Consider the following 71,862-nt stretch of genomic DNA (forward strand, 5'->3'; position numbering starts at 1 on the left):
AACTTTTTCACTCTCCTCTTTCACTTTCATCAAGAGGCTCTTTAGTTCTTCTTCACTTTCTGCCTTAAGGGTGGTGTCATCTGCATATTTGAAGTTATTGATATTTCTCCCGGAAATCTTGATTCCAGCTTGTGCTCATCCAGTCTAGCATTTCTCATGATGTACTCTGCATATAAGTTAAATAAGCAGGGTGACAATATACAGCCTTGACATACTCCTTTCTCGATTTGGAACCAATCCGTTATTCCATGTCCAGTTCTAACGATTGCTTCTTGACCTGCATACAGATTTCTCAGGAGGCAGGTCAGGTGGTCTGGTATTTCCATCTCTTGAAGAATTTTCCACAGTTTATTGTGATCCACACAGTCAAAGGCTTTGGCATAGTCAATAAAGCAGAAGTAGATGTTTTTCTGGAACTCTCTTGCTTTTTCTATAGCCCAACAGATATTGGCAATTTGATCTCTGGTTTCTCTTCCTTTTCTAAATCCAGATTGAACATCTTGAAATTCATGGTTCACATACTGTTGAAGCCTGGCTTGGAGAATTTTGCTAGTGTGTGAGATGAATGCAATTGCTCAATGAATATTGGCAGTTTTGAGTTGTTGACCTAAGAGGGAGAAGGGTCATGAGGAAGATGTGGCAATATGGATTTTGTCAACAAAGCGGATCCTCAGAGGAGCTGAGTTACTGACTTATGCTTTAGCATGCGATGACCAGAGTTGGCGTGGGGAGGAAAATTAAATGGAGAAGGGGAAAGAATTGAGTCCTGAGCTCAAGAATATACATGTAATAAATATATTCTCAAGAAAATGTGTGTAATAAACAGAGGAGCCAGAAAAAATATTTCATATATGGTTGTACAGGTAGCATGTCCTGGGAGCAATGGATGGGCAAGCATCTCGTGGAAACTCTCTTGTTAACTTATAACTGTGGACACAAGTCATGACCACTTATGAGAATTTCATGAGTCTCAGAGAATCTATTAAAATTTACTTCAGCTTTCTGAAATTAGGCTTAGAATTTCTACAATTTGTCGCAGGGGGCTCAGTGGTAAAGAATTTGCCTGCAATTCAGGAGACTAGGGTTGGAGAAGGAAATGGCAACCCACTCCAGTACTCTTGCTTGGAAGCTCCCATGGATGGAGGAGCCTGGTGGGCTGCAGTCTATGGGGTCGCTAAGGGTTGGACACAACCGAGCGACTTCACTTTCACTTTTCACTTTCATGCATTGGAGAAGGAAATGGCAACCCACTCCAGTGTTCTTGCCTGGAGAATCCCAGGAACGGCGGAACCTGATGGGCTGCCGTCTCTGGGGTCGCACAGAGTCGGACACGACTGAAGCGACTTAGCAGCAGCAGCAGCAGCAGCAGCAGGGTTGGATGATCCTTGGACTGGGAAGATCCCCTGGAGGAGGGCGTGGCAACCCACTCCAGTATTCTTGCCTAGAAAATACAATGGACAGAGGAGCCTGGAGGGCTACAGTCCATAAGGTCGCAAAGAGACACAACAGAAGCGACTTGGCACACACACACACAACATTAAATATAAGTCACCTATTTGGGGCTTCATACCATGCATCAAGGGCCTCCCTGGTGGCTCAGAGGTAAAGAATCCACCTGCCAATGTAGGAGACGCAGTTCCGATCCCTGGGTCGGGAAGATCCCCTGGAGAAGGAAATGGCAACCCACTCAAATATTCTTGCATGAAAAATCCCATGGACAAAGGAGCGTGGTGGGCTCCAGTCCACGGGGTCTCGAGGGAGTCAGAGACAGCTACGAGACTAAACAATGACAGCCATGCATCAAAGTGTGGATAGGAAGTGAAGGGAAAGCCGCTCAGGCGTGCCTGACTCTTTGCCACCCCACGGACTACACAGTCCATGGAATTCTCCAGGCCAGAATACTGGAGGGGGGAGCCTTTCCCTTCTCCAAGGGATCTTCCCAACCCAGGGATCGAACCCAGGTCTCCCACATTGCAAGCAGATTCTTTACCGGCTGAGACACAAGGGAAGCCCAAAGAGTTGATAAATGGTATGTATTTCTGAACACTTATTACTTAATCAAAGAATTTTTATGTGTTAGAAAATGTTTTTACCAAAGTTTGGTGGGGTTTCTGTTTTATTTTTGGTGGTCTTGTGTGACATTCAGGATCCCAGTTCCTTCACCAGGCAACAAAGCTGCGCCCCTGTATTGGCAGCACTGGACCACTAGGGAAGTCCCAAACCAAAGTTTTAAGAAGTGTTTAAAAAAAACAAAAAAAAAAAACAAAAAACTCACCGCATGCAATAACTCTAAAAAGCTTCAGGAAAAAATGCTCATTTTTCTCTCATGCGGCCTGAGAATTTCATACTTGGGTTCTTTTGGTGTCCTGGGAAGAGGGGCTGGGGGAGGAGATAAGGGTACGTTAGTGCAGGCAGAAAGGAGGGGCTACCGGCCACCAGAGAAACCAGCAGGACTTCCCTGTATCAGGCACCCAGCTACTGGCTTGTGAAAAAGAGTTTGGAAGAAGGTGAGAAGGGCAACAACTCACTCGTTCTTTTGTCCCCAAAGGTCAGATGGCCACAGAATGAATCCGGGGGTGAGGTGTGAACTTGCCTTTATCTAACTCCTCTGACTTTCATTTTCCTATAAATTCTATTCAACTGCACCCTCGAACTGTAGAGCTTCCCTCTTCTCTGTCCCCCTCCCACGCACCCATCCGCTGGGCACATGTGCATGCTTTCTATACACCATGCCCAGCTGGCGTCCAGTTATCATTTCCTGTACTTACTATTAATTCTGTGAAAGAAGAAAGGCTTTACTTCCAATATGTCCTGGAGAAAGTGCTAAAAGAGAATCAGGGGCACAGATGAATTGCCCTTCACATAAGGACTCCAGGATTCCACAGGACGGCAAGATCTTCTGGAGCCATGAGTGATGGGGCATACAGGTTTGGGTTGTGACCTGGGCAAAATATGCTTGGCCTGGCATTGACCAGAAAGGAGACCCAACCCACAGGAAAATTACCAGCAGTACCAATACCCTTGTTGTTTAGTCACTCAGTCATGTCTGACTGTTTGTGACTCCATGGATTGTAGCCTGCCAGGCTTCTCTGTCCATGAGATTTTCCAGGCAAGAATACTAGAGTGGGTTACCATTTCCTTCTCCAGCGGATCTTCCCAACCCAGGGCTCAAATTCACGTCTCCTTCCTAACAGGCAGATTCTGTACCATTGAGCCACCAGGGAAGCCCTGCATATATATTATATCTTAGGGTTTACAAAACACTTTATACCTAAGCTGGTCCTTCTGATAAGTTGTGTATTAAAATAAGCATGTACTGAAAGTACATGTTCCTGATCAGGCCAGTGTCTGACTAATTTTTGTATCCCACATTATCTGGTTAAGGGTACTTAACAAATGTTTGCTTACGATAAACCTCTTGACAACTCTAATAGGATGCAAAAAGAGGTATCATCTTTATTTTATAGCTAAGGAACCTGAGACCTGGGGAATTTCTGACCTGTCCAAAGTCACAGATGGCAACTGACAACCTGGGGCTGGAACCCCAATCTTAGGTCTTCCCACTCAGCACTCCAGCTGCCACTGGAGGTACAGCAGAATGGAAACCTTTAAACTCTTGAAATTGAAAAACCACAATTCAAAGGGTTACAAGCAATTTCTACATCAGAGAGCAGTACTTAGATTTGTCTTTAGGGGGGAACCTCCCTCTGTCCTGGGCGAACCTTCTTACTCATGCCAATAGAAAGTAAGCACATGCCCATTATTTTGGGCAAGGCCCTGGACATCAGTGGTGGACCCCAGGTAGGCGCCTCAGACCAAGGTATAGGGGTTTTGTTCCACAGTGTCAACTGAGCATCTCCTTAGCAGATCTCCTGGAGAAGTTAGAGAAATGTTTCCCCCAGTCTGAATTGAGGCTGTCACATCCCACACCTGAAAATCACTGTTCTTTGTCCTGGTCTTTCTCATAGAAGACCAGGAACCCAGATACATGCAGGGGGAGCAGGCAGACCCGGTCCCTTCCCCTCCGTGGAGGAATGGCTGTGCAAGCCCTGGACTGGGCTTGACATGCCAATGTCTGGGCCACACAGCTGTTGTTCCACCTGCCCTGTTATCTAACACCAAGGCAGGCTTAAGGAAACTTGCCAGCAACTAGCCATTTTGTGGGCCAATGGAGCCAGGCTATACCTTGGAGGCAGGGCTAGGAATTTCCCTTGAAGGATACTGAGGTTCTTCCTGTGAATCATCTTAAAGCAAAAAAGAAGAAGTGGGCTCTGAGCAGCAGAAAGGAGTCCTCTCCTCTCTCTGGTTGTTCAGAAAGGCCTGGAAATTTCCACACATGGGAAGCCAGCTGATTTCTTCTGCCACAATGACTGCCAGAAGCCTAAGGAAAGTTGCTGGGAGCTCTGAGTGGCTAATTCTTGAGTTAGTTGAAAATTATCACTTTGGTACTTCTGCTACTTGCCAGCCTCCAACAGAAAGTCAAAATGTGATAGGCCCTGTGTCCACCCTTAAAGTGAGCAGCTGCAGCCCAGAAACCCTAGGAGGTGAGGTATGAGGCTGCCAGGACAGCCCTGGGCATGGGAGGCTTCTCGGGAGCACCCCACAAGTCCTCCAGGAATGGAAACCCAAGAGTAGATGAATTTCCTCCATTTATAGGATAGAAGCTCAGACTTGCTGCTAAGTTTAGAATTAAAGGGAAATAAAGCCACTAAAAACTGGAGAAATCAAAGTCATTAAGATTCCAGAAGGAAATCACATCTGTTTCTTGAAGTGAAGACGATATTATGTCAATGTTCTTAACCTCTCAAATCCAGGTTCATGACAGTAATGCCAATAAACTAGGTCCTCACCCTTTCTGATAAGATGGCTGGAAGTGGGAAGGAGTCCAGGTGTGGTCAAAGGCCCCACTCATACTGGGGTGGGTGGGGCTCAGAATGAATACAGTCAGGAGAAAGGACAAGTGAATGGAGAGCATGAGAAAGGGCACTGGCTCCCTCTAACCAATATGAGGCCTTTCTGCTGAACATTTCTACCAGCCGTTTATTTGGGAAGCCTTTCTCAGTTGTCAGAACACTTCTGCATCTGGCTTGACAAGAGCCCAGGAAGGTTATAGTTCTTCCAATTTTGTCATCAGCTAATAGGAATAAAGAGACTGGTCCAAGGGCATACACCTGGCAGTGTCCACTGAAGTGAGAATGAGGTCTCGTTTCTGAGGCCCACAGGCTCCTCCCAGCAGCCTTGTGAGTCTTGACCACTGATGTAGAATGATACCCCTGGGGTAGACTGCAGGCTTGACACAGCTCTTGGCCCCAGCTCTGCTGATTCAAGGGAATTAGCAGGGGAGGTCCCTCACCTGGGAGACCAGTATTTCTTTCTCTTGTCTCTTTCTTAATAGGCACAAGACATGAGATTCACATGGTCTTCATAGTTCCACAAGCTTAGTTGCTGGGGCATGTCAGGCAAAGAGCTGAACTTCAATCAGACCAGGGTTTTGACTCTGCCACTTACTAGCTGAGTCACCTTAGGTCGTTATCTCTGCTCTGGGTTTCCTCTTCTACTTAAAATGCAAATCTGGCATGTCTCTCTCCTGACCAAAACCCTTTAGGGAGGGCACCTATCCAACTAAAATTCAAGCAACTCCCCATTCAAGTCTGAGCCACCATCTGAACAGAAGAGAGAGGGACAGTCAAAAGGGGGTTCTATCCCTTCTTATCTGTTCTATTCTCAGCCAGGAGAGATGAGCAGACTGTGAAGGAATATACCCATTAATTAGGTTTTGTAACCAACAGCAAGAAGGCTTCTCCTGGGGCTGGGCTGGCCCTTGGTGGCCCCTTCCCCCTCACATCTGTCATTCTACTTGACCCAATGACTACCAAGTATCCCCGGGCAGCTTCCTTTTCTTTGATTTATTCTCAGGGTTGGTTTTTTTTTTTGTTGTTTTTTTTTTTTTACTTTATTTTACTTTACAATACTGTATTGGTTTTGCCATACATTGACATGAATCCACCACGGGTGTACATGTGTTCCCAAACATGAACCCCCCTCCCACCTCCCTCCCCATAACATCTCTCTGGGTCATCCCCATGCACCAGCCCCAAGCATCCTGTATCCTGCATCGGACATAGACTGGCGATTGGTTTCTTACATGATAGTATACATGTTTCAATGCCATTCTCCCAAATCATCCCACCCTCTCCCTCTCCCTCAGAGTCCAAAAGTCCACTCTACACATCTGTGTCTCTTTTGCTGTCTCGCATACAGGGTCATCATTGCCATCTTTCTAAATTCCATATATATGTATTAGTATACTGTATTGGTGTTTTTCTTTCTGGCTTACTTCACTCTGTATAATAGGCTCCAGTTTCATCCATCTCATTAGAACTGATTCAAATGTATTCTTTTTAGTAGCTGAGTAATACTCCATTGTGTATATGTACCACAGCTTTCTTATCCATTCATCTGCTAATGGACATCTAGGTTGCTTCCATGTCCTGGCTATTACAAACAGTGCTGCGATGAACACTGGGGTACATGTGTCTCTTTCAATTCTGGTTTCCTCGGTGTGTATGCCCAGCAGTGGATTGCTGGGTCATAAGGCAGTTCTATTTGCAATTTTTTAAAGGAATCTCTACACTGTTCTCTATAATGAGCGTTGGTTCTTTTGAGATCTCTTCTCCCTGTTATGTGTAGTTCTGACACAGTGATCTTCCCTAATCACCAGCCCAGGGACAGAAAGTGGGAGCTGTGTCTGTTTCCACACTCAAGCTGGACTTCCTATTGCTCAGATGCCCACCCTGCTGAAACAGTTCACCTCACATTTGGACTTGAACCCTTGTTTTGGGACTCGAATCCACATGGCCAGGACACAACCCTGGCCAAAACCCCATGGTCTTCCAACTGAGGTCACACATCTGGTTTCAGGACTCAGTGAAGCTTAGGCTCTTGATGTCTTGTCTCAGAAAGAATTCATTGAGAGACAAAGTGACAGGATTTAGAGAGAAACACACTCCAGAGATAGAGTGTGGGCCATCTCAGAAGGTGAGAGTGGCCTCAAAGCATGGTGCGGTGAGCTTTTATAGGCTGGGTAATTCCAGAGGCTAATGAATGGGAAGACTATTCCAACTATTTGGGGGAAGGGGTGGCGAGTTCCAGGAACTGGGCCACCGCCTACTCTTGGTCTCCGATGGTCAGCCTTGGCGCTGTCCTGGTGCCTGTGGGCATGTCATTTGCTTGCTGCCGTGTTGCTGTGCAGTCACTCAGCTGTGCCCAACTCTCTGAGACCCCAGGAAGCATGCCAGGCCTCACTATCCTTCACCATCCCCCAGAGCTTACTCAAAGTTAGTTCCATTGAGTCAGTGATCCCATTCAACCATCTCATCCTCTATCATCCCCTTTTCCTCCTGCCCTCAATCTTTCCCAGCACAAGGGTCTTTTCTAATGAGTCGGCTCTTTGCATTAGGTAGCCAAAGTATTAGAGCTTCAGCTTCAGCATCAGTCCTTCCAGTGAATATTCAGGACTGATTTCCTTTAGGATGGACTGGTTGGACCACCTTGCAGTCCAAGAGACTCTCAAGAGTCTTCTCCAACACCACAGTTCAAAAGCATCAGTTCTTTGATGGTCAGTCTATGGTCCGACTTTCACATCCATACATGACTACTGGAAAAACCATAGCTTTGACTAGGCTGACCTTTGTTGGCAAACTAATGTCTCTGCTTTTTAATATGCTGTCTAGGCTAGTCATAGTTTTTCTAACAAGGAGCAAGCATCTTTTAATTTCATGGCTGCAGTCACCACCTGCAGTGATTTTGGAGCTCAAGAAAATAAAGTCTCTCACTGTTTTCAGTGTTTCCCCATCTATTTACCACGAAGTGATGAGACCCAATACCATGATCTTAGTTTTCTGAATCCTGAGTTTTAAGGCAGCTTTTTCATTCTCCTCTTTCATTTTCATCAGAAGGCTCTTTAGTTCCTCTTTGCTTTCTGCCACAAGGGTGGTGTCACCTGCATATCTGAGGTTATTGATATTTCTCCCAGCAATCTTGATTTCAGCTTGTGTTTCATCCAGCCTGGCATTTTGCGTGATGTACTCTGCATATAAGTTAAACAAGCAGGGTGACAATATACAGCCTTGACATACTCCTTTCCCAGTTTGGAACCAGTCTGCTGTTCCATGTCCGGTTCTAACTGTTGCTTCTTGACCTGCATACAGATTTCTCAGGAGGCAGGTCAGGTGGTCTGGTATTCCTATCCCTTTAAGAATTTTCCACAGTTTCTCGTGATCCACACAGTCACCCTGCTTATTTAACTTATATGCAGAGTACATCATGAGAAACGCTGGACTGGAAGAAGCACCAGCTGGATTCAAGATTGCTGGGAGAAATATCAATCAATAACCTCAGATATGCAGATGACACCACCCTTATGGCAGAAAGTGAAGAGGAACTAAAAGCCTCTTGATGAAAGTGAAAGTGGAGAGTGGAAAAGTTGGCTTAAAGCTCAATATTCAGAAAATGAAGATCATGGCATCTGGTCCCATCACTTCATGGGAAATAGATGGGGAAACAGTGGAAACAGTGGCTGACTTTATTTTGGGGGGCTCCCAAATCACTGCAGATGGTGACTGCAGCCATGAAATTAAAAGATTCTTACTCCTTGGAAGAAAACTTATGACCAACCTAGATAGCATATTGAAAAGCAGAGATGTTACTTTGCCAACAAAGGTCCATTTAGTCAAGGCTATGTTTTTTCCAGTGGTCATGTGTGGATGTGAGAGTTGGACTGTGAAGAAGGCTGAGTGCCGAAGAATTGATGCTTTTGAACTGTGGTGTTGGAGAAGACTCTTGAGAGTCCCTTGGACTGCAAGGAGATCCAACCAGTCCATTCTGAAGGAGATCAGCCCTGGGATTTCTTTGGAAGGAATGATGCTAAAACTGAATCTCCAGTACTTTGGCCACCTCATGCGAAGAGCTGACTCATTGGAAAAGACCCTGATGCTGGGAGGGATTGGGGGCGGGAGGAGAAGGAGACGACCGAGGATGAGATGGCTGGATGGCATCACTGACTTGATGGATGTGAGTGTGAGTGAACTCCAGGAGTTGGTGATGGACAGGGAGGTGTGGCATGCCGCAATTCATGGGGTCGCAAAGAGTCGGACATGACTGAGCAACTGAACTGAACTGAACTGAACACAACACAGTCAAAGGCTTTAGAATAGTCAACGAAGCAGAAGTAGATGTTTTTCTAGAATTCTCATGTTTTTTCTATGGTCCAACAGATGTTGGCAATTTGATCTCTGTCTCCGTTGCCTTTTCTAAATCCAGCTTGAACATCTGGAAGTTCTCAGTTCACATACTGTTGAAGTCTTGCTAGGGGAATTTTGAGCATTACTTTGCTAGCATGTGAAATAAGTACAATTGTACAGCAGTTTGAGCACTCTTTGGCATTGCCTTTCTTTGGGATTGGAATGAAAACTGACCTTTTCCAGTCCTGTGGCTACTGCTGAGTTTTCCAAATTTGCTGGCATATTGAGTGCAGCACGTTCACAGCATCATCTTTTAGGATTTGAAATAACTCAACTGGAATTCCATCACCTCCACTAGCTTTGTTTGTAGTCATGCTTCCTAAGGCCCACTTGACTTCACATTCCAAGATATCTGGCTCGAGGTGAGTGATTGTTATCTGGGTCATGAAGATCTTTTTTGTACAGTTCTTCTGTGTATTCTTGCCACCTCTTCTTAATATCTTCTGCTTCTGTTAGGTCCATACCATTTCTGTCCTTTATTGAGCCCATCTTTGCATGAAAAGTTCCCTTGGTATCTCTAATTTTCTTGAAGAGATCTCTAGTCTTTCCCATTCCATTGTTTTCCTCTATTTCTTTGCATTGATCACTGAGGAAGGCTTTCTTATCTCTCCTTGCTATTCTTTGGAACTCTGCATTCAGACGGGTATATCTTTCCTTTCCTCCTTTGCCTTTTGCTTCTCTTCTTTTCAGAGCAATTTGTAAGGCCTCCTCAGACAACCATTTCACCTTTTTGCATTTGTTTTTCTTGGGGATGGTTTTGATCACCCCCTCCTGTACAGTGTTACGAACCTCCGTCCATAGTTCTTCAGGCACTCTGTCTGTCAGATCTAATCCCTTGAATCTATTTGTCACTTCCACTGTATAATCATAAGGGATTCGATTTAGGTTGTACCTGAATGGTCTAGTGGTTTTCCCTACTTTCTTCAATTTAAGTCTGAATTTGGCAATAAGGAGTTCATGATCTGAGCCACAGTCAGCTCCCAGTCTTGTTTCTGCTGACTGTATAGAGCTTCTCCATCTTCGGCTGCAAAGAATATAATCAATCTGATTTTGGTGTTGGCCATCTGGTGATCTCCATGTGTCAAATCTTCTCTTGTGTTGTTGGAAGAGTCTTCTCTTGTTGTGTTTGCTATGACCAGTGCATCTCTTGGCAAAACTGCATTAGCCTTTGCCCTGCTTCATTTTGTACTCCAAGGCCAAATTTGCCTGTTACTCCAGGTATCTCTTGACTTCCTACTTTTGCATTCCAGTCCCCTATAATGAAAAGGACACATTTTGGGGTGTTAGTTCTAGAAGGTCTTGTAGGTCTTCCTAGAACCATTCAATTTCAGCTTCTTCAGCATTACTGCTCAGGGCATAGACTTGGATTACCGTGATATTGAATGCTTTGCCTTTGAAAGGAACAGAGACCATTCTGTTGTTTTTGAGATTGCACCCATGTACTGCATTTTGGACTCTTTTGTTGACTATCAGGGCTACTCCATTTCTTCTAAGGAATTCTTGCCCACAGTAGTAGATATAATGGTCATCTGAGTTAAATTCACCCATTCCAGTCCATTTTAGTTCACTGATTCCTAAAATGTTGATGGTCATTCTTGCTATCTCCTGTTTGCCCACTTCCAATTTACCTTGATTCATGGACCTAACATTCCAGGTTCCTATGCAATATTGACTCTTAGAGGGCACAACAAAACCTTATGCACACAAGGACCCCACAAAATCCTGATCCAGACTTTCCTGTGAGTGTCCTGGAGTCAGGCCAATCTACAGGGAGGGAACACAACCCCACCCATCAACAGAAAATTGGATTAAAGACTTACTGAGCATGGCCTTGCTTGCCAGAGCAAGACCCAGTTTCCCCCACACCCAGTCCCTCCCATCAGGAAGCTTCCACAAGCCTCTTATCCTCATCCATCAGAGGGCAGACAGAATGAAACCACAATCGCAGAAAACTACCCAAACTGATCACATGGATTGCAGCCTTGTCTAACTCAAGGAAACTATGAGCCATGCCATGTAGGGCCACCCAGATGGATGGGTCATGATAGAGAGTTCTGACAAAATGTGGTCCACCAGAGAAGGGAATGGCAAACCCCTTCAGTATTCTTGCCTTGAGAACCCCATGAAAGCTATGCTGATGTGTTACAATGAGTATACAATGAAGCACAGGGTCTAGTGGAAGTCAGCTTGTCCGCCATCTTGAACTCTTTGGGTTCTAGTCTGTCTATGTCGTGTCCTTGGGCTATGTCATTCTTCCAAAGGTTGTGCCCTATCCCCTTCCCTCCTGTTTCACTACCTTGCAGTGGTGCCCATGAAGAAGCACCAACTGGAAGATCAACATGAAGTAGAGTAAAAATGAGACAACAGAACCATCCAGAGACCAAAACTTGTCCTAAAATTTTCCCTGTGTGACTATGGGGGCAAGGTCTCTACCCAGCTCTGCCCACATGTTCTCTGGGGCTCCTCACATTCCCTCTCCCCACCACACCTGGCCCTGAGCTCTTCTTCCTCCCCCACACTCACCCTCTCTTCTTTCTCTCTCTCAACTCACTAGACACTTGTCTTTTCTAAGAACTCTTCCAAAATTAGGAAGGGCATTGTTTATACAGTGGTAAAAGCATAACCGCTGGAGTCAAACAGACCTGGGCTATAATCTTAGCTCTGCCACTCGCTGGCTTAGTGATGCAGACAGGAATGCATCCTTCCCCATCTATAAAACATTAATAATTATGTCAACCTGGCAGGGTAGTAACAAGGATCAAATGGGACAATATTTGAGCCTCAATCAGGGTAGTTAACATTAGCTGCTGTAACAAAAATTCCAAAATCTTGTGGCTAGATACAGTAAGAGGTCACTACTCACTCAAGTCACAGGCTGATGTAGATTGGGTATCTTTCCTGTATAGCTTCTCTCCAAGAGGTGAGGTGATTCAAGGACCCCAGTTCCTTCCATTCTCTTGAAGTCCTCCAATCAGCCCCCTCCACTGGCTGACAGAATAGCAAAGACAGAGTTAAGAGGCCAGGCCAGGAAATAGCTCCCATCAGTTCAACTCTACATTGGTTAAAACCCAGTTACATGTTCCACCTAATTGCAAGGCAAGCTAGGAGATTTAGTTGTCATGTGTATCCAGGAAGAGGAAATGGGATTGCTAACCATCTAGCCAGTCTCTGATACTATATATTAAGTATTTAGCAGAAGGACTGATACACAGTAAGACCTCAGTACATAAAAGATACTATTATAATTACTCTCGATTGGTGCTGATATGAATACCAGAAATCACTGAACCTTAGCTGGACTTTTCACAACATTGAGATTGAAAACTGAATACAAACCAGAATAAACACTGAATTTCTTAAAAGAAAACTATATTGCAATCATACAGCTGACACAATTCCTGTTCTAGGTGCTTTCTTTGAGGCACCAGGATACACTGGAATAGTCTACATTTAACTGCTGACTCTGCCCCAAGCAAAACATTAAACTATGTCAGTCATGGTGGTTTCCTCTTTTTTAATTAGGGATGCTAATTTATCCACTTTACAGGATGCTTTTTTAAAATGCCACATTCCCTCTTATCTAAGCAAATAGTTCCCTCTGTCTGATCACTCTCCCTGTCTCTTCTTCACCCAGCCACCTCCTACTGATTCCTCAGGTCTCAGTGTAGATGTCACCTCCTCCAGGAAGCCTTCCTTATCCTCAGCCACAGTCAGGGTAGAGTGTCTGTTTCCTGTGTCCCCATGTGAGCCTGTACTTCCCTTCCCAGAACACTTACCACAGCATATTAAAAATCTGTTTACTTTCTGTCTCTAGCTGAGTGTTCATTTCTTGGGGGAAGGGACCTTGTTTTCATCACCATTTTATCCTCAGCCTCAACAATGTGCAGGCATATAATATCCCCAGGCACATAATGACTTGCAGTAAATTTGTCATAAGAATGTATTAAGAAAAAAAAGAATGAATTAAGAATCCTGATCCTTCTTAAAATGGTGAGAGGAGTATAGACTTGTAAACTCTTGCAACTCAACACAAAACTAAAAATAAAGACAAGTTTAGGAAGACACTGTGTAGCATATGCCTCCTTATAAAGGTCAACGGGAACTAAGAAGTCATTTCAGACAGTAGCCACACCCTTGGGTCATGCCTTGGTACTTGTGAGCAACCGGCCATCTTTCAATCTCTCAATTGAGCAGTGGAGGGTGCAAAAAATATCCTCATGCATTAAAAACCCTGGGACCCTTTTCCTCTGTGCTGATGTGAAAGTGTGACAAGAGCTGTCCACTTAAGGTGACCTTGACTGACCATATGTCTTGCTGGGCTTGCATATAGCACTCTCCACTACCTATGTGGCTGGTGCATCCCTGACCTTCAACGACCACTATCAAAAAATGATGTCTTTCTAGTCCCAAGGTAGACTCTCAGATGCAGGACTGGACTTCCATGCCCCACGCCTCTATCACACACACACACACAGTCTGAACCACAGAGGTGAAGCAGACAGTTTGTCCCCCATACTCTGATATCTTCTATGCACCTAGAGCAAAGTCTCAGATGCGCGAATTGACAGAGATATGACTGACGGTGTTTACCCAGTTCTCCCAGAGCACTCTTGTTCAGCCACCAAGTCGTGCCTGACTCTGTGACCCAATGGACTGCAGCATGCTAGGCTTCCCTGTCTTTCACTGTCTCCCGGAGTTTGCTCAAATTCATGCCCATTACGTCAGTTACGCTATCAAACCAGGTTCTTGTCCTCTGCTGCCCCCTTCTCCTCCCACCTTCAATCTCTCCCAGCATCAGAGTCTTTTCCAATGAATCAGCTCTTCATATCAGGTGACCAAAGTATTGGAGCTTCAGCTTCAGCATCAGTCCTTCCAATGAATATTCAGGGTTGATTTCCTTTAGGATTGACTGGTTTGATCTCCTTGCTGTCCAAGGGACTCTCAGGAGTCTTCTCCAGCACCAAAGTTTGAAAGCATCAATTCTTCCACGTTTGGCCTTCGTTATGATCCAAGTCTCACATCTGCACATGACTACTGGAAAAACTATAGCTTTGAGTATACAGACCTTTGTTAGCAAAATGATGTACCTGCTTTTTAATGGCTTAGATGGTTAAGTGTCTGTCTACAATGTGGGAGAGCAGGGTTCAATCCCTGGGTCGGGAAGATCCCCTGGAGAAGGAAATGGCAATCCACTCCAGTACTATTGCCTAGAAAATCCCATGGACAGACGAGCCTGGTAGGCTACAGTCCATGGGGTAGCAAAGAGTCGGACACGACTGAGCGACTTCACTTTCACTTAGGTGTGTCATAGCTTTCCTTCCAAGCAGTGTCTTTTAATTTCATGGCTGCAGTCACCATCTGCAGTGATTTTGGAGTGTGTGTGGTGGTGGTTGGGGGCAACATGAGATTTCAGGCAGGTGAGGGAAACCAAAAAAGTCTGGAAGACATCATGAGCACCCCTTCGAAAACATTAAGCAGGTAGGAATCTGCCTATTTTACTCTAAGTTTAGCTCAGAGCCCTACACCAAGGTACCCGGCAATGCCAGGGCTCACACACGCACCTGTCCTCTCACACATTCCCTGAGCACAATCTTCTTCCCCAACGCGTACCTCCGTACAATTTGCTCTGACACCCTCACCCCACCTTCCGCGCCCACGAGGCAAGGCTGCCCCTCGCGTTGCCTCTGTGGGCCATCTCCCCCCTTCCCCGAACCTGAGCCCGAAAACACACGCCAACACACACACCCCTCCAGGCTACCCAGACTGCTTTCACTCTATTGCACTGGAGGCCCCGGGAGGCAAGGAAGGTGCGTTGACCAAACCCGGTCCCCGGCCGGGACCGCAAGACCCCGCCCCGGCGCTCCCCAGCTTCCGGTCCACGAGCTTGGGCAGTCCGCGCACCGGGCGGCGGGCTCGACTCCCTGACGTAGCGGCGTGTGGGCGGGACGCCTCGAGGCCCCGCCCTTCTGACGTCAGCCTCGCCGGGCGTGAGCGGACTCGCCAGCCTGAGGTTTCAGTCGCAGCCGAGTAGAGCCGCTGCGGGAGGCGAGCTTCCCGGCTCCGGCTTTGTCCCCGGCACGGGAGAATGCGGTGCGCCCAGGATGCTGCCGCGCCAGATAGTGAAGCTGGCGGCGCTCCTCAGCCTGCTCCTCGGCTCCCGCGCGCACGGTAAGGATCTGGGTCTAGCCTCGCCCTCTCCGCGCCCATCCCGCTCCCTCTCCCACCGGTTGTCAACTGTGCATTAAAGTTCTGCCTCCCACGGAGAACCCCGTCTGACTGACCGGCCCTCTATGGAGAGAGGCACCCATTATCTCCCCTCTCCCCGAATCTCCCGCGTTCTGGCAAGCCTGAGTCTCAGGCTCACACGTTGTAGACGTCTGAACAGGCTGAGATTGACTGGGGTAGTGGGGAAGTGTGGATAAAGAAGTTAAATGACCACCCCCCTTCAACTCACTGCCCACCCACGTCCCGGTGAGTCATAAATTCAGCCCTGACTCTTTTGTTGTTCTAGTTCAAATTATGGGACTCGTGGTCCCTCTGGGAAATTACTTTTATCTCAGTCTGACTCTACTTTCCCTCAGCTCTCCGATTAACCTGTTTCTTCCCCCGTGCCATGTCACCCCTCAACTCTTTTCCTCCACCATCACCTGTCACCCCCATCATACCATCCGTTCTCCTCCTTTAGCCCCCAAAGCATTCCCACTGCCGCCTGCCTCTTTCCTACTGTTATCCTTTAGCTCTCCCAACCCAGCTAGATGTCCTGGAAAGTGTCTGCAATTGAAAAGCTAAATCCTGAAGGGAGAGAATGAAAGGGTGGGGAGTCCCAAGAACAGAGGCAGAGAGAGCAGGGAGAGAGCCAGAATATGCAGTAAAACATGAGGTCACCATTCACATGATCGAGAGCTGAGCTGGGGATGTGCAACCCAAACACCGCAGAGACCCACTGTACTTTTCACTTTCCATGTACTCTTCTGAAATTGAGAAACCGACTTGAGGATCGAAAACAGTATAAGAAAGAAAGCAAAAAAGCATTATTAGAGAGATGATTAGAAGTTAGAGAACCAGGGCAGCCTGGGAGTCGCTGTCAGATGCAGACACATTAAGGGATTGGGGAGAGATGAAGAACTGGGTGTTAGCATTGGCCTTGACATGCTTCATTGCACTTAATGGGCAAATCTTCATTGCAAGACTCTTAAAGTAGGTCTATTTATCGCATTCTTACAAATGAGAAGATTTCTGCTAGGTTAAATGATTTGCCCAAGTCACACTAGCAAGTGCTAGTTTGCGGCTCTTGAAGTTAATTTTCCTTGATGAATGGTGTGTGGAGGAGGGAGGGGAAGACAGGAGGTGGATAGAGGCTTTGGTATTTAGTATCTTCCCTGATGGCTCAGGTGGTAAAGAATCTGCCTGCAATGCAGGAGATGAGGGTTCTATCTGTGGGTCGGGAAGATCCCCTAGAGGAGGAAATGGCAACCCACTCCAGTATTCTTGCCTGGAGAATTCCATGGACAGAGGAACCTGGCAAGCTACAGTCCATGGGGTTGGTCTCAAAGAGTCCAACACGGCTGGGCGACTAACACACACACATCTCACCTTGGAGCCAAGGGTGCCAGCTCTTTGTGGAAATGTCCTCAGCCCAGTCTAGGACCAGGACTATTTATTATATTCAGGCTGAGCCTGGATATCTGACTGCAGTAAAGCTGTCCTAGAAGCTGGGGAATGGGGCAACCACTCAACTTGGGCTTCTGTGAAGAGAAACAGGTAGATGCCAATGAGACAGATATCTGTGTACCAAAGAACTCCAGAGAGGGGGGCCTTGGGTTAAGGCCAGAACTGGGGCCAGAGTGGGAACCAGATGTGAGGTGGGAAGCAGACCTTGGGATAGGGCTGGAGCAGGCACAGGGATTGGGCACAGCCAGGGACCAGCTCATCTGAGAGCTCACTATGGGCACAGATTAAATCTCTGCCCCTCCCTTCTTGCCTGGAATGCATTACACCCAGCTTGTCTCTTCTCACTTCTGCTTCTGATCCCAGATAGCACAGGATGGTGATTTAAGGACTCATTAGTTCTGGGATAAGATCCATCTGGATTCAAGGGCCCATTCTACCCCTTACTATCCCCACTGACCTTGGGCAAGTCACTTAAAATCTCTGAACCTTCATTGCTTTTCTAGTAAACTTGGGGTAATAGATGCCTACCTTGTATGACTACCGTGGTAATTAAATGAGACACAGTATATGTAAAGCACTTAGCTGAGTGCTCAATAAATAGACTTCCCTGGGGGCTCAGCGGTCAACAGTCCACCTGCAATGCAGAAGACTTAAGAGACATGGGTTCAATCCCTGGGTCGGGAAGATCCCTTGGAGGAGGACATGGCAACCCACTCCAGTATTCTTGCCTGGAGAATCCCATGGACAGAGGAGCCTGGCAGGACAGAGCCCATAGAGTCCCAAAGAGTCAGACACGACTGAAGCAACTTAGCAGGCAGGCAGAATGCTTGCAGCCATCTGCGGTAGCATCTCTTCCCCAGGGTGGGTTGGGGGGGAGGCTCTGCTACCTCTGGTACTGACACTCTCCTCTCTTTGGACAGAACTGCCTAGACCTCCATCTGTGTGGTTTGAAGCAGAGTTTTTCCACCACGTCCTCTACTGGACACCCATCCCAAATCCGTCTGAAAGTACCTATTATGAAGTGGAGCTCCTGAAGTAAGCAAAAAGGAAGGTGGAGAAAGGAGGGAGATGAGTGAGGAAGTGGGAGACGGCATCCCCTTCTACCCCCTGGCATGGGAAGATACCTGCCTTGTTACTGAAATGACACCAGGAGAGACCCTGGCACATATCCATCAGTTGACAAGTACTGATCAAGTCTCATGTGCACTGAGCAGTATGCTGGGAGCTTGGGATGAGAAAGCCAAGCCTTTACCCTCAAGATTTTTCCATCCTATTGGAAAAACAGGAAAAGCATCCATAAGACAGTTGGAGAACAAGGAAGCCCTAAGGACTGCAGATGAAATTGGGAGGAGGAAGAAAGTGGGCTGTGTTGCAGAGAGTAGTAGCAAGTCTTCCTGTAGGAGTTGGCATTTGAGCTACTCATATTCCAATCTGAGAGTCTTTTGGACCACAGAGAAACTGGCTCAGAGCCCCAGAACCAAGGGAGATCCCCTTGCAACTGGATGCCCATACTAGAGGGAATACCCTGAGGGCTGTATTGTCATGTGAGCTCTCCCCTGGCCCCTTGCTTCCCTCCTAAAGGAGGCAGGTTGAAGCACAAGTTCCTCTCCCCAAGCCTACTCTGCTCTCTCGCAGGTATGGAGTAGAGCCCACCTCCTGGAAGCGCATCCTGAACTGTAGCCAGGTGCTGGTGATGTCCTGTGATGTCACTCTGGAGACCCTGGACCTGTATCGCAGCAACGGTTACCGAGCCAGAGTCCGGGCAGTGGACGGAAGCCAGCATTCCAACTGGACCTTTCCTGAAACCCGCTTCTCCATGGATGAAGGTGCTTCTCCTCCCCTGGGCCTAGAGCGTGGCTTTCAGGCTCCTTTCCAGCCAGAAGCTCTTGTCTAGACCTTTGCTCTCTGTTCCAATAGCTTGCCACATCCACCTGGCTTTCTAGTCAGGGATTTAGTTGCTCAAAGAAACCTGAGTCAGGACTTTGGAGAAAGTTTAGATGAAAATAGCCAAGTTGTTCAAGATTTAAAAGGGAACTGGAGTTGTTTATCCTACAGAAGAGAAGTCTTGGGGTGAGCTGGAACAGCTGAATCATGAGGGCCAGATTGGTATACTTGTAGGGTTCTGAGAGAGGAAGTGAATCCATAAGCAGTCAGCATCGGGCCCAAGCAATAGGCAGAATTTGAATCTGGTCCTGCTGCCTTTAGGAAAGAATTCCCTGAGATCAGGGCATGGGGCTTTGAAACAGTGAAAGTGAAAGTGAAGTGAAGTTGCTCATTCACGTCCAACTCTTTGCGACCCCATGGACACCAGGCTCCTCCGTACATGGGATTTTCTAGGCAACAGTACTGGAGTGGGTTGCCATTTCCTTCTCCAGGGAATCTTCCCGACCCAGGGATCAAACTCAGGTCTCCTGTATTGTAGACAGACGCTTTACTGTCTGAGCCACCAGGGAAGTCCATTTGAAGCAGTGAAGTGCTGCTGAAATCAAGTTGGGAGTTTCTCTCTGTAGAGAGTAGTGAAAAGGATGATAAGCCCCAAATGTGATAGGATTCTTTCATTCTGCAGATTGGGACTGACTGTGCTCTTATGTGTATGGCAAGCCTGCCCTGCAGAAGTCAGAATGATGCTCTTGGAGGTCATTGTCTCCCAAATGCCTGTTCACAGGCCGGTACTTCACTAACTACAGAAATATGACTGAGAAGTGTGTTTAAAATAGATGTTACCTGGGCCCCGCTTCCAAAATTCAGATTCACTGTGTCTTGAGTGGGTCCAGACATCTGTTTTTAGCCCTCTACCCCAGAAATTCCTTATGTGCTGCCAGGTTGGAAGACCTGTAATACAGGTTTTAGAGTGGGAAGAACTTGACCTTGGAGGCCAGGGATGGATGGGGTGCCCAGGCCTCCCCGGCCCAGCAGCCTCATGGTTCTGTCTCCCCACCCAGTGACTCTGACGGTCGCCAGCGTGAAGCTCGAGATGCACAACGGTAACATCGTTGGGGCCATCCAGCTCCCCAGGCCCAAGGTGGCCCCTGAAGGCGACACGTATGAAAACATCTTCCACAACTTCCGGGAGTACCAGATTGAGGTTCGCAAGGTACCAGGACTCTATGAGGTATGGGGTTCTCCATGGTCAGACTTGCCTGTCTCCTGGGGCCGGAAGTGCCTTTTGTCCTCCCCTTGGGAACTTTACCTGCAAAGTCAGGGAGGTTGTGAGGTGGATGGGGGGCGGGGAGGGAAGGTTGAGATGGCCTCAGTCCTCAAGTATGTGCTTCTGCCAGGTGGCAGGGAAGGCAGTGCCTGCTAGGTGTCTGTGGGACACTGTATAACTACAGGGGACATTGTATAGCTATGGTTTCCAATTCTCTTGTAGGCAGAGATTTTATTTTCTTTTATAGCTGGGGAAATGAGGCTCCAGGAGGCCCTGTAAGCACGCTCCCATAAGTGAGGGACCTGGAACCACAAAATCCATCTTCTTTCCTATCCACCATGGGCTTCCCAGGTGGTGCCCAGTCATATAGAACCCTCCTGCCAGTGCAGGAGATGTAAGAGACATGGGTTTAATCCCTGAGTCAGGATGATCCCCTGGAGGAGGGCATGGCACACCACTCCAGTAATCTTGCCTGGAGAATCCCATGGACAGGGGAGTCTGGTGGGCTGTAGTCCATGGGGTCACAAAGAGTCGGACATGACTAAATCAACTTGGCATGCATGCGTGTATCCCTTTCCACCACAGTTGACTCCAGCCCCTTCTGGGAAGGTCCTCAGTATCTATAAAACACTTCCTTTTCTATTTCAGTACAAAATAAATCATGGTAATCACAGAGATCTTGGGCTGCATTGATGAAGCAGGGTTTGTCAACCTTAGAAAAAGAACACTGAAGGAGGTTGACTTTCAGTGCTTTAGAGTATCTCTAACAGCCCCTCCGGCTCTCATGTGCCATGGAACAAGGATATCGTGTTTATTGCTCTGGTTGTTTTCATTTCAGTCCCATGGCAAGGTCAAAAACGAAAGCTTCAAACTCCCAATCCCGAGAGGGGTGGGAGAGTTCTGCGTCAGGGTAAAACCGTCTGTCGGCTCCCGAGTGAACAAAGAGGTCTGGTCCAAGGAGGAGTGCGTCTTGCTCACCTCACAGTGTGAGTTGCTTGGGGCTGCTGTCCGGGCAGGAGGGAGGCAGGGGGAAGGGAGGCAGGGCTGCCGCTGAGGGGCACTGTGATGGCCCCCCACCTGCCAGCACAGCCCTCCATCCTCACCCAGCCGCTGTGAAAGAGCTCCTGTTGTCCCGATTTTAGAGATATGGGAACTGAGGCTCAGGACGTACAAGCTACTTCCAGGCTGTGGTCACGGTGCCGGGCCTCCCAGCTGTGCGCGTGTTTCCACCAGAGCCCAGCTAAGCTCCCAGGAGCCCTTCCCAGCCCCGCTTAGTCAGCTGCGATGGTTCCTGTTTGTCACATTCCTCGGCTGAATGGAGCTGGGGACCCCAAGGGGGTCTTAGAACTTTCCCTCCTCCCCCTCAGAGGAAGCAGAACTAAGCTGGCTCTTCTCCGCAGCTGCGAAAGTCAGCAGACACTGTGCCAGGCTCCCAACCAAGTGCTGGCGGGGTGGAGGGGGGGTGATGGGGGGAGTGGCGGGCAAGGGCGTATGGGATGTGAAGTCCGTGGTTCTGCCCACAAGGATCTTACGGTCTGCCTGGGAAGACAGGGCATGGCAAGAGGAGGCTGCATCTAGCTACCTGGGATAGTATAAGTTGAACGCCTAGCAGGTGATGTCAACAGTCAGTGGGCTGGGAGAGTGCCCGGTCCAGTCGGGGCAGCGTCCAGCAGTGACCAGAGGGACTCCTTGCTTTTCTACAGCACATTTCAATTTATGGCAGACACTTAGAAGCTGGTTTTATTTAAGCCTCACTCTCACTGAAGCAGAGCAAGGCACCATCTCTGTGCCACACACACTTTTTCAACATCTGCTCACTAATACAGAAATAGTTTTGTGTGCAGGTCTGGGTTCAAATCTCAGCCTCACCACTTATGAAATATATCACCTTGGGCAACTTAATCTCTCTGGGCCTCAGGGTACTAGTCTATAAAAATAGGGACAGTAATAGTATTTACCTCTTAAGATAAGAGTAAGAATCAGATAACATAAGCATTGTAGTCCCCCCTATGCCCAGGGCATAAGTTCCAAGACCCCCAGTGGCGGACCTGAAATCATGGATATATACTGTTTTTTCCTGTACATATATGCATATGACAGAGTTTAATTTATCAATTAAATTGAAGATAAGTTAAAAGAACGTCCAAATTGCCAGCATCATGACTCTTGCACTTTGGGGCCATGATTGAGTAAAATAAGGGTTACTTAGACAAAAGCACTGAGTACCACAACTGCCCATCTGATAACTGAGGCAGCCCCTAAGTGACACGGGCAGGATCTTCTAGACAAAGGGAGGATTCATGTCCCAGGTGGGACAGAGTGATAGAGTGGGAAGCATGAGATTTCAAGTTACTCAGAATGGCACATGATTTAACTTACCAATTATTTATTTCTGGAAATCTTCCGTGTAATGTTTTTGGACCACAGGTAACTGAAACCACAGATTGGGATGGGGGTGCTGTTTTAAAGGGCTTGGTAGATGATAAATGCTGTGTAGCTCACAGCCACCTGTGAGGTAGGCACTATTATCGTGCCATTTTGTAGATGGTAAAACTAAGGCTCAGAGAGATTGAGTAATTTGTCCACGGCCTCACAGCTAGTAAGTGATAGACCTGGGATCGGAACCCAGGTCGGGCTGCTCCCAGAGCCTCCCTTCTTACCTGTTGTACCATCCTGTGCCACAGCTGTGTGTGCCATCATGTGAGTTCTGTGCAAAGACTGGCGGCAGAGCCCATGTGTTTAGTGAGGGATCCTTCAGGGTGGAGGTTGGAAAGCCAGGCAGGGATTCCTAAGAATCCAGGGACCACTCCCAGTGCAGGGGGCCTGGGTTCAATCCCTGGCCAGGAAACTAGGTTCTGCATGCCATAATTAAAAACAAAAGCAAGAATGGGGTTGTGGCCTCCGGGGTTGTGGCCTCCAGAGTTGTGGCCTAGAGGTAGCCTGAGGGGTTGGAGGGGCGGTTACTCGGCCAGTCACTGAGAGGCCTCTGAGAGGGGCCATGGGGACCACCCCTCCACATCCCATAGCCTACAAACCCATCTCTCTGGACCCCACAGATTTCACAGTGACCAACATCAGCATCTTTTCCACCTTCGTCCTGCTGTTCTATGGAGCCCTGACCTTCTGTCTGATCTTCCAGCTATATGTGCGGCGCCGGGGGAAGCTGCCTGCTGTCCTGGTGAGTCTTGCACAGAGGCCACCGCCCCATCCTTCCTTCCCAGCTCTACCAGGACTCCTAGAGGCAGGGCACACCCTCCAGGGCAGTCCATACCTTCAGCCCTGATGTTATCAGAGGCACCTTCATCAAGCACCATGGGGTCGGAGGGAGAATTTGAATGCCAAGCCCATGTTGCTTTATTGTGGCCCAGAAAAAACACAGTAATCACAACCCGCCTCACGCCATTTTGTTACTATTTGCTAATGACTGGCCGCAGACCAGCCCCTAGGCATTAGTACCTCGGAGACAGGCAGGTATAAGCCTGACTTTACAACTGAGGGAACTGAGGCAGAAAGAGATCGTTACGTGCAGAGAGCCCCACAGCCAGCAAGAGTCAAGGCCAGAGCCCAGCCTTACCATCCCTAGAGGCTGTGCTGAGTGCTCTGGAAGAGGAAGACAAGGGGCTGTGGTCAGGGTGGAGAGAGCAGCGTGGAGAGGATGCTGAGAGGAGGGCTTCCTGGAGGAAGCAGCATCTCCAGCCCTTCCTGGGAGGGGCGGGGCCGGGGGCAGGTCTCTGACTACGCAGTGCTGACAGATGCTGATTTGTAGTCAGTCAGCCTCTGAAATTCAACTTGTCCCATTGAGCAGCATCTCCAGACCTCAGCCCATCTCAGGCCTGGGATTCAGACTGGACCAAAGATGGTCCCCACAACTGACATTATTGGGATGGTCAAGGACTCAGCTATAAGGAGACAGGAGCCCAGGAAAGCTCACAAATGGAAGGGGACCTTCCGCAGGGTTCCCAGGATCTCTAGGGGAAATAAGGCAAGTGGCAAAGGCCCTCTGCAATGATCTTGAGTAAGAATTCTGAGATGGGCATGGAGCGGGGAGAAGGGGGGTGAAGCTGCCTGGTGAGCGCACCATGGGGCCTGCCCTCAGGGATGGGTAAATATAAAGCAGAGCAGTGGGAGAGGACCACTGGATAGAAGTGTCTTAGTTGAGCTTGAGGAAAGACATCTAGTAAGAGAGAGGGGGCAGTGGAGCTACAGTTACCAAGCACCTACAGCATGCAAAGTGTTGTACGGAAAGCAATTGAGTAGGTGGGCCCAAGAGGTTTGATTAAGTCTGTAGGGACAGCCAATGAATCAACTAGTAATTTTAATGCAAACCAGCAAAATGGACATAGACGTAGATGCAAAAATGCCAAAGGAGATGACAAGCAATCTGTAGTTTTTTGTTCCTTCTGAACATTTGGATCAGAGAATTAAATCAACTATTAACTTTAATACAAACCTTGGCCTAGATGACACAGCTGATAGAAGGCAAAGCTGGAATTTGAACCCCGAAAGTCTGGCTCCAGAATATACATCCTTAGTCACCAAGCTATATGATAGTAATAGGGATCCAACCAATAAGAGTTGCATTAGAGTCGTCATATACAAAGGGATTATATGTGCAACAGTGAGTCAATAGGTCAATCTATAAACCTTAGGAGTGCCTACTATGTGCCATCTCAGTTTAAGCAGCTCTAGGAAGAGAGTGGTCAATAAGAACAGACAACTCCTACCCTCAGGAGCTTGTGAACGTTTTGTTGGGTATAGGGAGTGAGCGTATCTGTGTATATGCATGTGGGAGCACAGAAAACAAAAATTAACTCCAGAAACTAAGTGCTAGGAATAAATAAACAAGGTTAATAGGAAGCGGGGCGATCGGGAAAGCCTCTCTGAGGAGATGACCTCTGAGCCAAGACCTGAATGATAAGAAGGATACAGTCATACAGAATGTTTGGGGAAGAGTATTCCAAGCAGGAGTAGCCTATCCAAAGGCCCTGAGGTAGCACTGTCTGGAGCAGAAGGAACTCCAGTGCAACTGGGGCAGAAGAGCTAGGGGGAGAAGGGTTAAGCGACTTCCCAGGACTCTTAGCAATTAATGGGGGCTGAGCGACCTCGCTTTCAGTTTTCACTTTCATGCATTGGAGAGGAAAATGGCAACCCACTCTAGTGTTCCTGCCTAGAGAATCCCAGGGACAGGGGAGCCTGGTGGGCTGCCGTCTGTGGGGTTGCACAGAGTCGGACACGACTCAAGCGACTTAGCAGCAGCAGCAGCAGGGCCTCCTCAGCTGCTAGTCCTGTGCTTGTTCACTGACCCACACTGAAGCCAGGCTGTGTTTATGAGAGTCACACTCAGGGAGTGGAGAAATGATCTTGGTATCTCACCTCCAGCATTTTAAAAGATGAAATAAATAGCATGGAATAGGGCGGGACAGAATACAATAGAAAACGATGCACAGGCAGTAACAATAAGTATTATTTTGTGAAACTGACTTCAGTTGTATATGAATAATATATTTGTGCACTATTTATATCTTATGTAACATTATTATGTAACATGTTTCTTACTCAGGGTCCTACTGGGGGGAAAAAACGTCTGAAACACATTTCTAGATCTCAATGTGTCCAGCCAGCTCTCGGGTTTGAAAAGCACTGCTGATGGAGCTGCCGGAGAATGTTCACCTTTCCTTGCAGCCTCCCATTCTGTCTGTCATTCTGTCTGAGCTCTGAGAACACAGGCTTCTTAGGTAGCTGGCCTGAGTCAAACTGAGAACTGCATGAGGAGGAAAACTCTATTCTGAAACAAAGCCAAGAGGACAAGCAACCTGTCCTGCAGGCTCTGCCACGCCCCATCTGTTGGAGCAGTGTCTCCTGAACCCCTCACCTCTCCCGGCTGCACTGGGGTGGGTTCCTGCCAGTGACCCTCCCGCCCCTCAAACTCTGTGCTCTCTTCCCCAGGTCTTCAAGAAGCCCAGTCCCTTCAACCTCATCAGCCAGTTTTCCCACCCAGAGACCCAAGATGCCATCCATAACCTGGACGAGGAGGCCTTCCCCAAGGTGACTCCGGAGCTGAGGAACTCAGACATGCACGGCAGCACCGACAGTGGCTTCAGCAGTGCCAAGCCGTCGCTGCAGACCGATGAGCCCCAGTTCCTCCTCCCTGCCTCTGACCCCCAGGCCGGGGGCACTCTGGAAAAGGGGATGCCCCAGGAGTTGGAGAACAGCTGTGGTAGTGGGGGTAGCAGCAACAGTGCAGACAGCGGGATCTGCTTGCCAGATCCCCGCCTGTGTCCCAGCGCGGAGCCCAGCTGGGAGCCGCAGGTGGGGAGCGACACCCGGGATCGGGAGGACAGTGGCATTGGCCTGGTCCAGAACTCTAGGGGACAGCCTGAGGATGCTCAGGGTGGCTCAGCTTCAGGCCATGTGAGTCCCCTGGGACCTGAGGAGCCTGCGGAAGAAGACTCAGTGGCAGGGGCCTTCCAGGGCTACCTGAAGCAGACCCAGGGCCCAGAGGAGAAGGCAGCCCAGGCAGGCGGCCTGGAAGAAGAGTCTTCCTCAACAGAGGACCTTGACCCCCAATGCAGGATGTGCCTGGATACTGAGGCGGGCTGGCCTCTACCAGCCCTGGCCAAGGGCTATGTGCAACAGGACCCCCCAGAAATGATTCTTGCTCCTTTGCAGACCCCTGAAGGACAGTGGGACCAACCAACTGAGGACTGGCCATTCCTGGGCTTGACCAGCTGTGGCGACCTCGGCACATCTGACTGGAGCTTTGCCCATGACTTTGCCCCTCTGGATTGTGTGCCGGCCCCGGGTGGTCTCCTGGGCAGTTTTGACTCAGACCTGGTTACCCTGCCACTGATCACCAGCCTGCAGTCAAATGAGTGAGGCAGGCTGAGGGCTTGCTTTTGATTTCAGCTGCACGCTGCCTGGACCCAGAGGATCCAGGGGCCAGAAGTGAAGCACAGTGCCAGTCTGGGCACTTTGCTGCAGGCCCAGCAGGCCCAGTAGGTGTCCAGGGCAGAAGGAAGCTAGACTAACACAGGATACATAGGTGGCATTGGCCTGCTCTGCAGACAGGGCCCTGCAGACTCTGGCAGAGCTGAGAAGAGCAGGGCAGAGACCTCCCCTCTCCTCGGGACACGTCCTGTGCTTTAAAGGACTCTTTGCTCAGGGGGATCATGAGGCCACGAGGCTAAAGTCAGCTCAGTGAGCCAGGCCTCCCCATTTAGGCCGTCCATGTGTCAGGAGAGCCTCCAGCTGGATGGAGGGCTGGGAGGATAGAGGCGTCAGGGCTGCCAATGCAGGGGCCACTTCCAGGGGAGGAAGGAGGAAACAGGAGCCAAAGGGAGCTGAGATCCAAAAGGGGGCTTCTGACTCAGAACCCTGGGGATGTTGTGCCCGTCTGCAGACAGTGCCCTCTTTTGAGCAAATAGAGCAGCAGCCCCCTGGGGCACTTGGAGTGGCCAGTTCACACACTGCCCTCATCCTGCTGCTCCCACCACCTTGCTGACAGAACCAGAGAAACCATGGGTGTTTGTCCTGGTCCAAACACAGCCCTTCAGTGGCTCTCTAGGCTTGGACACCACCTTATCTGCCCAGGAGGGTCAGGGTTAGGACCCACACTTGTGTTGCTGCTGATGTCCAGCTATAGGACAGGGCACTGGGCTGGGACCTCTGTATTCTCAGTGATCAGATGTGGTGAGCTTGGACCAGCAGCCACTTCTCAGAAGTGGACGTCACTCAGCTGTGTCTGACTCTGTGCGACCCCATGGAGACTGTAACCTGCCAGGCTCCTCTGTCCATGGGATTCTCCAAGCAAGAATATTGGACAGGGTAGTCATTCCCTTCTCCAGGGGATCTTCCTGACGCAGGGATCGAACCTGTGTCTCCTGCATGACAGGCAGATTCTTTACCATCTGAGCTATTTATCAAAGGGCCGTGGTTATTCCATTTGTGAAATAAAGACTCAGTCTCATGCTGGGATGTTGGCCAACCTGGCTTCTGGGGTGACACCTCCAGCCCCACGTGATGCTGGGCTGGGAGGAAGCCGTGTCCGCACAGAGCTGAGGGCCGAGGGACAGCCCCACACTGAGGGCCTGTCCATGCAGCAGGAGTGGCTGGGACTATGCTGAGACAGTGACCAGACCCTGGGCCTAGGGAGGGGACAGTGTGGGCTCTGCTTCCCCACAGTCAGTTTGGGATCTGTCTGCACCTGTGAGCAGGGAAGCTGTATGCTCCCCAGGTCATCCTTGGCCCTGCCTTCTCCGTGGCACTCTTGGAGTGAACGTCAGGCCCAATGAATCCAGCCAGAGCTCCTCCACTCCACCAGAAAGCTCAGAGATGCCAGTCCAATAATAATTCCCTCTAGAAACGGGTCTGAGGGAGGGTTTCTCAGCATTTCCTTGGAAGGTTTATTTATTTATTTATTGAAAAGGCAGCATGGTACAGGGAAAGAGTTCTGGGCATTTCGAGGGCCTAGGAGTTCTCATTCTGACTTCACTGTTCCTAGCCGTGTGGCCTTGGGAAAGTCACCTTTCCTCATCTATGAGACCAGGAAATGTTGCCTGACTTGCTTTGTTTATAAGGTTCCACTGAGAACATGAATGCGAATGTGGCTTGAAACACAAGGCTCTGTTAATGAGTTGATGTACGTTTTTTCTTCCAATAAATTATTGGGATCACAGGAATCTCGGGAAACCAGTCAGATGTCTGATGACACAGTGGCTGGTAGAGGCGTGGTTATTGATGATCAAGGATGATAATGAATAGGATGTGTGACGTCAGTCAGATTTCGATGACACAGTGGCTGGTAGAAGTGTCAAGTTATTGATGATCAAGGGTGAAAAGGAATAAGATGTGTGATGTCGCTTTAAGGCACCAAGACTGAGGACTCATGCTCAAATCAGGTCTAGTTCCTCCTGTTACCATTTGTTGCCTGTGACCTTGGGCAAATTCCTTACTAAGTCCCAGTTTCCTCATCTATAAAATGGGAATAATAATTCCTCGTGGGGATGTTGGGGAGTTTAAAAGAGATCATACGTAAAGAGTTTAACACGCACCAGGTGTGTGGTATTCCAGGCATAGGTAGCTGTCATTGACTTTTTTTAAATTTTTAATTGGAGGATAATCGCTTTACAGTGTTGTGTTGGTTTCTGCTGTATGTCGTTGACTTTTAAAGCTGTAAAGGGAAATGAACAGTTTTTCTTGGAAACTGGTGAAAGAGATCTTTAAAAATGTATATTAAATATATGACAAAATTGTTGACACAGAATGTAAGCAAAGATAATGAAGGAATTCCCTGGCAGTCCAGTGGTTAGGACCCTGAGCTTTCAGTGACAGGGGCCTGAGTTCGATCCCTGGTCAGGGAACCAAGATCCCATAAGTCACAGGGTGCCACCAAAAAAGAAAAAAGAATGATAATGTAAAAATTATGTAATATAATGAGAGGTAATGAAAATGGATGTAAATGAAAGAGTATACAGAGGTTCTTTGTTGTTGTAATTGTCCAGTCACTAAGTCGTGTCCAACTCTTTGCGACCTGATGAGCTGCAGCACGCCAGGCTTCCCTGTCCTTCACTGTCTCCCAGAGCTTGCTCAAACTCATCCACTGAGTTGGTGATGCCATCTGACCATCTCATCCTGCCATCCCCTTCTCCTCCTGCCCTCAATCTTTCCCAGCATCAGGGTCTTTTCTAGTGAGTCAGCTCTTTAGGAAGACTGAAAAGGAAACCATGGGACAGAGATGGATGCGAATTCTGACAACTTGAAAGGAGACCCCAATGGCCCCTCCCTTCCAAGAAGACAGTAAACCAGGTGTCCCTGGAACCCACCAACTGCTCCCCCCAACCTGGAAGTGTGTCCCAGAGGTACTTCTCATAAGTGCGGAAGCCATCTGCATTCAATTCTAAAAGCAGCCTCCTCCTTCCACGAAAAGCCACATGTGGGTTTGAGGCTCTCCCCAAGCTCAGCCCAGCGGGTGGAGCAGACCCAGGGCTCGAGGCCTGAGTCTGGGTACACTTTGCTCTCTGTCACATCCTGGATCCTCCGGGAGGTGGCCAAGGACACTGCGTCTCTGTTCCCCTGTGTTGTCTCCAACCACACCTCTGCCCTCTTAATCTGAGAAACTAACCAGTTCTGGGGAAGCGCTGATCCTATCACCTTCACAGAACTTGACTTATCTCACACTGTTTGGGAGCTGCTCAGACAGACTTCTGCCCCGAAGGTCGTCTTGTCAGATTGGTAAGAAGTGTGAGACTGGTCACTTTCTCCTGGAACTGAGTGTTGGAAATGGAAAGGTCCCTGGGGCAGGTTGGATGAGGGCTGGCCAAGATGTTGAATATGAAGATTCAAGAGAGAGGGGGTCCGAAGCTGTGGAATCGGTGGGAGTTTGGGCCGGGTCTCCTCCCTTTTTCAGCTCAGACTGCCCAGCACCAGGGCCATGGGAGAAACTGAGAGAGTTCCTCCAAACAGCGGTCGGATGCCGCCAGACTTCTCAGGAATTTGAAATAAAGTCCCCAAGAGACATCCCCGTCTGTTCCTACACTGAGAAACCTCCTGTGAGGGCTTTTCCAAGCTGAGGAATGGGTGACTCTGCGTTTCTATGAGCTAATGGAACTTCCTCTTAGTAAGGAGAGGGGAAATGGGTCAACTCCACTGAAGAGGAAATTCTATTGAACTGTGCTTTCCTGAGTTTGTAAATAGCTATGGTCAACGGGTCTCCCTCATCTTCCCCGATCTCCCATTTCTCTCCACCCCATTCCCAGTGCACACGAGGTCACAGAGCACACGTGACTCCTGAGATAGTCCCACCCATTTCACCGAATGGAGCCCATAGGGCAACACGGGTTGAGGGGGGTGGTCTCTGAGCCCTACCTGCGAACAGCAGAGAAGGAGGCACTAACGTGGTGCCCACCTGGGGCAGTACGCTGGTAACCGAGCGAGGTAGTTCTAGCAGTTAGGGCTGATTTTATCAAGCCCCAATCTAGAGGACGCTAGATACTTGGAACGCATGACTCATCCATTTCCTGTGGTGCTCATGGGCTTGGGGGTTTCTTTTAAAGCAAATCCACAATTAAAAAATTTGTATTAATCACTTATGATCATTTTTATTACTGATCCACCACACCTTTCCTCACTATCAGCTTGATCTTAACTTTGTTATCACTCCCACAAACATTCAGAAAGGGTGCTGGTAAACACACAGCATCCAGTAAACACTGACAAGAGAAGGGCTGGGTGCAGTGAAATTTGTGTTTCAGAAAGATAACCTTGGTCAGCCCCGGAGGCGTGAGTCAGAAGGGACCGGGAAGAATGCTGAGAGAACTGGTCGGAGGCATTTCATTTCTTCAAGGAGTATATAGTAACCTCTTGCTATGCGCCCAACGTGGTACTCAGCCCTGGGTCAAGAATGGTGAACGAAAGAGGCACAGCTTCACGGAGGGCACCTTCTGCTTATGAAGGTAATCACCAAGCTGCTCAACAACAAGTATATATTCCTATAATCACTGAGAAGTGTCATGAAAGACACTGCTATGCACACAACAGATGAAGGCAACAGGCAGAGAAACGGGACGAGAGATATATTGGCTCAAGCTGCTATAACAAAATACTGTAGGCTGAGTGGCTTCAACAACACAAAATTAATTTTCATTGTGCTGGAGGCTGGGACATCCAAGACCAAGCTGTTGGCAGATTCACTTCTTAGTGAGGGCTGTCTTCCTGACTTGCAGATGAGGCTAAAGATTCATGATGGGTGCTTCTCCTTCTTACTGAGCGGGATGGGATGGAGGAGGGGTGGCAGAGAGCTCTGGTTTCTCTTCCTCTTCTTATAAGGATGCTTTTTTCCATTATGAAGGCTCCATTCTCACAACCTCATCTAACCCTAAGTACATGCCAAAGGCTCCGCCTCCTAATACCAGCACGTCAGGGGTTAGGGTGTCAACAGATGAATGGTGGGACCACAAACATTCATTCCACACCAGAGGCTTAAATGAGCAGGGACGGTGGGAATGGAAAGTAAGTGACAGATTCAAAAGACATTTTTGAAGGGAGAATTAGCAAGACTTGATGACTGGCTGGAGTGAGAGAAACAGGAACCAGAGGTATTAATACTAATCATACTTCAATGTGGGCTTCCCTGGTGGCTCAGACGGTAGAGAATCCGCCTGCAATGTGGGAGATCTGGGTTTGATCCCTGAGTTGGGAAGATCCCCTAAAGGAGAGCACGGCAACCCACTCCAGTATTCTTGCCTGGAGAATCCCACGGACAGAGGAACCTGGAGGGCTATGGTCCTTGAGGTCGCAAAGAGTCAGACAGGACTGAGTGACTAAGCACACACATACTTCAATGTGGATGATAAGAAAAGTGAAATATGGCCATGGAAGGGAGATATAAAGGGCAGGGGATAGAGGGGAGATGGTAAGTTCTGGAGTTAATATGACAAGTCAGCCAAGGGAAAGTTGCTCCGGCAAGGCAAGGCAAGGCAAGGCAGACCTGGCACTGGATGAGGGCTCGGAGCGGAGGATTCAGATGTGGACACTTTAGTGCTATGAAACACTTAGTTTGTGTCCACATCCCAAGGTGTGGAGAAGACCAGCAAGCCCCCCTGCAGTTAGAATACTCATCTGATGATCACTCACCTTGAGGAAAACTGGGCTGCCACTCCTCTACTCTTGGTGACAGCTGTGCTGGGCTCCTGTCTTGCAGGTCCCAGGGTCACTGGCGCCATGTTGTTCCTTGGACAGTGACAGCCCATCCGTCACAAGGCTGAAGTCAAGGGTTTTTGGTAAGTCAGCTGCTCTGTAGGGCTGGTTAGTTCTGGGGTAGGAAGAGTGCCTGGTAAAGACTGGTCCATGACTGCCAGAGGTCTGGGTGTGAGTGCCACGCTGCGTGCCTGTACACAGAAGGAGGGGCTGGTGGAGGGGAAGGCTTCATGATGGCCCTGGAGAGAACAGAAACATTCTTTAGGATCCTGCTATCTAGTCACCCCAAGGCTAGCACTATTCTTCGTCCTCCCCTTCCCACCCTCTACCTATCCCCCAGAACAGTTTCTGAAAACATAACCTACATTTAAACCATCTGGGGCTGCTTGCCTTCCTAAGCTTCTCTCCAAGGCTCAGAATTTCTAAGGCTAGTTCCCAGGGACCTGCTTAGTAAGTAAGTTACAAATAATCAAGTTTCAGGTGATTCACATACACATCAAAGTCTGAGAGTCACTCCTTTGGAGAACCACTTGATGACTTGCTGCTTGTTCTGTTAAACTCAACCCTTCTCTCCTCACTGCTCCTAGAGGATATCTCCCAGTCCATGCATTTAAATGCTATCTGGATGCTGATGACTTCCAAATGTCTGAGAAGGACTTCTGAATTCTAATGCCCCCTGAGCAGCTCCGTTTGGATGTCTAGCACGCATCTAAAAATATGCCTAAAACAGAACTCTCGACTCCCTCACACACTCATTCCTCCCCCAGTCTTCCCCTCCAACTGGCACCATCATTTGCCTAGTTGTTCATAACAAAAAATCAGGAGTCATTCTCTCACAACCCACACCTGATCCACCAGACAGGTCCGAATCAGCTCTGCCTTCCAAATAAGTGAATCCAACCACTTATCACCACCCCCACAGGATAACCCTGGTCAAATCCGTTGTCTTGTCTCACCTGGACCACTGTTCATCCCCTTCCTGCCCCTCTGTTTCCACTCCTGCTCCCTTAGTCTAATCCAGTGTGATTTGTACAGTATACTTAATCGAGTACAGTAACCTCCATGATCTTCATAACATATAACTCAGGTCATGTTATTCGTCTGCTGGAAGCCCTCTCCTTTGAGCTTGGTAAAGTCCAGATGAGCTGGTATCTGCCCACTCTCCCGACATACCTCCTGCAATCTCCCCCTGCCCACTCTGCTTCAATCTAATGTCTATCTCAGGGCATTAGCCCTTGTTCCTCCCCGGTCTTCTCCTGAATGCCCTCCTCACTTGATTTAAGTGTCTCCTCAAGTGGAGCCTCCTTGGAGAAGTCTTCACTGACCACGCTATCCAAGTATCCTCCCTTACTCTGTTCTATCCCTCCATCTCCAGCTTTTTGCTTTCAGAGCACTTATCATTATCTAAAATGATATGTTTGTCCCCTGTTTGAATTGCGGGCTCAGATCTTACAATATTTCAAGTTTTGGGAGAGTCTCCCAACCTCACTTAGCATCGTCTAATAAACTGTGTAGTTTACTCCTTTCATGATCTGTTTATATGTTTATTTGCTGTTTATATGTTTATTTGCTCATAGCCTGTCACTCCCAAGAAAATATAAGATATGTGAAAGCAGGGACTTTATCTTTTCAATTTACTCCTACATTTCCAAACCTAGAATGTAGACTCTCAGTTTGTATTTGGGGATGAAATGAATGAGCGAGCAAGCACGTAAATGAATACAGACAGGTTTGCAATATAAGGAAGTCACTGCTGGCAGGCTAAACGTCTCCATTCAGAAGCAGAGCCTGATTCAAGGACTTGTGGGAAGGTGGTTTATTTAGAAGTTGAGCACAGGGAACAAGAGCAAGGGACCAGGAGAAGGAAAAGCCAAAACAAGAATATTTTATTAAGCTGGTCATGCTGGGAGCAATTGGACCTTGATCCCACCGGAATGTCAATTGGAGCATATAGAGAGTCCTCTTCCAACCATCCCCTGAGAACAGAAGTCCTGATCCATCAGCTCCTGAATTCCCGTGCTTGAGGTTCCCGCAGAGATGTGGACTCCTCTGCATTCTCATGCTCCTGTGCAAGGTGCTGTGTGGGCTTCGCCGGAACAGGAGAAGCCAGGGCAGGAAGCAAGTGATGTGCAGTGGGCACTGGAGAAGAGACTTACCAGCACAAAGTCAGGTGGAGCCCACTCAGAACTGGCCAGAATTAGGGGTGGAGCCAAGAAGATGTATGGGGTCATAAGAGGCATCAGCTGAACCTGCTGTGATGGAGATATGCATGGGGGTCATGGCAGGGGCATTCGGTCCAGCTAGAGTGTTCAGTGCACATCGGTTGCACTGGATTGAAAGGAGTAAACTACACAGTTTATTAGACGATGCTAAGTGAGGTTGGGAGACTCTCCCAAAACTTGAAATATTGTAAGATCTGAGCCCGCAATTCAAACAGGGGACAAAAAGACCACACATGTAGCAGAACAAGCAGCTGCTGTAACAGAGTGAAGAAAGCAAGACGCTCACCTGCAGAAGTGTCCATCTGCCCACTCAGGCTGCATGGACAGGCTTCCAGGCAAGGTGGCTGGTCTAGAGATGCCCCACGGGTAAAAGGGAAGAGGCGACAAGCCCAGGGAGTGTACAGAGTGCTTAGGAACGGAACGGATCTCAGGAGACCCGGGTTCTACCCTCACCTGAAACTGAAAGTGAAGTCATTCCGTCACGTTCAACTCTTTGCGACCCCGTGGACTGTAGCCTTCCGGGCTTCTCCATCCATGGGATTTTCCAGGCAAGAGTACTGGAGTGGGTTGCTGTTTCCTTCTCCAGGGGATCTTCCTGACCCAGGAATCGAACCTGGGTCTCCTGCACTGTAAGCAGACTCTACCGTCTGAGCCACCAGGAAAGCCCTAGCTTAATCTTATCTTGCCAAATCTGGGCCCCAGTCTTCTCATCTGCCAAATGGAGAGAATATTCTTCAATCTGACTCTGCTCCCTAATTCGCTGGGCACACTGCTCTCATCGTGCATACAACATTCAGTACTCATTCCAACCTGAGCTCTTGGAGACAGAGACTCCTCTTGGTTTATCTCTGTATCCTTCATGCTAAACCAGTGGCTAATATACAGCCTAGGTGCTCAACACATTTTTTATGAATAAGTGAATGCCTGAACAAATGGATTTCTTCACAGAGAAATGCATGAGAAATATGTCAAAGAAATATAATATCCAAACATGAGATAGCAATGATGGTAACAGTAGCCTGGGGCTGAATGGATACTTGGCAGACATTAGACAGCACCAAAAGAAAGCAGGTAGTACATAAATTTTATTTTGTTTTCAGGCTTATCATCTTCTTGGTTTAGTCACATTATACAATGATTACTCCCTTCCCTGCTATTTTCACCCTATAGCTCTTAGCTATTGAAGGTACTCAGGGCTACAGACTAGACAGGAAGCCTAGAGCGAGGGGATGTGGTCAGGAAGCAAGGTAGGGGACCGTGAAAACATTGAGCAGGCAGCCATTCACCCCTTCAGCAAGCACTCATTGAGCACTAGTCATGGGCAGGCCCTCTGAGAATCCAGCAGGGAACAAGACATCCCTGTCTTCCTTGGCTCACCTCTGCTGCACACACACACACGCACACACATACACCACATTCAGGTGTCTCTGCCCACCTCCTCCCCCGCCCTCCTCCCCCAGCCCCATGGAACTGAAGTCACCCTCACTCTGAAACAGCCTTGCAGCTGGAGGGGATCTCAGAATCTCAAGTCCAGCAACAACCTTATTACAAACAAGGCACCTGGGGCCTGCCAGCTACTGGGGCTAGACCTGAAGATGAGGCTTCTTACATTTTCCACCCCTCTCCCTCCCCATGGCCCCCTGCCTGTGTATGAGAAACCTCCTTCTAGGCTTTGGAGAAGGGGAGATAGCCCCCAAGGCTCTGCAGGGACAACCCAGGAGACAGGGAGTCTGGCAGGGCCTCCAGCGCCACCCCACCTGTTGTTTTGTTGAACTGCTGCTGCTCTGGGCAGGCAGAACATTTTCACTTCTGGTCCCCAAGTGTGAGAATTCACCAGGCCACTGGCTTCCTGTTTTGTACTAGAACTGCTTAAATATCACCGCTTCTAGATGGTTTTTTGATCACTAAGCACTTTTTAAAATACAGTAATGAGAGACCCATCTGCTCCCACTTCAAGGTTCTCAGAACCCTGGGCCAGACAGAGGAGCACCAAGACACTGGCATGGAGCAAGGTCATCACAACTGAAAAGGGAGCTACAGAAGTGCAGAGCCCCCTCCTCACCTGCCCAGCTTCTTCATGGGTTTGGCCATCCCTTAGTATAACCCTCAAATAGAAAAACTCAAATAGAAGATCTGCAGTTTCTCCTGATCTATGTTGGTGGATGATCCAAGGGTTGAGGTTGGGAAGACAAAATCAAAAGTTCTGGTTTTTCAGAGCACCCAGGATTGGTCCAGGGAGGAAGCAACAACCAAGATTCCCCGAAGAGACTGAAGATCCCTACAACGTAATTTCCTGAGGAGTCACTGGCTATGGTCAGCTCTGTACAAGGCACCATAAAGAACTTAGAAAAGGTGTCAGATCTGAATTTTGCCAGCAAGAAGTACCCATCAAATAGGGGGAAAGTGAGGTTACTCTCAAGAGGGAATGTATTCCCTCACAGTGCCTAGCACAGTTCTTGACCTGTTATAGAAATTGTAAGAATGAATGAATACAAGGGAATGATCAATAATTAGGTTACAGGAGAGTATCTGGAATTAAGAACTAAAAGACAAGGAGATCCATAGGTCTTGAAGTAGTTTCTCTGGAGAAGTGAAAATTGAGCTCACATAAAGAATGGGCAGAACTGGGCTTCCCTGGTGGCTCAGTGGTAATGACTCCGCCTGCCAATGCAGGAGACGTGGGTTCCATTCCTGGTCCGGGAAGATCCCACATGGCATGGAGCAGCTAAGTCCACGAGCCACAACTATTAAGCCTGTGCTCTAGAATTCATGAGCCACAATTACTGTAGCCCATGCGGCCCAGAGCCTGTGCTCCACAAGAAGAGAAGCCAGTGCTCAGAAGCCCATGCACCTCAACTGCAGATTAGTCTCCTCTCCCCAAAACCAGAGCAAAGCGCACACAGCAACAAAGACCCAAGAATAAACTATATTTTAAAATCTTGCTTTAAAGTTTAAAAAAAATTAGCAGCATTTGATGATTTGGAGGTGAAAGGGGGTATAAAAAGTAAAAGAAAGATTGAAGAATGGGTCAATGAGAAACTCAGAGCTGAGGACAGGGCCTGGAGAGCCTCGGCTTCTGAGAAGTCCTTCTCAGCACACCAGGGGGCTGGAAAAGAGATGAGAGACCAGAGGGAGGGGCCTGCTTCCTTGGGGGCCAGGGATCTCGGAGAGCTGCTAGCTTGGGCAGAGGCTAAAAGTGAGGAAGAGTTACAGAGAAAATATAGTCTTCCCTGGCCTTAAGCAAATCATTTCACCAGACCCTGAGCCTCTGTTCCCTCACCTGAGAGACGGGGAGGATGAAATGAGACAGTGCGTTTGAAGTCCCTGTCTGGCGCTAATCCGAGGCACATGTCAGTGTTTCACCGTCCTGCTTAAGAAGGGATAGGTTGGAAACGGTCCAATCTTCAGTACTCATCGGTCTTAGCCAGGGTTAAAAAAAAGACAAAGTAATATTTAGGATACTAAACTAGGAAACGGTCCAATCTTCAGTACTCATCGGTCTTAGCCAGGGTTAAAAAAAAGACAAAGTAATATTTAGGATACTAAACTATCAAGGTCAAAGGGAACTGCAGCCATCACCTTTCAGCTGCCACCTCCTGAGTTAGAGAGTTATCACTACACTTCGTACGTGCCTCTTTTGTGTATGAAATGCACTAAACTGTGGTGCTTTGGGCCTAAGTCATTTTCAACTATTTGCGACCCCATGGGCTGTAGCCCACCAGGCTCCTCCCTCCATGGGATTCTCCAGGCAAGAATACTGGCGTGGGTAGCCATTTCCTTTTCCAGGGGATCTTCCCGACTCACGTCTCCTGCATTGCAGGTGGGTTCTTCTACCATTGAGCCAGCAGAGAAGCAGGAATATAATTTTCCTTGACTCTGCACATGCTATATAAGGAAACACTCATTTAGTTGGAAGCACAGTTTACAATAATGTCGATGATTTTCCATCTTTTTCCTTTTTCAAAGTTCACAATGGATCCTGATGCCTGAACACCTGAGTAAGCTCTTGTTGGCGAGAAGCTGGGTGTGAAATGAGCCTGCAGGGCGTTTTTGGTCAGTGGTCATGAGATATAGTAGTGCCCAGGCTCTTCAGATACAGGAAGTCAGAATCCACTAAGGAGAGTGCAAAAGCTCACCTCTGGAGAATCCAGCCTGGATGGGAATGGCCAGACACCAGGGCCACACACAACTGGCGCTTCCTGGCAGAGGGCTCCAAAAGATAAGCAACGCTCACTGCCGCCCTCAGCAGATCACAGAGGAGGTGGGATTAAACTGGGTAAGCAGCACTCTCACTCCCAGAGAAGACAACGGAGTGCACTAGGGAGTTTTCTCTTCTCTTTTCTGCTATAGGCAGCCGCTCAGATTATGGTATGCCCACTAAGTGCCAGCTCCTGTGGCACTAAACACAGAGTTGTTATTCAGTTGCCCAGTCACGTCTGACTCTTTGTGATGCCATGGACTGCAGCACGCCAGGCCTTCCTGTCCCTCACCATCTCCCAGAGTTTGCCCAAGTTCGTGTCCTTTGCATCAGTGATGCCATCCAGCCATCTCATCCTCTGTGGCCCCCTTCTCCTCCTGCCCTCAGTCTTTCCCAGCATCAGGGTCTTTTCCAATGAGTCACTCTTCAAATCAAGTGACCAAAGTATTGGAGCTTCAGCTTCAGCATCAGTCCTTCCAATGAATATTCAAGGTTTCCTTTATGATTGATTGGTGTGATCTCCTTGCAGTCCAAGGAACTCTCAAGAGTCTTCTTCAGCACCACAGTTTGAAGGCATCAGTTCTTCGGCATTCTGCTTTCTTTACGGCCCAGTTCTCAGAGAGCCCAGAGATTTGAAAAAATAAAATAAAATAAAATAATAGGACTCTTTTTCTGCTTCCAGTGAAAGAGAGAGAGAAGTCCTGAAGAAGTAGCCCCTCCAGTGCCAGATGCTGCAATTTAGTCCCAGCATGGTGAAGTGACAGCCTGTGACCACACAGCACGGCAGAACAGGCTCTACACCAGCCCCTGTTCTACGGTGCTCCTCCCTCCAAGCCCTGAGGTCGGGCTGTATCAGTGAGGCCTCGACTCTGCCAGTTGCTGGCTGTGCAGCCTTAGGCAAAGAATACCAACTCTCTGAGCGTCAATCTCTCTGCATGTAAAATGGGGCTGATAGTCTCCGCATCACAAGGCTGCCACCAGGCTCAAGACACAGTGGCGTGTGTGGAAGTGCACTGCACTCTGAAGACTCTGCACTGTATAAGAAGCTTCTCCTCTTCCTCACGTCACCTGGGCATCTTTCTCTAGCACCAGGCAGGCTTCTGCGGGTGCACAGTGGGTGTCTCCTTCCACTCAGCTGGCATATATAAGCTCCTCCTATTGACTCCTCTTTTAATGGTTACTAAAAACCTGTGGGACTTAACCCTGCCTGCTTGCGTGGCATCAAGTCTAGAGTCCAAGGGAAGCCATAGGAAAGATGAGACTTGAGCCAGCCATGGAGATTAGATGTGGCCAGGGGTGGGGGTCAAAGGCATTCTAGGCAGGAGAACAGCCTTGGCAAAGACTCCAAAGAGGAAGAGGGTGGCAGTCAGTGGCCTGGGAATGGCCAGTCCACGGAACTGCAGGCTCTCCATGACTGCCTCCTGGCTCCTGGGGCCAAGGAGGTGAAGAAAAATTATGAGGAAGGGGAGGGCCTGGGTGGCGGGGGCGGTGCTGGCATCGCCATGGGTCAAGGTGCCCAGCATATATAACCAGACTTGGAGCCAGATTTCTAGACATCTGCTCCCTCCCCATTTCTGAATGAGCCGGAATCTGCCCCCAACAGAAACATGTGGAGTCCAGGGTAAAGAAAGCTGCGCTAGCCAGTCAGACAACGGAAGTCAGGAAAACGAGGGGGAGGCAGAGAGGACAGGGAACACGTCAGAGTACCCAAAAAGAGGAAGTGGCGGGGTCTCAGTTCCGCTCCCCAGGATAGGAAATACCCTCCATTCTCCCAGCCTAGGGCAGCTGTCCCTGTCTCCCTACCTGCAGCCATCAAACCTGGGGCCAAGACCACCTGGGCCCTGGACCCTAGTCTTTGAGGTTTCCCCAGGTCACTGAGTTCTGAGCGCTTTCAGGGGTTAGGGAGGCCCTGCCAGGGCTGCGGACCCAGGATCCGCACTGAGCAGGGCTCAGCTGAGTGTTTACTGAGACTGGACACCCCCTTGGGTTAAGCAATGGGGCTCAGCCCTCAGAACTGAAATGCAAGGAGGAAGGACACCACGTCAGCCCGTAGCCCTTCCCCGCACCTCTCCCAATGGGCCTTCAAGGAAGGGAGGGGTCCAGAGTCTAGGGGGCTCCTCCCCACATCCACCTGTCCAGGAATAGAGGAACTGCGGCCCAGCCGAAGACCTCCAAAGGCAGAGATTTGGCTTATTAAGTCTCAACCTGGCTCTGTCGGGAGAATGGCCCCCAGGCCCTGGTGAGTCAGTCTGTTAGAATCCAAAGCAAGAAAGAAACCAGGCTTCAGAAAAGAGAGGACAGGAGGACAAAAGTGACTTTTCTCCTCACCTATTACGGTCCTGGGCCTCTGTTTATTATTGGCCTTGTTCTGAGACATCGTCAGGGAGACCAGTGGCTGGTAGCTCTAACTGCTGTTTTCAGCAGTGGCAGGGCCCCCATTAGACCCTGCTCCATCCACAGCTGCCCCAGGAATTCAGTCCCTCTGGACTGAACAACGCTGCATAAAGTACCTACTAAACTGACATCCCAGCGCTTCCCAGGTGGCGCTAGTGGTAAAGAACCCGTCTGCCAATGCAGAAGACGCAGGTTCCATCCCTGGGTTGGAAAGACCCCCTGGAGAAGGAAACACCAACCTACTCCAATACTCTTGCCTGGAGAATCCCATGGACAGGAGCCTGGCAGGCTACAGTCCATGGATCACACAGAGTCAGACCCGACTGAAGCAGCTTAGCATGCAAGCTGACATCCCAGTTTGGGCCCCACCTCAGGTCCGGTAGGGTATAGACTGGAGGAAGGAGTAATGACTCATGAACAAACTGTTCTCCTGTCCACTAAGCTATACTTGGTTGTTGATTTTCCATGTGCATTATCTGGTTTATTTCAGGCTAATCTAGGTTCCTCTTCCCCCATTCTCACCATTTCAGGCCTTGCACAGGAAATGGAGTAAATGGGAGAGACAGCTATCTACACCAGGCCCTCCCCATCACAGGAACCTAAATATAAGAATTTGTTTCCAGACTGTTCTCAGCACTGCCCTCAGAATTGTCTGAGAGGCACAGAGGCTGGTCAGTAGCAAGGGAAACAGACACAGGTGGTGGACAGATGTGTGGGAGGGCATGAGGGGTTGGGGAGTGAGGTGGGGAGACTTGCAGAAAGTGCCAGAACCAAGGGCAGAGGGGTGCAGGGCAGAGTCAAGGCCTAAGCTCAGTATACAGCTCTCAGGATAAGTTCACTTCTGGTAGGAAGGTTTAAAAGCATCTGGAATGACCCTTCCTCCCACATGACTTTGCCTATGGAGGATATGACAGGTTTTCTGGCCCCGGTGTCAGTCCCCCAGGGGAAGTGGCTGGGGATGCCCAATGGAGAGCTCCCCTCCGGAATCTCCAAGCCCCACCCACGCCGCCCAGCTGGGAGGGCTCTGCTCTCCAGGGCACCTGGAACCTGTGGGCACAGGCTCAGCCGCCCCCAGGAACCAGCCCCTCCTCCTCAGGAAATGGCCGTCTCTTGGTTTCTGTGAGAAAGCCTCTGTGACTTCACAGACTCTGTTCCCAGAGGTCTGACTCTCTCGGGGACTCTCATGCTGCAGGCTGGGGTGTCCCAAGAGAAGACTCCTCAATGTTCACAAGAGGGGCTAGGCCAGGCATTGAAGACCCAGGAGTTGAAGGCAGGGGAGCCCAAAAGGGGTGGATTCTGAGCCAGGAGCCTCCTCCTGCAGAAAAAGATAAAGGGACATGAAAAAGAAATGAGTCTTTGAAAGGATTCCTCTAAACCAGGGCTCCTCAGCTTCTGGGACCTAAAGCCTGATGATCTGAGGTGGAACTGATGTACTAATCGTAGAGAAAAATTGCACAATAAATGTAATATGCTTGAATCATCTCGAAACCATCTCCCATGCCCATCTCCGGAAAAATCATCTTCCACGAAACTGGTCCCTGATGTCAGAAAGATTGGGGACTGCTGCTCTGAACCATCACATCTGGGCAGAGGGAGAAACATATAGAGGAGCTGAGTGTGGGGTCCTATGTGGAGATGAGAGAGAAGCCAAACTGAGGGTCCGTGAGGGACTGCTGGAAGGAGAAAGGGTTTCGATGGGAGACAGCAACTGTGATGTGAAGAGGGACGGGCTTGAAGGCAGGCAAGGAAAAGTGTGACCATGAGGTGTGCCAGCTAGGAAGCAAGGACAGCTCCTGGGCTTAGAAAGTTCAACAAGTTCAGAAGTTCTACAGCGATGCTTCTTGGAAAGTGTGGCCGTCTGGAGCCTGCATCTCAGAGCAAAGATAGAAAGCCCCATTCTAAAAACTTTGATCTGATTAGAAAGGAAAGGAAGGCATGGATCAGGTGGACAACAGTGAAAGGAGCGACCCAGTGCTAGCAGGAGGCAGGGACAGCACGATCCCAGGTCTTTGCTCTCAGGACCATCTCCTATAGCACCCACTCCCTGGAGGATGAACCACATCGTCTGTGGGTTCCAAGCCATCTTTGGTGCTAGGCTTGGGTGCCTGAACCACCTGAGGACCACACTGGGACATCAGGTTCACTCAGGAGCTCACCAGTGTTCCACTCACCTCTCTGGGGCTCCAGAAAGTTGACACTCCCCTCATCAGACCAGCCTGTCTGAGAACTTCATGTAGCCTCCATCTGAACTGCTAATGTGGCCACTGATGGTGAAGGGAGGACCCATCTCCAGATCCTTCAGGTTCCTGAGAAAGACCATCCAATCAAGTTACGGGGGCTGAGAACCTGGCCTCTCTCTGGGACCAGAGCATGGGAAAAACTTCCAGCCATGACTCACTGACTTATTTTCCAGAATGAGAGTTACCCAACCCTTGGGCCAGATGAGAAGCAAGCCTGCTGTGTGGCAGAGACCAGATGAGACAACTTATCACAGGAGGACTTTCTGAATCTTCCTGCAATAACTCAGGACACTCCCTGAATCTCTGATTGTTTTCATTTGCTCCCCTCTTTGGACAGCATGTTATGTCTGAGATTATATCTGTAACCAGGCAGGTGTCCACCACAGGCAGCTTAAAGACAGATACTATGCCAAGTTATCTTGGTACCCTTAGAAACTAAGGCCACAATACTTACTGCAGTAGAATCTTTACTGAATAAATGATGGGTGAGTAAATATATGAATGGCCACCCAGGGGTGAATGCTAAGTAGATCACTGTCATTAGAATCTTCCATGTTCTGTCTGTGTTAAAGTTTCCTTTCGTGGAACTTTCTACATGGACCCTGCTCCACCCTTTTCTCTTGCTTGCTCAGAGACATGGGGAGGAGACAGGGAAGGGAAGTAATAAGTTTGAGCTCCATCTTTGATTCTTTCTCAAGCATACATAGCCCCCACCCCCATCCCACCCCGATCTGTCCTGAATCTACTCACCGGATTTGGTACAAGTTGAAGACAAAATTAGGCCCTAGAAAGACAAACAGAAAAGAAAGGGTTTGTACCTCCAGGGAGAGTGACCCACCACTCTTCTGGGATCATATGTTCCACCCTCATGCCTGTCTGGGAGGTGTGGGTGGCTAGGCTGGGCCTCAGAATGTCATGGGAGGTTCCCAGGCTCCTTCGGTGTCTTCTTTCTGCTCCAAACTCATGGGTACATTCCCTTCTTTCTAGACAGAAACACCAGCTCTTTGAGGATAGATCCTGCCACTGGGGATCTCTCCATCAAGGGCACTAATGACTCTGGGAAGGAGGCTGGAATCCAGACTCCACCACTTTCCAACTCTGACTCTAGCCTCATATCTTCTGTAAACACACACACACACACACACACACAGACTAAAAATTTCATCTTCACATGGAATTTTTTTTTTAATCATATTAGGCACAAGCACATTGGCACATAGTAGGTGCTCAACAAACATCCGTGGAAGCTGTTGAATTTAACTGCAGATCCAGGAAATGTTCTCTGCTTCTTGGGACTCTAGTGCATGCTAGGTGACTTCAATCGTGTCTGACTCTTTTCGACCCTATGGACTGTAGCCCACCAGGCTCCTCTGTCCACAGGATTCTCCAGGCAAGAATCCTGGAGTTGGTCACCATGCCCTCCTCCAGGGATCTTCCCGACCCAGGGATGGAACCCACGTCTCTTATGTCTCCTGCATTGGTAGGTAGGTTCTTTACCACTAGCACCACCTGGTAAGCCCCCAGGACTCTAGTACGCCCTCCCAGCTCTCCCGGGTCCTGTGGGAAATGAAGATGTGAATCAGAGTTGGGGGCACCCCCAGCAAATTCCAGGAGATGCCCAGTGGGACTGAAGCATCAGCAAGCTCAGGAGAAGGCCCTGAGATACACAGGCAGGAGAAGAGGGGACAAGGAGCCAGGTGTAGAAGAGACATCTGGAGCTTGGCTAGTCTAGCCCATCACACTTGGCTTTGGGGCCCACAGAGGCCTGGGAGATGGACTCCTGTGAGTTCTGAGGGAGGAGGAAGCTGACTGCTTGCTGGGTATGGGAAGAGCCCCCCATTCAATAAAGGCTCCAGTACCCTACCCCCGCCGCCTCAGGGGCTCAGCCACCCCACCCAAGTCCTCGACCACTGCTGCCACCACAGGAAATATTTTTGCATGACATCATTCTAAAGAGTTTGCTGCCCCATCTGGCCTGGCCAAACACCACGGAAGAGGAGGGGCTGGGCTGAGCTGGGGTGGCAAGGTCCGGCGCGCACTCACCCTCCCAGCAGTACCCACGCTGGTACCACTTGGCCAGGCTGTAGCCCAGGATGGACACGAGCAGCAGCGACAGCCCCACGCAGAGGATCAGGCCCAAGGTGCTGATGGAGTCGTCACCTGCAGAGACACACAGCCTTCACCCAGCTGCCCAGAGCCCTCTCACAGCCCTGGACTCAACCGACTGCACCCTGTTCCAAGTTTCCTCTCCTCCCACCTCACTGCCATCAAAATGACTGTCCCCTATGAATCTGGATCTTGGGAACTTCCCTGGTGGTCCAGTGGTTAGGACATTGCCTTCCAATGCAGGGATGTGGGTTCGATCCCTGGTTAGGGAGCTAAGATTCCCATGCGACTCATGGCCAGAAAACGAGAACATAAACAAATGAAGCAATATTCTAACAATTTCAATGAAGACTGTAAAAAATGGTCTGCTGCTGCTGCTAAGTCGCTGCAGTCGTGTCTGACTCTGTGCGACCCCATAGACGGCAACCCACCAGGGTCCCCCATCCCTGGGATTCTCTAGGCAAGAATACTGGAGTGGGTTGCCATTTCCTTCTCCAGTGCATGAAAGTGAAAAGTCAAAGTAAAGTCGCTCAGTCGTGTCCGAAAAAAATGGTCTACATCCAAAAAATCTTCAAAAAAGGGGGAAAAAAACAGTGCTGCTTTGCACATTGAGGTGCCTGTATCTTTAAAAAAAAAAAAAAGACTCTGGATCTGGGCTAGCTGGTTCAGCTCAGCTATACTAAGATGTCAATGGCTGATATTTGTTTTTGTTTTTGTTTTTTAAGAGTTAGCTTGTTGTTCCAAAGTAGCAGTCCTCTGACAGTAGAGACAATTTGGAGCTGGGACACCTTCCCGAAGCTGCAGCTTTCTACTTGTTGATAAAGACACTACTCTTTGGGGAGGAGCCCAGGACATCTCTGCAGGAAGCAGCAAAGGCAGCCTGAATGCCAAGAGCAAAGACACACAGATCCTCAGTCCTTTCCCCACAAAACCTTCATGTGTGGTAGCAGGGTGTTAACCCCCTGGGTTCTATTTGCTGCTTATACTTATCACTTCTTCCCTTTTTGTGGTATGAGCTCTCAGCTAAATTTATATTTTATTTGTAAAGCCACACCAAGAAAAAGAGACAAAGAGAAGGAAGAAGAGAGAGAGATTGGAAACCTACTGAAGCAGAAGCAAAGTAGGAAGCCAAATTTGCAGAGAGAGGCTGACCTTGGGGACAAACGGGGATGATTCAGCCCTTCCCAGGGCACGGCAGGAAGAGGAGGGACAGCGCACTCTTGCTGGGTGAGGGGCCGGGAGTGTAGAAGAATGGAGTAATTCCCCATCTACAGGGCCTGGTATCCTCAGGCTCTAGAGGTGTTGCCATGAGGCCAGGAGGTACAGCCTTTGGTGTACACCAGGCTTGCGTCTGAAGCCCACACCCATCGTTTGTAAAATGTGGGACCTGAGGAAATCCCTCTCCCTCACTAGACTTCAATTTGCTCTTATGAAAAATTACTATAATAATCAATACACATGGAGTTGTGGTGGTGATTAATGGAGATGCTGTATACAGAGCACTTGGGAGTGGACCTGACATACAGGAAGTGCTCAGTCAAGGTTGTGTGTGCACGCTCAGTCGTGTCTGACTCTGACCTCCTGGACTATAGCCCACCAGACTCCTCTGTCCAAGGAATTTTCCAGGCAAGAATACTGGAGTAGGTTGCCAGATCCTTTTCCAGGGGATCTTTCTAACACAGGGATCAAACTCAGGTCTCTTACGTCTTCTGCACTGGCAGGCGGATTCCTTACCACTAGCGCCACCATCATTATTATTGTCGTCATTATTATCATCAAGCGATGAGACTGTTCTCTTTTTTTCTAAATTTTATTTTTATTTATTTTTTAATGCCAAAACATTTTGTACTGAGGTGCAGCCAATTAACAATGTTGTGATAGTTTCAGGTGAACAGTGAAGGGACTCAGCCATGCATCTGATGTACTCATTCTCCCCCAAACACCCTTCCCATCGAGGCTGGCCCGTAACATTGAGCAGAGTTCCATGTGTTGTACGATAAGTTTCTGTTGGTTATCCATTTAAAATACAGCAGTGTGTACATGTTCTTCCCAAAGTCCTTAACTATCCCTTCACCCTCGCCCAGCAACCATGAATTCATTTTCTAAGTCTGTGAGTCTCTTTCTGTTTTGTAAGTAAGTTCATTTCTTTTTAGATTCCACATATGAGGGATGTCATATAATATTTCTCCTTCTCTGACTTACTTCACTCAGTATGACACTCTCTAGGTCCATCCATGTGGCTGCAAATAACCTTATTTCATTCTTTTAATGGTTGAGTAATATTCCACTGTGTATATATACCACATCTTCTATAAATATTTCATAATTTCCCCCACCCAAGCCTTTCCCTCTCACTTTCCCTCTCCCATGCCCCTGACCCTTCTTCCATTACAGCAACCAAGTTATCCTCTGAGAGAGTTTGACAGCCAAATGCAGAAAGATAGTGTCTCTCCTCCTATTTTTAGATTCCAAAAGCCCAGGCCCTTAGAAAAATGGGAAGGATTCACAATACAAATGAGAGATGAACAGAAGCAAGATTAGCATTCCTGTTATACTAGGGAAAAATTTCCATTCTGGGGGAGGAGAAGAGAGAAAGTGAAGTAAGGTGAGACATGGGGGGTGAGGGTGGAGAGCATTGAAAAGATGTCGGCGGACTCTACATAGACAAAGTCCTTATTCTCTGAACTGAAGTGGAGCCCAGGGAGGCAACAGAATTCTTAGATAGAGCTGTGGGATCTGAGAGCTGGGCTGAGTCCCAGAAAGACAGCAAGAGCCCAGTGAGGAGAGTGCCAGCAAGCTCCTGGGAGACGGAGCCTTGGGCAGCCTTGAAGAGTTGCTGTGCCCTCTTATGCTTTTGTTTCTATTGTTCAGTTGCTCAATTGTGTCTGACTCTTTGCAACCCCATGGACGGCAGCAACCAGGCTTCTCTGTCCTCCATTATCTCTCAGAGTTTTCTCAAATTCGTGTCTACTGAGTCAGTGATGCTATCTAACCATCTCATCCTCTGCCACCTCCTTCTTTTGCATTCATGCGTGGAAGCAATCAAATGATTTCTGGGTCCCTACAAGAGGCAGGAAAGTCACAGAGGGGCTCTCCAGACCTGAAGGAGTTAAACACCTGGGACCTAGGAACACTTCTGCGGCACTCTGCCTAGCTGACGCTCAAAGCCCAGTCCAAGGGACAACCATCACATCTGCGTCAGGTGAACTGCTGGTACAAGGGGCTATACACCTCTCCCTCACTCCCTTAAGTCTCTGAGTAAAGGAGGAAACAGAGATCCTCAAAGCCACTGATGGCAATCTCTGTGCCAGGCACTTGTTCTAAGTGCTTGTGTTACAGCAATAAATAAAACACAAAAATCCCTGTTTTCATGAAGATTATATTCCAGTGGAGGGAGACAGACAATTTAAAAAAATTAAGAAATAAATTTTATAGTATATTGGAAGACCACACCTACTAGGGAGAAAGAGATAAGCAGAGGAAGAAATGGAATGCATTATGAAAATGAGAGCAGCTTTAAATAAAGGGGTCAGAAAGACCTGTAAAATGTGACAATTGAGAAAACCACACTTTTGGTGAGAGAAAGAACAAGCCAGGTAGATAATCAGGTAAAAAGTTTCTAAGAGGGAGCAGCAGGTGTAATTGAGGCAGGAGCATCGGGGAGCCCCGAGTGATGAGTACGGACAGGGAGTAGGGGAAAGCGCCAAGAGATGGGGTGGGAGGGGCCAGATCACTGCAGTGCTTTGAAGGCAATAGGAGAGTTTGGTTTTTCCTCTGAGCAAGACAGAGAATTTTGAGCAGAGAAGTGACATGATCCGAGGTTTTCAGAGGACCACTCCATCAGCTACCATATTAAGGGTAGATGCAGCAAGGGATAATGATGAAGGGAGACAAGTCAGGAGGCTATTGCAAAGATCCAAGCAAGAGATGATCATTGAAGAGAAGTAGCGCCAAGATACTGAGAGGCCAAAGTCAGAGAGAGATCATCTATGTGGATAAGAGAGAGCACAACAGTGACCCAAGAGCTCAAGTCCAGAGGCAGGTCGACAGATAACTCAGCAAGGCATGGTGGTAACATTGTGGTGTTTATGGAAGCTGGGGTTTTGAAGGATTCCATCAAAGAGAAATATCAATAACCTCAGATATGCAGATGACACCACACTTGTGGCAGAAAGCAAAGAAGAACTAAAGAGCCTCTTGATGAAAGTAAAAGAAGAGAGTGAAAAAGTTGGCTTAAAACTCAACATTCAGAAAACTAAGATCATGGCATCTGGTCCCACCACTTCATGGCAAATAGATGGGGAAAAATGGAAACAGTGAGAGACTTTATTTTCTTGGTCTCCAAAATCACTGCAGAGGGTAACTGCAGCCATGAAATTAAAAGACACTTGCTCCTTGGAAGAAAAGCTATGACCAAACTAGACAGGATATTAAAAAGCAGAGACATTACTTTGCCAACAAAGTCAAAGCTATGGTTTTTCCAGTAGTCATGTATGGATGTGAGAGTTGGACTATAAAGAAAGCTGAGTGCCAAAGAATTGATGCTTTTGAACTGTGGTGTTAGAGAAGACTCTTGAGAGTCTCGAGGACTGCAAGGATATCCAACAAGTCTATCCTAAAGGAAATCAGTCCTGAATAACCATTGGAAGGACTGATGTTATAGCTGAAACTCCAATATTTTGGCCACCTGATGCGAAGAACTGGCTCATTGGGAAAAGACCCTGATGCTGGGAAAGATTGAAGGCAGGAGGAGAAGGAAACAACAGAGGATGAGATGGTTAGATGGCATCACCAACATGATGAACATGAGTTTGAGTAGGCTCCGGGAGTTGGTGATGGACAGGGAAGTCTGGCGTGCTGCAGTCCCTGTGGTCACAAAGAGTCGGACACAAGTGAGTGACTGAACTGAACTGATCAAAGAATTCTGCCCAGGAGTAGAAAGTACTCACAAGAAAGCACCAATACGTAAATCACAGCCTGCTGAGACCTGGCTGGTGAGAGAAGAAGATGTATTATTTCTGTTTGCTACCACTTGGTCCCCACCCCCAACGGTGCCATCTGGCTTAGATGTGGCTTACAGAACACATTTAATTACTATCCTATTTTACCTCTTTATCTTTCTAGAATACTCCTTTAACTAATACTCTTTACTTATTCTCCCTTTTGCATGCCATTAAATTTTTATTATAAAATATTTCATGCACATAAGAAGTATATAGAAAAATATGGTGAATATCCCTGTGCCTACTACCAATCTTCAAAGAATTCTAAAATTTTACCATTCTTGCTCATTATCTCAATTTCAGGGTAGTTTTCTGCTCTCTCTCCCTCTAAGCAACTTTTCTCCCAAATTTGGTGTTCAGCTTCCCTATGCATGATTTTTACACTATTAGTTCATTTTCCCCAAACTACGTCTATATCAATACATATTTTTTTATATAGAGAAATAGGGGATATATATGTGGCGTTGTTTTGCATTTTTTCAAACTTTAGAAAAATGACAGATTACTTCTACTTTCAGCTACCATGGAATAAAGGAGGCCAGATTTGCTCTCTCATCTTAAATAACTGGAAACCCAAACACATAAAACAGCAGAGAAAGGTGATGTAGTGCACAATAGTGCTGTCTGAAAGAAGGAAATGAAATGAGGTGCAATCCATGATTGTTGAGCTTATTGCATGGGGTGAGTTTCCAACTCACAGTACGGGGGGGGACCCAAAGAGAGTCTTGGGTCCTGCCAAGGGAGTAATAAAGACCATAAAGAAGACAGAGCACCAAGAATTGATGCTTTCGAACTGTGCTGCTGGAGAAGACTCTTGAGAGTCCCTTGGACTGCAAGGAGATTGACCCCTGAATATTCACTGGAAAGACTGGTGCTGACGCTGAAGCTCCAACTTCGGCCACCTGATGTGAAGAGCCGACTCATTGAGAAGACCCAGATGCTCGGAAAGACTGAAGACATGAGGAGAAGGAGATGACAGAGGATGAGCTGATGGATGGCATCACTGATTCAATGAACATGGGTTTGAGGAAACTCTGGGAGATTGTGAAGGACAGGGAAGCTTGGTGTGCTACAGTTCATGGGGTCACAAAGAGCCGGACACGACTGAGCAACTGAACAACAACATTAAATGCTCTAAATTTATTTCTAAATACACTTTAGCTTCATTCTGTTAGATTTGATATGTAACATTTTTACCTGTGTCTGAGCCAAATGTTCTGTCATTTCAACTGGAATTTTTCTCTTTAATCCATGAATTCTTTGGCAGTGCCTTTTTAGTTTCTAAATATATGGAATAAGGTCTTTGTCTTTTTACTGTTTATTTCGATAGATGTTGGTTATAGCATTATGGCTGATATTCTATAAGAAATTAATTTAATTTAAATTAATTAAAATTAAATTAATTTCAATAATGGCTCAATATTTCCATCTAATTTATGAAGTCAAAGTAAAGCTTTTAGAAGTTCATTTTGTATAAGGTAAAATGCCTGAGATCATTCTGAATGTCATTGAAAATTTGGTTTAAGAGTTTAATGTTAATGATAAAGTTGTTTTTGCATTTTTCATACTTTTTTCATTCTGTGCTTCAGTCTTGAATATTTTTTCTCACCTATTTTGTACTTGACTAATTCTCTCTTAAGCTGCATCTAACTTGATATTAAACCATCCTTTGTGTTCCTAATTTCAGTTATTGTACTTTTCATCTCCAAAATTTTGACTTATTTTTATAATCTTTAATTATTTGTCAATTTTCCATCAAGTCATTTATTTGCTATATCACTTTCATTTATTTTTTATTGGTTGTCCTAAGGCTTATAATAGGAAGTCAGGATGGCTGAGTAGCCTAAGGCGCTGTGTTCAGGTCGCATTTTCCCCTGTAGGCATGGGTTTGAATACCATGAAATTAAAAGACACTTACTCTTTGGAAGGAAAGTTATGACCAACCTAGACAGCATATTAAGAAGCAGAGATATTACTTTGCCAACAAAGGTCCATCTAGTCAAGGCTATGGTTTTTCCAGTAGTCATGTATGGATGTGAGAGTTGGACTGTGAAGAAAGCTGAGCACCAAAGAATTGATGCTTTTGAATGGTGGTGTTGGAGAAGACTCTTGAGAGTTGCTTGGATCCAACCAGTCCATCCTAAAGGAGATCAGTCCTTGATGTTCATTGGAAGGACTGATGCTAAAGCTGAAACTCTAGTACTTTGGCCACCTCATGCGAAGAGTTGACTCATTGGAAAAGACCCTGATGCTGGGAGGGATTGGGGGCAGGAGAAGAAGGGGACGACCGAGGATGAGATGGCTGGATGGCATCACCGGCTTGACGGACATGAGTCTGAGTGAACTCCAGGAGATGGTGATGGACAGGGAGGTCTGGCATGCTGCAATTCATGGGGTCACAAAGAGTCGGACACCACTGAGCGACTGAACTGAACTGAACTGAAGGCTTATAATATGGATCTTTACCTGATCACAGTCACATATAAGTTCAAAGTAAATGATAAAGATATATCATGCAAAAAATAATCAAAAGAAAGCTGAAGAAGGATAAAAGAAGACACTTCATAATGATACAAAGACTAATTCATCAAAATGGATCCCTAAATGTGCATGCATCTTTATTATACAGTGTTAAAACACAAGAGGGAAAAAATGGACAACTAAAGGAAAACCTAGACAAATCCTTAATTGTCATTAAAGAACCTAACTCTTCTCTCTCAGTAATTAATGGAACATGAAATCAGTAAGCATATTGAAGACACAAACAACACTATCAGCCAACTTGATCCAGTAGACATTTATAGAACACGACATCCAAAATCTGTTAGAATACATTTTTTCAAGTATACATGAAACATTCATCAAAATAGATCACGTACTAAACTATAAAACAGTTTAAATAAATTCTAAAAGATTAAAATCATATGGAGTGTATTCACTGACCATAGAATTGTATGGAAATGAAAGTCTAAAATAAAACCTAGAAAATTCCTCAATATTTGGAAATTAAACAACACACATCTACATATCTCATGGGTAAAAGAAGATATCAAAAGAGAAAACCGAAAATACTTAGAACTAAATAGGAGTGAAAACACAACATATCAATAATTGTGGATGGAAGAGACAATCTAGAAAGATCAAGACACCAGAGTTCACAGGATGAAGGTAAGCGCTACACAAAGAGAGAATCCCAGGGATTCACACAGGATCCCCCTAAAGTATTCACTAAGGCATGGGTCAATCATGTGTGTGAACAAGCTACCTGAAGCTGGAGAGAGAGTCATCTAAAAAGAATAGCAGGAACAGTATTCAGCATTCAAATGGGGCTGATATTAACAGCTGTGTCTGTTCCCATAACCTAGACTGGCAAAACTCATAATTCACAGGGCATTGACTAGAGAACTCAGGAAGGTCCTACCTCAGTAATGGGAAATAATTAGCCCCATACTGAGCACTGTTCTGGACTCACCTAACATGTCACCACATCAAGGCCAGAAGGGACCAAACTTCTTCCAAGAAACTTAACTGCTTCCCAGAATATTTATAGAAAAACAAAACTATCTGCATTCTGCAGGGTAAAATTTACAATGTCTGGAACCCAGTCAAACCTTACCAGACGTACAGAGGAGCAGAGAAACCTGACTCATAATGAAGAAGGTAAGTAATCAATTGAAACCCACCCAGAACTGACAAGAATGTTAGAATTGGCAAACAAAGACATTATAACTATATTTCACTTGTTCAAAATATAGGCAGAGTCATTCAAGATATAAAAATACCAAAGATATTTGGTATGTAAATATGAAATGTGATTAACAGCAGATCAGTTATTAGAAAGGAAAAAAATAATGCACTTGAAGACATAGCCACAGAAACTAAGCAAAATGAAGCACAGGGTATAAAAAGAATAAAGCAAATGAAAACAGCACCAGCGAGATGTAGGACAACTTTGAGCAACCTCCGGCATGTGTAATTAGAGTCCTCAAAGGCAAAAAGGGGAACTGAAAAAATATTTGAAGAGATATGACCAAAAATTTTCCAAGCTTGAAAAGCCCTTCAAATTATTTATTCAAATGATACACTTTCTTCCCTAAAAGGAGTTATGGTACCCATGGTTGATATCATAATCAATTTTCTTTTTCATCATAGTAAGGAAAGCCTAAACTATGCTAAAGCCTAAACTGTGCTGTGTCTAAGGGTCTCCTGCAGAGGTACAGGTCAGCAGTGGACTGCTGCAGGGGCAGGGGCTCTGGGTGCAATAGGCCTGGGATGGCATAAGACCTCTGGAGGAGGTCATCATTATCCCCACCATGGAGCCACCAGAACTTACACAGGACTGAGGAAACAGACCCTTGGAGGGCACAAACAAAAGCTTATGCACACCAGGACCCAAGAGGAAGGAGCACTAACCCCACAGGAGACTGACCCAGACTTGCCTGTGAGTGTCCAGGAGTCTCCGGTGGAGGCATGGGTCAGCGGTGGCCTGATGCAGGGTTAGTGTAGAAGTGGGTGCATGGGACCTTTTGAAGGAGGTCACCATTATCTTCATCACCTCCACCATAGCTCAGCCTCAGGTCAAACAACAAGGAGGGAACACAGGCCAGCAACAGAAAATTGCATTAAAGATATACTGAGCATGGCCCCACCCTTCAGAACAAGACCCAGTTTCCCCCTCTGTCAGTCTCTCCCATCAGGAAGCTTCCAGAATCTTCTTATCCTTCTCCATCAGAGGGCAGACAGAATGAAAACCACAATCACTGGAAACTAACCAATCTGATCCCATGGACCACAGCTTTGTCTAACTCAAGGAAACTATGAGCCATGCTGTGTAGGGCCACCCAAGACGGATGGATCATGGTGGAGAGTTCAGACAAAACATGGTCCACTGGAGAAGGGAATGGCAAACCACTTCAGTATTCTTGCCTTGAGAAACAGTATGAAAAAGTAAAAAGATAGGACACTGAAAGATGACCTTCCCAGGCCAGTAGGTGCCCAATATGCTACTGGAGATCAGTGGAAAAATAACTTCAGAAAGAATGAAGAGACAGAGCTAAAGCAAAAACAACACCCAGTTGTGTATGTGACTGGTGATGGAAATAAAGTCCAATGCTGTAAAGAGCAATATTGCATAGGAACCTGGAATGATAAGTCCATGAATCAAGGCAAATTCAAAGTGGTCAAACAGGAGATGGCAAGAGTGAACATCGACATTTTAGGAATCAGCGAACTAAAATGGACTGGAATGGGTGAATTTAACTCAATGACCATATCTACTACTGTGGGCAAAAATCCCTTAGAAGAAATGGAGTAGTCATCATAGCCAACAAAAGAGTCCAAAATGCAGTACTTGGATGCAATCTCAAAAATCACAGAATGATCTCTGTTCATTTCCAAGGCAAACCATTCAATATCACAGTAATCCAAGCCTGTGCCCCTAGCAGTAATGTTGAAGAAGCTGAAGTTGAACAGTTCTATGAAGACCTACAAGACCTTCTAGAACTAACACCCCAAAAAGATGTCCTTTTCATTATAGGGGACTGGAATGCAAAAGTAGGAAGTCAAGAGATACCTGGAGTAACAGGCAAATTTGGCCTTGGAGTACAGAATGAAGCAGGGCAAAGGCTAACACAGTTTTTCCAAGAGAATGCACTGGTCATAGCAAACACCCTCTTCCAACAACACAGGAGAAGACTCTATACATGGACATCACCAGATGGTCAATACCAAAATAAGATTGATTATATTCTTTGTAGCCAAAGATGGAGAACCTCTATACAGCCAGCAAAAAGAAGACCAGGAGCTGACTGTGGCTCAGACCATGAACTCCTTATTGCCAAATTCAGAGTTAAATTGAAGAAAGCAGGGAAAACCACTAGACCATTCAGGTATGGCCTAAATCAAATCCCTTATGACTATACAGTTCAGTTCAGTTCAGTCGCTCAGTAGTGTCCAACTCTTTTCAACCCCATGGACTGCAGCATGCTAGGCCTCCCTGTCCATCACCATCTCCCAGAGTTTACTCAAACTCATGTCCATTGAGTTGGTGCTGCCATCCTATCTCATCCTCTGTCATCCCCTTCTCCTCCTGCCTTCAATCTTTCCCCAGAATCAGGGTCTTTTCAAAAGAGTCAGTTCTTCGCATCAGGTAGCCAAAGTATTGGAGTTTCAGCTTTAGCATCAGTCTTTCTAATGAATATTCAGGACTGATTTCCTTTAGGATGGACTGGTTGGATCTCCTTGCAGTCCAAGGGACTCTCAAGAGTCTTCTCCAACACCACAGTTTAAAAGCGTGGTATTCTTCGGTATTCAGCTTTCTTTATAGTCCAACTCTCACAACCATACATACTACTGGAAAAACCATAGCTTTGACTAGACAGACCTTTGTTGGCAAAGTAATGTCTCTGCTTTTTAATAGGCTGTCTAGGTTGGTCATAATTTTTCTTCCAAGGAGTAAGCGTCTTTTAAATTTCATGGCTGCAATCACCATCTGCAGTGATTTTGAAGCCCCCCAAAATAAAGTCTGTCACTGTTTTCACTATTTCCCCATCTATTTGCCATGAAGTGATGGGACTGGATGCCATGATCTTCGTTTTCTGAATGTTGAGCTTTAAGCCAACTTTTTCACTCTCCTCTTTCACTTTCATCAAGAGGCTCTTTAGTTCCTCTTCACTTTCTGCCATAAGGGTGGTGTCATCTGCATATCTGAGGTTATTGATATTTCTCTCAGCAATCTTGATTCCAACTTGTGCTTCTTCCAGCCCAGCGTTTCTCATGATGTACTCTGCATAGAAGTTAAATAAGTAGGGTGACAATATACAGCCTTGATGTACTCCTTGCCCTACTTGGAACCAGTCTGCTGTTCCATGTCCAGTTCTAACTGTTGCTTCCTGACCTGCATACAGGTTTCTCAAGAGGCAGGGCAGGTGGTCTGGTATTCCCATCCCTTTAGGAATTTTCCACAATTTGTGGTGATCCACACTGTCAAGGGCTTTGGCATAGCCAATAAAGCAGAAATAGATGTTTTTCTGGATGATTATACAGTGGAAGTGACAAATAGATTCAAGGGATTAGATCTGATAGACAGAGTGCCTGAAGAACTATGAATGCAGGTTTGTGACATTGTACAGGAGGAAGTGATGAAGACCATCCCCAAGAAAAAGAAATGCAAAAAGGCAAAATGGTTGTCTGAGGAGGCCTTACAAATAGCTGAGAAAAGAAGAGAAGCTAAAGGCAAAGGAGAAAAGGAAAGATATACCCATTTGAATGTGGAGTTCCAAAGAATAGCAAGAAGAGATAAAGCCTTCTTCAGCGATCCATGCAAAGGAATAGAGGAGAACAATAGAATGGGAAAGACTAGAGATATCTTTCAGAAAATTAGAGATACCACGGGAACATTTCATGCAAAGATGAGCACAATAAAGGACAGAAACGGTATGGACCTAACAGAAGCAGAAGATATTAAGAAGAGGTGGCACGAATACACAGAAGAACTATACAGAAAATATCTTCTTCCAAGTTTAAGTTATTAGTTCAAAACTGAATAAATGGAGATGACATATCCAAAAAAACTATATCACCCTTGAAATAGTTTATATTAAGTTTCTTTTTATCAGTAGTTAAACAGAATTAACTGATATTTAAACTAACCCTAACTCAATACATCCATTAGCATCAGCTTGCAAGAGTACTCATACCTCTATTATCTACAGCAGGGAGGTATGCATCCATGTCCTAAAGCGGTTTCAGATCAGGAGGATATTTGTTTAAAATGAGATTATTCAAAATGGGAGTCCTACTTTGTACTCCTCCTAGTCGTTATTTGATAGGGGGTGAGGCATATCTCTTAACCTCCACTGTTACTGTTAAGATGCAAGTCTAATTAGAAGTCAGTAGCCATGTAGTCAAAGGCTAAAATAAGAGTCAGTACAATTGTGATCCTTTATGAGTCCTGGTCCCACAAAGGACCATCAGGCTCTAGGTGAAGAGATACATTCAGGACAACCCTTCCCTCCCCTTTCCCTTCCTGCTAGTAGCATCCCTGAGCAATGCTGATTGGCCCAAGTTCGCTAGCCAACTAGTGAGTCATAGTTGTGACACATTCCACTTCCTTCCTCTAGACATCTGGAGGGGTAGGCATCCAGTCTAGCCATCATGCTTTTCTCATTCATGCCCACGTACTCTCATTATGACAGTTTCCTGCCCTTGCATGCCAGAGCTGGTAAGTTTCAGCATTTGGATTGGGACTAAGAAAGATAAAAGCATCTGAATGCAGAGTTCCAAAGAATAGCAAGGAGAGATAAGAAAGCCTTCCTCAGGGATCAATGCAAAGAAATAGAGGGAAACAACAGAATGGGAAAGACTAGAGATCTCTTCAAGAAAATTAGAGACACCAAGGGAACATTTCATGCAAAGATGGGCTCGATAAAGGACAGAAATTGTATGGACCTAACAGAAGCAGATTTTCCCTGGTGGCTTAGAGGTTAAAGCATCCTCCTGGAATGCGGGAGACCCAGGTTCAATCCCTGGGTCGGGAAGATCCCCTGGAGAAGGCAGTGGCAACCCACTCCAGTACTCTTGCTTGGGGAATCCCATGGAGGGAGGAGCCTGGTAGGCTACAGTCCATGGGGTCGCAAAGAGTCGGACACAGCTGAGCGACTTCACTTCACTTCAATAGAAGCAGAAGATATTAAGAAGAGGTGGCAAGAATACACAGAAGAACTGTACAAAAAAGAGATTCATGATCCAGATAATCACGATGGTGTGATCACTCACCTAGAGCCAGACATCCTGGAATGTGAAGTCAAGCGGACCTTAGGAATCATCACTACAAACAAAGCTAGTGGAGGTGATGGAATTCCAGTTAAGCTATTTCAAATCCTGAAAGATGATGCTGTGAACGTGCTGCACTCAATATGCCAGCAATTTTGGAAAACTCAGCAGTGGCCACAGGACTGGAAAAGATCAGTTTTCATTCCAATCTCAAAGAAAGGCAATGCCAAAGAATGGTCAAACTACCACACAATTGCACTCATCTCACACGCTAGTAAAGTCATGCTCAAAATTCTCCAAGCCAGGCCTCAGCAATACGTGAACCATGAACTTCCAGATGTTCAAGCTGGTTTTAGAAAAGGCAGAGGAAAATTGCTAACATCTGCTGGATCATGGAAAAAGCAAGAGAGTTCCAGAAAACATTTATTTCTGCTTTATTGACTATGCCAAAGCCTTTGACTGTGTGGATCACAATAAACTGTGGAAAATTCTGAAAGAGATGGGAATACCAGACCACCTGACCTGCCTCTTGAGAAACCTACATGCAGGTCAGGAAGCAACAGTTAGAACTGGACATGAAACAACAGACTGATTCCAAATAGGAAAAGGAGTACATCAAGGCTGTACATTGTCACCCTACTTATTTAACTTCTATGCAGAGTACATCATGAGAAACGCTGGGCTGGAAGAAGCACAAGTTGGAATCAAGATTGCTGAGAGAAATATCAATAACCTCAGATATGCAGATGACACCACCCTTATGGCAGAAAGTGAAGAGGAACTAAAGAGCCTCTTGATGAAAGTGAAAGAGGAGAGTGAAAAAGTTGGCTTAAAGCTCAACATTCAGAAAACGAAGATCGTGGCCTCCAGTCCAATCATTTCATGGGAAATAGATGGGGAAACATGGAAACAGTGTCAGACTTTATTTTGGGGGGCTCCAAAATCACTGTAGATGGTGATTGCAGCCTTGAAATTAAAAGACACTTATTCCTTGGAAAGAAAGTTATGACCAACCTAGATAGCATATTAAAAAGCAGAGACATTACTTTGCCAACAAAGGTCTGTCTAGTCAAGGCTATGGTTTTTCCAGTAGTCATGCATGGATGTGAGAGTTGGACTGTGAAGAAGGCTGAGCACTGAAGAGTTGATGCTTTTGAACTGTGGTGTTGGAGAAGACTCTTGAGAGTCCCGTGGACTGCAAGGAGATCCAACCAGTCCATCCTAAAGGAAGTCAGTCCTGGGTGTTCATTGGAAGGACTGATGCTGAAGCTGAAACTCCAGTACTTTGGCCACCTCATGCGAAGAGTTGACTCATTGGAAAAGACTCTGATGCTGGGAGAGATTGGGGGCAGGAGGAGAAGGGGACGACAGAGGATGAGATGGCTGGATGGCATCGCCGACTCGATGGACATGAGTCTGAGCGAACTCCAGGAGTTGGTGATGGACAGGTAGGCCTGGCATGCTATGGTTCATGGGGTCGCAAAGAGTCGGACACGACTAAGCGGCTGAACTGAACTGAAGAAGGAGAAAAAAATGCCCCAAGGGTCTTCAGCCTTGGTGTCTGCTTCAGCCAAGTTTGCAAAACATGTCTGTGTGAACTTGAGGCACAAGATCTCTGATATAATGTTACTTCATTTTTAACATTGGTTTGTCTCTTGTTTTTGTATGTCTGTATCTAGATGGATAGATAGATAGATAATCTCCCCCAGAGATTTTCCATAGGATTTCAGCATTCCTGGAGACAACTAAAATATCATCTTAATTCCATCAATACCCCCTTTTTAAAAAACCTGTACATGCTGATTTTACAAAGAATCCTTAGCTTGTCCTTATATAAAATTCTAACAGAGGAAACTCAGGTCTGTAGTTTGTAAAGAAAAAATTGGCATAAAGTTTACTTAGAATAATAAAGAAGAAAAGACGATGTGATGAAAAAGGAAAAGAAGACTGAGAACAAAGTAGGGCAAAAAGGTAAAACTAGGAGGTGGGGAAAGAGAAGGAAGAGGAGGGAATTGAGAGGAGAAGAAAAACTAATTAGTGAACATGTAGTTTGGGGTGAAAATAGTAATTTCCCTTTTTGAAAACAGAATCAAAATGCAGAAGAATATGGCCAGTCAATATGTCAAATAGAATATAAATGGCATAGCAACCACATAACTAAATGGCATAGCAACCAAAGTGTAGCATGAGTATCTAAATAAAACCATATGCAAAAGAGAGGCAAAGACCTCTGCCTAGAACAAAGTATTACTCAGAGAATACAAGAAAATTCTTCAAAATAACTTCATTCCCTAGAACCACTTGCTTAAAACATGCATTAAAATAAAAGAAGCTTACAGGAAGAGAAAGATTAAGGAAACAAATTGAAGAGCACATGATACCATTATGGAGATAATAGATCCAATAGAGATAGAAAGTAAAAAAATTAGAGGTCATTAAAAACTAAACTACTAACAGAGGAAAAGCTTGAGAAAAGCACAGAGAATGGGGAGTAAAATACAAAATATTAAAGAAATTAGAGAAAAAGCTAATGTCTGTGGAAGACCAAGCTAATCCAACTAAAAAAAAGTTGACAAGCCTGAGGTAGAAAATCCAGTAAATTAAATAGAAAATATTTTCAAACATACAATACAAGAAAATTTCCCTGAATAGGGCAGGTGGGATAGAGAATGGCATCTGCAGTTTAAGTATAATGCCTACTGGGTTCTATTAATAGGAAAAATTAATTCAGAATACTCAAGATCACTGTCCATTGGAATTAAAGTTTTGTTCCAGTTACTAAGTTACCGTTTCTCAGCTTCAAGCCCAGCCTCTATATTCAGGCTTCTGAAGCTGCTGCTGGAACTCTGTAGACCATACTTCTCCTTGGCCAGCTGGGGGAGGTCCTGCCCATAGCAGGTGATATGAGACTGAAAGGCTCAAGGGTAAGGACGGGAGTTGCTCTGTTCTGTCTGCTTCCCATCATCTTCCTGCAGACGTCCTAGTACTGTCAGTAACACCCTTTGCTTCTTTTTCACCCCAGAAGTTTTTTCTACAAGTAGTTGGGTACAGTTTTCAGTTTTTCCAAGTTCATAAAACCAGTCTGATTATTTCCTCCACTCCACTGCTGAAGTATGATTGCTCAATTGCTCAGTCATGTCCGACTCTGAAGCAGGTTGCCATTTCCTACTCCAAGGGATTTTCCCAACCCAGGGATCAAACCCACGTCTCTTGTGTCTCCTGCATTGGCAGGTGGATTCTTTACCACTTCACCACCTGGGAAGAAGTATGAGCACCAGATGGCCAAAGTCCCCTTCCCCAGAGGTCTGAGGTTCTCCTCCAAGCTCCATATCTTAATACTTCCAGATTCTTTCTTTTGCTTTCCCAGTCCTAGTGGTAGTAGCTCTTCTTGCAATTGCTACTTCCATGATATCCCTCTGCCTCTTCAGTTTTCTAGTTAGCAATTCTCTATAATAAATTCTCTCTGTTAAAATACCTAGTAATAGCACTTGTGTTTGTTTTTGTTAAGCTTGGGGGCAAAGACTTATACACAGATGCAAAAATAAACCCTCTTTTACAACTCATTGTTTAGGATGAGTTTTGAGACAGGTAAGAAGGAACATGATACCTAAAACAGATTCAAATGATAGGGGTGTACTGATGAACTTAAAAATTGCTTCCAGGACTGTAGTTGTAGTTGCTAAGTGGTGTGTATCTCTTTTTGACCGAATGGACTGCAGTACGCCAGGCTTCTCTGTCCTTCACCATCTCCCAGAGTTTGCTCAAACTCATGTCCATTGAGTCAGTGATGCCATCCAACCATTTCATCCTCTGTCATCCCCTTTTCCTCCTGCCCACAATCTTTCCCAGCATCAGGGTCTTCCCCAGTGAGTAGGCTCTTCACATCAGGTGTCAAAGTATTAGAACTTCAACTTCAGCATCAGTTCTTCCAATGAATATTTAGGACTGATTTCCTTTAGGATTGACTGGTTTGATCTCCTCACTGTCCAGGGGACTCTCAAGAGTCTTCTACGGAACCATAGTTCAAAAGCATCAATTCTTCTGCACTCATCTTTCTTTATAGTCAAACTCTCACATCCATTCATGACTACTGGAAAAACCATAGCCTTGACTAGATGGACCTTCTCTTCTTGCCTTCAATTTTTCCCAGTATCAAGCTCTTTTCCAGTGAATCAGCTCTTTGCATCACGTGGCCAAAGTATCAGAGTTTCAGCTTCAGCATCAGTCCTTCCAATGAATATTCAGGACTGATATCCTTTAGGATTGACTGGTTTGACCTCTTTGCAGTCCAAGGGACTCTCAAGAGTCTTCCCCAGTACCCCAGTTTGAAAGCATCACTGGGAGGAGAAGGCTGCAGCACTCAGCCTTCTTTACGGCCCAGCTCTCACACCCATACATGACTACTGGAAAAACCATGCAGTTTAGTCCTCAGTCTTGTCCAACTCTTTGTGACCCCGTGATCTGTCCATGGAATTCTCTAGGCAAGAATCCTGGAGTGGGTTGCCATTCTCTTCTCCAGGGTATCTTCCCAACCAGGATCAAATCCCGGTCTCCTGCATTGCAGGCAGATTCTTTACCATCTACACTAATAGGGAAGCCATAGGAAGCACTAGGAAAAACCATAGCTTTGACTATATGGACCTTTGTTGGCAAAGTGATGTCTCTGCTTTTTAATACACTGCCTAAGTTTGTCATAGCTTTTCCTCCAAAAGCAAGCATCTTTTAATTTGGGGGCTGCAATCACTTATCTGCAGTGATTTTAGAGCCGAAGGAAGTAAAATCTGCCACCATTTCCACTTTTTCCCCATCTATTTGCCATGAAGTGGTGGGACCAGATGCCATGATCTTCATTTTTGAAAGTTTGTTGACTTTTAAGCCAGCTTTTTCACTCTCCTCTTTCATCCTCAACATGATGCTCTTTAGTTCCTCTACACTCTCAGCCATTAGAGTGGTATCATCTGCATATCTGAGGTTGTTGATATTTCTCCCAGCAATCTTGATTCCAACTTATGATCCATCTAGCCCAGCATTTTGTATGATGTACTCTGCATGTAAGTAAGCAGGGTGACAATATGTAGCCTTGATGTACTCCTTTCCCAATTTTGAACCAGTCCATTGTTCCATGTCTGGTTCTAACTGTTGCTTCTTGACCTACATACAGGTTTCTCAGGAGACAGGTAAGGTGGTCTGGTATTCATTTCTTTAAGAATTTTCCACAGTTTGTGTGACCCACACAGTCAAAGTCTTTAGCACCAAGACAAACACGAATGGTGTGCCTCTTGCTAGGATGCTATATGAAGAACACAGCATCACTTCCGTGACGAGTTTGCCAAAGATGCGAGACCCGAGTCCAGGCATGAAGAGACATTATACAAACCCAAACTGAGGCCATTTTAGGAAATAGCTGACCTGCAGTCTTCCAGTGCAAAGGTAAAAAAAAAAAAAAAATCAAAAGAAGATTGAGGAAATGTTCCATACGGAAGCAGGCTAGAAAGACCAGAGAACTAAATGCAACCTTTGATTCTGAACTGAATTCTTATGCTATAAAAGCCATTATTGGGGCAATTGACAAAACTTGAATAATAAAATGATGAGATAGATTAGATTTAATTTTCTGATTTTGATCATCGCATCGTGGCTATGCAGGGAATTGTCTTTGTAAGGAACAGACTCTAGAGTATTGAGGTGTAATGGGACATTAGGTCAAAAACTTACAATTAAATCATTCAGGGAGAAAAAGTTTTCATTTACTTTTTTTAAGATATAGTTCCAACTTTTCTGTAAATTTTTACTCATTTCAAAATAAAATTTGATAATTTTTATATGCAATTGGTCTCTATTTACTGATTTACAAATCTCCAAGATATTTTATAAATGAAAAAGCAAAGTTTAAGTGGATACAGTATATGTCTTTTTGTATACTTTTCAAATATGTGTATTTCTATTTCATTATATATATATATAATGTTTTGGAAAAATGCAGAGGAAAGAGTTTGTGATGATCTGGGAGGGGGTGGTAGTGGGAAGGAGCTTTCATTTTTCATTTTATATCTTCCTACATGGTTTAGAGTTTTGCTACAGGTACCAGGTACATTACCAGGTACCAGAACTGACTCACTGAAAGTCCCTGGTGCTAGGAAAGATTGAAAGCAGGAGGAGAAAGGATGAGATGGTCAGATGCCATCACCAACTCAATGGACATGAGTTTGAGCAAACTCCAGGAGATAGTGAGGACAAGGAAGCCTGGTATGCTACCGTCCATGGGGTCACAAAGAGTCAGACACAGCTGAGCGACTGGACAACAACAATCAGATGCATGTATTAGTCTAATTTAAAAAAAAAAAAACAACCACAGGAGTTTTCTGGAAGGTGAGATTATGTTCCATTTTTGTTTTTCTTTATATTCTTATAAAATCAAAACAATAAATATTATATAAACATTTGGATATACACACATTATAAATTCTTTTCTGTTTATAATTAGGGTAAAAGGTTAATAAGGATCAGATAGCATCATCAATTAAGCCATTCTGAATAATTTTGATGGCAGAAAGTCTTCCTGGAGTTTTATTTACTTAGGCTTTTTAACTTAAAGATCTGTATGAAGAACTGTCCTTGGCTACTGAATAGCAAGGATTGTATCTATGTTTTATTGAAGTACAGTTGATTTACAAGGTTGTGTTAGTTTTTGGTGTATAGTAAAGTGATTCAGTTATACAAATATACATATTCTTTTATATTTTTTCCATTGTGGTTTATTATAGGATATTGACTATAGTTTCCTGTGCTATAAGTAGGACCTTGCTTTAACTATTTTATATATAGTAGTTACTACTTACTAACCCCAAACTCCTAATTTGTCTCTCCACCAACCTCTTTCTCCTCGGGCAAACATAAGTTTGTTTTCTGTATCTGCGAGTCTATCTCTGTTTCATAAATAAGTTCATTTTTGTCTTATTTTAGATTCCATGCATGTAATATCATACAGTATTTGTCTTCCCCGTTCTGCCTTACTTCAATCAGTATGACGCTTGCTGAGTCCGTCCCTGTTGCTGCACATGGCATTATTTCATTCCTTTTCATGACTGAATGGATTCCCTTGTGTGTATCCCACCATGTCTTCTTTATCTGCTCACCTGTCAACGGACGTTTAGGTTGCTTCCATATCTTAGCTATCCAGTTAGCAAGGACTCTAGAACGTATAGACTTCAAGGCAGTTATCTCAGAGCTATAAGAAAAGCATTTTCTCACTTATTAATTTAGATCCATACCTCCAATTACTTCACTCACCAAAACCTCTGTGGGATATGTTTTAAAATCTACTCTCTTGCTTGACAAGCATACTCCAGTGATTTGAGAGGTAATAAGTTTAAATAGGATTGGGGGGGGGGGGTTTTCTCCATACTAAATAGGATTTAGATTTGATAAACTCCTGTGTATTTTCGTCCATATCCCTTTATGTGCTGCCTTATTAACACAGTCAACGGGCTTTTCCCATTATTGTTATTGTCGCTGCTGTTTTGATTTCCTGATAATGTCCATGTAAAATCAAGAAACTCTGGAGCAAGGCTCACATTTACTCAAACATGGAATGGTTAAAACAGATTTTAGCTTTTGGTGATCTTTTGATAAGAGATGAAGTGAGAAGCCTCCCTCTCTCAAGCCACTTAAAGATGAAAGTTTTCAAACGGCACCTCAGGGGAAAGTTTACATGAAGTTTTAGAAGATTGTCAGCAAGAAATCACTTGCAGAATTCTAGAATCACTTTGCAATATCGAACAGAGATTAAGAAGAGAAAGACAAATGCCATATGAAAACACTTTTAGGTAGAATCTAAAACATGCACAAATGAACCTATCTACAAAACAGAACCAGACTCAGATATAGAGAACACACTTGTGGTTGCCAAGAGGGTCGGGAGAGGGACGGCCCGGGAGTTTGGGGTTAACAGATGCAAACTATTACATTTAGGATGGATAGACAACAAGATCCTACTGCATAACACAGGGAATTATAGTCAATATCCTGTAATAAACCGTAAGGGAAAAGAATATGAAAAAGGATATATATATATATATATATATATATATATATATATGAAAGGGAAAGTGCTACTTGCTCAGTTGTGTCCAACTCTTTGCAACCCCATGGACTGTATGTAGCCTGCCAGGCTTCTCTGTCCATAGGATTCTCTAAGTAAGACTAGTGGAGTGGGCTACCCCATTCCAGTATATATACAGATATACTGGTGGCTCAGATGGTAAAGCATCTGTCTGCAATAGAGGAGACCCGGATTTGATTCCTGGGTTGGGGAGATCCCCTGGAGAAGGTGGTTACCCATTCCAGTATTCTTGCTTGGAGAATTCCACGAACAGAGAAACCTGGCAGGCCACTGTCCATGGGGGTCGCAAAGAGTCAGATACAACTGAGCAACTAACACTTTCACTACTTTTTTCAGTGGATATATATATATCCGTTCTTTTTCATACTCTTTTCCCTTATGGTTTATCAGAGAACATGGAATATAGTGCCATGTGCTATACAGTGGAAACTTGTTGTTTAATCTGTTTGAAATGTAATTGTTACCATCTATTAACACCAAACTCCCAGGCCGTCCCTCCCCCACCCCACCTTGGCAGCCGTAAGTATGTTCTCTACACCTGTGAGTCTGTACTTCAATTTAAAAAAAACGAACAGAGATCAAGAGTTTGGGCGCTGGTGCCAAAAACACACGAGTTTGAGTCTCAGCTTAACATTTACTTACAATGTGTCCTTGAGCAAGGAACTTAATCTTTCCAAAACTCAGTTTACTTATCTAGAAAATGGAAATAAAATTATCTACTCTATGAAATTATCATAGAATTTTTTGAAAATAATATAATCTACCACAAAGAAAACACTTAATCAGTACCAACAGTAGCAAGTATTGTTGTTGCTGTCGATTACTTTAAAAAAATTATTGCTTTCTCCATCCATATTCTCAATATCATGTGCTCGTATATGGTTAAAACAGACTCACAGACCACAGTGTCAAGAGTAAAAGGCCTTTTTTCATATGTGCCATGATATTCATCACAAGAATCTTAAGAAGAAAAAGGGGCCAGCAACATTATCACAACACTAGCCCAAGGATAGAGATGTTAGTGAAACTTCCTTTGGAATAAGTGTTCACCAGTCTGCTCATTACTAAGATCGGGTTTTAGAAATACCAATATAAGTGGGGAGGAGTTTTCTTTTTAAATTTACAACTTTTCCTCTGGTTCCATATCAGCTGTAAGTAGACCCCGCCAAGGGCCACCCTCATAGCTCTGGCGTTCAGTGCTCTAAAGAACATTGTTCCCACACTCAACAAGTATTTGTGGAGTCCCTGCTCTGTGTCAGGTCCTATGCTAAACACTGGGTCAAGGCAGACAGAAACCCTGGCTTCATATGCTAATATGCTATGGGGAAATTGAAAGACTGACTCTTTGCAACCTCATGAACTGTAACCACCAGGCTCCCCTGTCCACGGAGTTCTCCAGGCAAGAATCCCAGAGTGGGTAGCCATTCCCTTCTCCAGGGGTTCTTCCCAACCCAGAGATTGAACCAGTTCTTCGGCATTACAGGCAGATTCTTTATCATCTCAGCCACCAGGGAAGCCCATACTATGAGGAGGGGTTTGTTAAACAGATAATCATCCTATTAATCAGCTGATCAAAAACACACATTCTAGGGACTTCCCTGGCAGTCCAGGGATTAAGAGCCCACACTTACACTGCAGGGGATCTAGGAACTAGATCTCACATACCACAAGTAAGATCCGGTGCAGCCAAATAAATAAATAAACATTAAAAAAAAATTCTGTGAAGAAGTAGAAAGTGTCAGGGTGTCATTAGAATAGGAATACCTGAACTATTCTGGGAGGTTAGGGAAAGTTTCCTAGAGGAGGTGACATTTAGGTAAGATCTGAATCAGGAAAGAACAGCACGTAAGTCAGAGAACATGTACAGCGGGCCTGAAATAGGAGAGAGTATGTTAAATGCACAATAAAAATTTGCAAGACTAGGGTGAGACTATGAATATGTTGGTGAAAGGCAGAGGGGTGGGGTGGAACAGGAAGTGGGGCTCAGAGTGAATGAGACATGAGAAGAAGTGAAAGAGAAGAATGGGGTCTTGGAGACCATGTCAAGGACTTTTGTACTTTGTTGTAAGAACAATGGAAAATCACTCAAGCAGCTAAGTGGTATTATATTATGACAAAATGAGCTCTTTCTAAAAACCACTCAGTCTGACTGCCATGTGCAGAATAAATTAGAGGAGAGCAAAAACAGAAGCTAGGTTGACCGGTTGGGTGGCAAGAGAACTTGGGTAATTATTATCTCTGCCTAACAACACATAGAATAAGTAATCTAAACATCCAGACATCTGAACAGGTAGCTTTGGTGGAAATAGTATTAGGCTCACAATCAGTTAATTAAGAAACTAGGTTGGATCAAAGCATGCTTTTATTGCCTTAGTAGAGGAGCTACGGGGCAACCTCTTAAGGTTAGCTCAAGAATAAAGGAGCCGGAGAGGTAAAATTCTAGCACAAGATCTACTGACCCACACCCATTGAAACTAGTGAAAAATATTTTGAATAAACAATCATTTAAAACTCTCTAAGGTCTTCCCTGGTTGTCCAATGTTTAAGAATCTGCCTGCCAATGTAGGGGACGCAGGTTTGATCCCTAGTCCGGGAAGATCCCACATGCCAAGGGACAACTAAGCCCATGACCACAACTACTGAAGCCCAAGCTCTAAAGCCTGTGATCTGCAAAAAGGAAACCCACCACAATGAGAAGCATGTGCACCGCGACTGGAGAAAGCCCATGCACGGCAACGAAGACCCAGCACAGCCAAAAGTGAAAATAATATCAGTTTTTAAAACAAACTCTGTAAGCAGTTCTAAGGCTTCAATTACTGTTGAGTGTGTGAAGAAACATCCATTCAAGGAAATCTATGAAAATTTGGTAAGAAAAGCAAGAAGTTGCGGTATTTGAACCAAGGCCTTGGCCTCCCTCCTTTCACTCAGCTCAGCAAGAAAGAAACTCCACTCCAGGCTGCTGATTTCATGAACACAGGACTTCCTCTCCCCATGGTAACCAATTAGAGGACTTTCTTCCTAGAAGGATCAGGACTTTGGCATTTCTCATCCTGTCCCCAGCTACTATTGCTAAGGCTAAGTCGCAGGTAAGTCCAGTTGAGAAGCGGTGGGTCTCCCTCTTCTACCCACTCCCATCTCGTGAGACGGAGGCTCTAGCTTGGGTATGGCATGCTGAGACTCTTGGAGCCTCGACTGCCCTTGATTTAACTCATGAGACAGTGGCTTCACATGAGGAGAGGCCAGCCCAGAGGATCTCAGACTGCTTGCTCTCACCTCCTGATTATTCAGTTCCTAGAGTAGTGTTCTTGCCTGGAGAATCCCAGGGACGGGGGAGCCTGGTGGGCTGCCGTCTATGGGGTCGCACAGAGTCGGACACAACTGAAGCGACTTAGCAGCAGCAGCAGCAGAGTATTATTACTCAGAGAGAGATTTGCCATTGTTTCCATCCCCAGCTGCACAGCTACAAAGATTTTTCTGAGGGGAAAGCAGACCGTAAAACAGATAGCTCAGCAGGTCTTCGCAAAAGAGCTGACTTTCCTTGCAAAAGAGCATGGAAAAGTTCAAACTTAATGTTTGCTCTCAAGACAGAGGAGCGACTTCACTTTCACTTTTCACTTTCACGCATTGGAGAAGGAAATGGCAACCCACTCCAGTGTTCTTGCCTGGAGAATCCCAGGGACGGGGGAGCCTGGTAGGCTGCCGTCTATGGGGTCGCACAGTCAGACACAACTGAAGCAACGCAGCAGCAGCAGCAGCAGTGGAGTTTATAGAAGAAAGAAAATAGAGAGATTTAATGGATTTAATGAAGATATAACCCAGAATACAGGCTGGATAGTTTGTAGAAGAGAATCAGGAAATAAAACAGCTAAGAGGAACCCACTGAGGTCAGAATAAATCTCAAATACATACTTCAAAATCTATTCCTTCAAAAGAGTCACAGTTTGATTGGATTCATTTATAGAGCAGTTTGCACTGCAGAGCACCATTGAAA

General features: G+C 46.3%; 1 protein-coding gene and 1 pseudogene across 2 annotated transcripts; both read left to right on the forward strand.

Annotated features, from left to right (window-relative positions):
* The first annotated feature begins 15,317 nt into the window (after positions 1-15,317).
* Positions 15,318-29,599, forward strand: IL10RA (interleukin 10 receptor subunit alpha). Of its 2 annotated transcripts, XM_012095514.5 has the most exons (7): positions 15,318-15,470; positions 17,894-18,008; positions 18,609-18,799; positions 19,916-20,085; positions 20,960-21,107; positions 23,178-23,299; positions 26,068-29,599. In XM_012095514.5, exons 1-7 carry the CDS (start codon positions 15,404-15,406, stop codon positions 26,995-26,997), a joined length of 1,743 nt encoding a protein of 580 aa, XP_011950904.1. In that variant the 5' UTR covers positions 15,318-15,403; the 3' UTR covers positions 26,998-29,599. The 2 variants fall into 2 exon arrangements, with proteins under 2 accessions (XP_011950904.1, XP_042088622.1); XM_042232688.2 differs by lacking the exon at positions 17,894-18,008.
* Positions 29,600-63,232: 33,633 nt separating this feature from the next.
* LOC114118585 (small nucleolar RNA SNORA40) lies at positions 63,233-63,352 on the forward strand (annotated as a pseudogene).
* Positions 63,353-71,862: the final 8,510 nt, after the last annotated feature.

This window comes from Ovis aries, chromosome 15 (assembly GCF_016772045.2).
Source record: "Ovis aries strain OAR_USU_Benz2616 breed Rambouillet chromosome 15, ARS-UI_Ramb_v3.0, whole genome shotgun sequence".
NCBI classification, from domain to species: Eukaryota; Metazoa; Chordata; class Mammalia; order Artiodactyla; family Bovidae; genus Ovis; species Ovis aries.

Bases quoted from the DNA above. Each gene is read 5' to 3' on its own strand.
- IL10RA (XM_012095514.5), top strand. From the start codon at position 15,404: ATGCTGCCGCGCCAGATAGTGAAGCTGGCGGCGCTCCTCAGCCTGCTC. The intron at 21,108-23,177 runs GTGAGTTGCTTG...TGGACCCCACAG, and splicing joins CGTCTTGCTCACCTCACAGT to ATTTCACAGTGACCAACATC. The intron at 23,300-26,067 runs GTGAGTCTTGCA...TCTCTTCCCCAG, and splicing joins GGAAGCTGCCTGCTGTCCTG to GTCTTCAAGAAGCCCAGTCC.